Below are 72,089 nucleotides of genomic sequence, written 5' to 3' on the forward strand. Positions count from 1 at the left end.
TGGGGCACCTGGGGGGCTCAGTCAGTTAAGCGTCCAGCTTCGGCTCAGGTCATGATCTCGCGGTTTGTGAGTTCGAGCCCCATGTCAGGCTCTATGCTGATAGCTCAGAGCCCAGAGCCTGCTTTAGATTCTGTGTCTCCCTCTCTGCCCTCCCCCACTCATGCTCTCTCTCTCTCTCTCTCTCTCTTTCAGAATGAATAAAATTTTTTAAAAAATTAAAAAAAATATATATATATATACCACCTTTCTGCCAGGATTCAGGATCTTTCAGATGTTTGAAGAATCCTCTCTCGGCAAATAATGGAAAGCAGTACAGGAAATATCTGATATTTGATGTCATTTTATTTGGAAGGATACAATGAGGCAGTAAAACTCCTCGACTAGTTTTGGTACCTCGACTCCTCTCTTGGCACCTTGATTTTGGCAGGCGGAAAACATCATCACGTGGGGAGCCATCTGCCTTCGGTGCTCGCCCCTCAAGAAGAAAACATCGTTCTCCTATCGTGCTGTTGACTGCACTGGAGCCCAGTGGGTCCCTTAGGAAAGGATGCACACGTACCCAAAACCGAAATCTGTGCTCACTGCGACCAGTCAGAGCATGCTGTCTCTGGGATTAACGCAGCCCGCGCTCAGGCACAAAAAGACCCTATCGTCACTAGCCAGTGTTTGGGCGCATTCACTGCTGGACCGCAAGGAGCGGCTCCGGTGTTGTGGGTTTAAGAATCGGGTGGGGAATATGAGGTGGCCCTGGGTGGAATTTCTTAAGATCCAACCGCCGGGAATAACTCTTCTGAACTAGAAGGGAGAAGGTAACAGGAGGAAGGAGACACAGTGTTTATACGAGCTGTTACGTTCAGGTCTCATCTTTTTTGGTGACATTTGGAGGAAAGTAATCCTAGCATTAAACCTCGCAGTGAGAACGCTCCAGTTCACACCCAGCTTCAGGAAATGCGAAGAGAACGGCGCGCAGTTTGGTCGGCATGCTCGTGGCATTTAGAAAATCCTATCCCGTTAACTGGTGAAATTCGCAAAGGGGAACGACCCCACGTCAGGTGCTTTCCTTTGGGGGACACCAGACACGCACGTGGGTGAGTTTGCAGGAAAAGTCCTAAGTTTCCCTCTCTCGTGTCCCAGAAACAGCCAGGGAGGTGAGGAAGGGGGACCCTCTCAGAACTATTACTTTTCCAGAGGATTCAGCGTCTTGATTTTATCTGGAAATGATTTCGAGGAGAAGACGAGTTACCGCGCCATGCCTCATCAATGTCAGAAGGCTTATCATACACAAACGGTCAATAATGACTTTGAAAAGCGATTAGGAACTAGTTGCTTTCTCGATGCAGCACACACTATAGTAATAATCCAAATTGCCTGTGACTTATGGGTATATTTGGCAACAACCATAGTTCCCACTGTAGTGTGAAATTAACACCACAGACTGGAGCTGTGGCATTTATTGAGCACGAGGGAGCCGATTATAGCCTCATAAATTCAAAGGCAACCTCTGCTATTACTTAATTAGAATCAGTATCTATGCATAAATTACGGCAGCAATAACTAGTACTGTTAAAGATTTGTCAGCTTCCTTATTATCCAACAACCCCTTATTTATCGGCGTAAACCTATAATTTAGGGAGGTTGTAAGTTGTCTGTAAAAATGGTTCAGAGGGGAAAATTGGCACATGGTATCCTGGAGGCCACTGGTGTTTTGTGTCTAAGCAAATATTTAAAATATTAATCTTACGCTGTTGCTTTAAATCATAAAGAATAAAACCAGGAGATCCCGAATACGTCCCTAATAATAAATTTTTCTGGCTACATATGCATGTTTTTTGTAGTACAGAACTTCATTTTAAAATAAGTGTTGTCTTGGTTCTTTTCCTCCTAGAATTGTTTTCTTTTTAAAATTATTGTAAACCCAACTTTATACACATACATGCGCTCCTAACGAACATCAGATTATTACCCTCCAGATCCATCTGTATTCTTTGTTCCTGTGTATATTACTTTTATGTAGTTGTAATCAATGTGCACATTTTATTTTGGGTCTGGCTTTTTAAATTTGGGGCTGAACATTTTTTTTCAAATGGGCATGAGCCTCATCAATATAGTCCATGTATAGCTCAGTCTTCTATCATGTTAATCTTCTTAGAATACTTCAGAAAGATGAAATAATCTGGGGCGCCTGGGTGGCGCAGTCGGTTAAGCGTCCGACTTCAGCCAGGTCACGATCTCGCGGTCCGTGAGTTCGAGCCCCGCGTCAGGCTCTGGGCTGATGGCTCGGAGCCTGGAGCCTGTTTCTGATTCTGTGTCTCCCTCTCTCTCTGCCCCTCCCTGTTCATGCTCTGTCTCTCTCTGTCCCAAAAATAAATAAAAAACGTTGAAAAAAAAAAAAAAAGAAATAATCAGAGTCAAATATCTTTGAATCATGCAAATATATATTCCAGCCTACGAGGTCATTTTTCGCCATAGGAAGAGCCAATTATGACAAATCTATTAAACTACGCAACTATTTCAGGGAAACAGTTGATTGAGAATGCGGAAGAGGCCCATGAGATAAAATGAATTCATTCTTTGATGCTATCCTGTTTTTCATTTTTATTTTTTTTTAACATTTATTTTTGAGAGACAGAGTGAGACAGAGCACGAGTGGGGGAGGAGCAGAGAGAGGCAGAGAGACCCAGAATCCGAAGCAGGCTCCAGGTTCCGAGCTGTCACCACAGAGCCTGATGCGGGGCTCAAACTCACCGACTGCAAGATCATGACCTGAGCCGAAGCTGGCTGCCCAACGAACCGAGACACCCAGGTGCCCCGGTGCTATCCTGTGTTTTTAAATATCATTTGGCTAAATTAACAATTTTTCAACTGTATGCTTTTCTACTCTGTAGATGCTACGTATTTCATTTACAGAGTTAGAGCCACATAATTCACAAAACGAGAAATTGCATAGAAAGGAGCAGGTAACTCTCTTTCTACTTTTAATTACAGTCGATAATTTTTTTTATCCTTCAAATGGATATAGTCTAGCCGTTAGAAGTTCAATATTTTTAAAAATCATATTTAAAATTTTTCCTCTGTACAATTGTTTTTGGTTTTTTTTTTTTAAAGATTTTGTCTGAATGGGGCGCCTGGGTGGCTCAGTTGGTTAAGTGCCTGACTCCTGATTTCAGCTCAGGTCATGATCTCACAGTGCATGAGTTTGAGCCCCACATCAGTCTCTCCCTCTCACTTTGTCCCTCCCCTGCTCATGCTCGCTCGCTCGCTCGCTCTCTCTTTCTCTCTCTCTCTCAAATAAATGAACATTAAAAAAAAAGGATTTTATTTGAAGTAATCTCTACCCCCAATGTGGGACTTGAACTTACGACCCCAAGATCGAGAGTCACACGCTCTCCTGCCTGAGCTCTCCAGGAGCCCCTGTACAATTTTTTTAAAAAATTACATTAGGGTAATCATTTAAAATATGGGATATACTACTGCTAATAGTAAATTATTATCATTATTGCTGTTATCATCCATCCCAACAAATGTTCCCAGCCTCCCTTTCCTTGTTGTGGTGTGGGTACAGTGTGGGCATTTTAATGTTAGGAACATTAAGTAAACAAACGTTTATTCGGGGCAAATGAAAAGGTAAACAGCCATTTTCAAGCCTGTACTTGACTGTACAAAATTGAAAAAAAAAAAATGTCAGGGGCAGGTTTGAGCAAAGGAATTCAACTACTAATATCATAGTTCATCTGCTTTGCTATATAGGGTGTCTATCTGCCTCCAAAACTTAAAACTTAAAACTAAAAACTAGGCTGACCCACCCACACAACATACAGATGAAAGCCAGCAAGAGTGGGCTTCTGGATATTGTATCACTATATACTGATGCCTGGACTCATGAATTTGGCTGCCGGAATGACAGAATTGGGTTGGCTCTGTTTAATCCCATCAAATACTTATAAGCTGTTATGATGATGAGTGGGGGAAAATATTGCTGGACTATGGCAGCTATAATAAGCGCGTGGGTACAGAAATGCAGAGAAATTACTGTAGACAGGCTCAATTTATCCAGAGGGAGGGCAGAATGTGGAATTCTGCCCGCATGGAATCATTTCTGGGTTTCTGGTATGACCTTGCTAGTGAGAAAGAAACAGGAGAGCTTTCTGCTTTCATATTTTAAACTAGAAGTCATCACCTAAGACATTGAAGGACAACCTAATTGCAAACGATGTTGAGGGGGGGTATATTTTAAGAAAGTCAGACCATCTTAGTGTTGGAAGGAGAGTTGAAAAAAAAAGTTTAAATTTCATCCTACTTCCTAGTCAATAGAATAATTACACGTATTTCATTTGTAGTAGCGTTTGATGTGTGTATAAAGGGTGAGGGTATGTTAATTTAAACCTGTACCCACAGAATTTCCTCCTCTTACTTCCTCCTTCCTCCAGATCTTCTGCGATATGTGTGAGGATATACATGGCAGACGCCTGGAACAGATGAGATTAACTGAACATAACTGGGGCGGGTAGAGGGGTTGGGAGGAGCTGGGGGAAGGAAAGCAAGTTTGGGCAGAAATTCTGCAGAGTACGACTTTGGGGAGATACAGGGGGAAAGAAGACATTCTTGGAGAAGGTTAACTGTGTGATGTGGTACGTAAACTCAAGGGACTGCTGGGAAGGATTTTCCTCCCTTAAAGGCTGGGTCTGAGTCAAGTAAACATATAAGATGGCCAGTTAAATTTGAATTCCAGAAAACAACAAAGAGTTTCCTGCAAAGGTCTGACCCAATTATTGCGTGGGACGTATTTAGACTAAAAAAAATTTTGTGGGGCACCTGGGTGGCTCAGCACTTAGGCGTGTGACTCTTGGTTTGGGCTCAGGTCATGATCTCATGGTTTGTGAGACAGAGCCCTGTGTCAGGCTCTGTCCTGACAGCATGGCACCTGCTGGAGATGGTCTCTCTCCCTCTCTCTCTCTACCCCTCTCCCTCTCTCTCTCTCTCTCTTTCTCTCAAAAATAAATAATTTTTAAAAATTGTGTTGTTTATCTGAAATTCAAATTTAACTGAACATTGTATATTTTTCTTTGCTAAATCTAGTGCTCCTACCACAAGGTAGAATCAAAGACAGACCTGTCAAAGACAGACAGGAAGGATGCCCAATGGGCATTATCTGTCTTCTCTGTTTATAAAATTCAGAACGTAATTCTGGTAGTGTTACCAGTTCTTTCTCTGGTTTGAAAAAATTAGATCTTTAAAGTAGGGACGATGAATGTTGCTAAGTACTAGGCGTCTGGTAAGAAGGATGACATGTTAATATGAAATGATGAAGGCCCGAATGCATACAATTTGGAAGAACAAAAATCTAGTTTTTCAAAAGTTGATTTAATACAGTTTATCACCAAGAGCCATAAAAGCTCCAAATCACTTTCTAATTTATATAAAGTAGAAATTCTATGATGTGTCTTTGTGAATTTGCCTAAGTATACATCGGCATTTATTGAATTTCCAAATCCACAATATCCTAGGAGAATTGGTTGTCATGTCAACGTTGATGTATTTTACCGAGTGACTGTTTTATTTTTTATTTTTAAGAAAGCCAATTACGCAATAAAGTCAAAGAAACATTGCTGCAGTAAATGGACAAATAGGGATATTTTGTGTGTCTCCTAATGTACATGGATTAATACTAACCAACCACAGCCAGAAATATCCCTTCTGGCGTCTTATTACCGAAGATATGACATATAGACTATGAGCTTTTAAAAGATATTGCCTTTGTTCCCCTGGTTCAAGAATTATATTGAATTCACATTCATTAAATAGCCACAAAGTGCACCAGGCTGTGTCATATGGGACGTGAGTGTCTTTCAGGTGAGGACACTGTTTCCAGGAGCCCTTGGCCCGTGATATTTCTGCGTATCTATTTTTTTGTGAAGCTTCAACCCCAACTCACCCTACTATTTTTAGATGGATCACAACGCGTGCCATCGGTTAGCAATGATGGTTTTTTCCTCTTAATAAGGAGATAGCAGTTGTATATGCTGTTGCCAGAGAAGGTAGTTCAATTTTTACTGTCAAGGGGGCCAAACACCTACCTTTTATGAAGCCCATTTCCCTTTGCTTTTGAATGTCCCCATGCCCTGAAAGTCGGTGTGACAGCCAATCACAGTTAGGTATATTCTTCCTGCAAGGGTAATGAGAGTTATACTTGTGATGGCAAATAATAATAAAAAAAATAATATAAGAATGAAGGGGATGATGATGATGATATTGATAGCGTCTATTGGTCTACTCGATTTTGGTCTACTCAAGCCTCCCTTCCCACCATTCTTTAGGTAATTGCACCTTCTATCCTTTGGGAATGGCTGCCTCTCTCCTCATACAGATTTAGTGAATGTGCCAATTACGCCGTGCAAGAAATTCACGCGCATGCGTGTATTCATATACCTCAGAGACTGGCCCGGCCATGATCAAATGACTCAAATCAGAACAACCTGCGTTTTAGGAACTTAACGGTTTTGCCTTCAAGGACACTGGAAGACACTTCACAGACACTGAGAGGAAAATATGTTCTCTCTTTCTCCTGGGGTTGCTAAACTGAGATTATGAAGACTTACAGTTATCTCCGGTCATGTCCATCCCCATCTAGTCACTCATTTGCAGTAGGGATCGATCATAAAGCAAATGGACATTCAGAGAGCAGGGGTGACACTCTCAGACTTCCTGGCATCTCGAAGGCCAGTTCTTTGCCTCGACACACCATCCTAGTTCCACGACACACGAACCGGTATGTTCGACTTTTTCTTAAGCTAACTTATGGATCAATTGACATGGCTGCCATTGTTATCAAAATCTAATTTAGTGCTCTGTATCAGAGATTGCAAACTTGCAGCTTCGTAGGCATGTCCAAATTCCACGTTATGAGTGCCAGGACACCATTATAACCATTATTCCCAAAGTATGTAACACATTGGGTAAGAATCATAAAAAGATCATTCTTTTTGTCCATGGGCCTATTTCAAAAGCACTAATGCAAAGAAAATACATTTTGGGGGATTGTTTCATCAGATTCTCCGGGAAGATTTTAATGGGCTAGCCATACACAGAACTCTGGCCCCCCTAGGTAATGAGGCCATTCCTATTGTCAAGTCACGGAGAATAAGAATAGGGAGGGTGATTCCCTAAAGAGATGCTGGGTAGACCAAGGAAATAAATGGGTCACTACAACAGTATCATTTCACTTATTATTATTCTCGTCCCTATAAAGTAAGATCTACTTTTATTTTTGTAGATAAAACAAAAACAGAAACAGCCTCACAAAAGTTCAGTCATTTGCTCTAGCAACCCAAGTAGTCAAGAAAAGTTGGATTTCAAACTCAGGACCATCTGGTTCCCAAACTCCCTCTCTCTTTCACCATGATACTGTCCAGGAGGGCGATGGCAAGAGGTGCTAAACTTCACTAGTAGCTGATTGTCCCTGGTGGTGGAAGCAGAGAAATTGTCATGTGGCGGCATGGTGGTATAAAGTCAACCCGGGGGAAGAATCTGCTTATCAGATTTAGAACCAATCATCCTCTGTCCAGAAAAGTGACTGAGGTCACTACATGAAAGAAGGACTTTAAATTGGTGCCTATGAAGACAGACATGGAGAACAGAGGAGCAGTGAGACTAGGTCATCAGATAGATGGTTTCATACCAAATTAGTGAGGAGAGTGGGTAAAGAAAAAGAAGTAGGATGACTCTGGGCAGCCCCTAAGGAATTTAACTCAGGAGGCAAGTTATAAGCACTTCTCTTCCTAAGATAATCCTAAAAGGTTATTTCCTTTCCTAGTAGTTCCTAAAGACGCTCTAAGCATTCATTTCCCGCCAGAGTCAAGAGTGATCATCCAAAAATGGTTTTTACCATATTTAACCAGGGATTGAGCCCAAGACCCACAAATCAAAGTGTTAGACTTCTAGTTGCCGGAGGCACAAGAGTAACCTGTGAAGGCAGTCAAGCCACCAGGGCAACAAGAAGTGGGTGGAAGAGGTGGGGCAATGGTTGTTTGCCAATTGGTAGGGCAGTGGTACTATATTGTAATGCACCGTAAGACCATTCTGGGTGTTTTCCTGCTGATTGGAGGCTTTGGCTCTACCCTTTTCCTCATGAGAGCCAGGAACCAGCAGCTACTTTTCATTGCAATACCCTACTTCCTGCTGCCAGGCCTCTTGGGAGTCTGGTCTACCCCAGGTTAGACTAGATAGAAAGAGGTTAGAATCAAAACACACAAATGTTCAAATGTGTCCAAAGCAGGTTCTTAATGTTTTCTAGACATGAAGGCATTTCTCTGATGTTTGTTCTCATTAATCTTGCCTTTTTCTCTTTTGCTCAGAATATCTGTCTTCATATTCACTAGGGGCTGAAGTTGAACAAAAGGCTTACCCCAGATGTTCGTGCATATCTCTGCTTGTGTACTTGAAAGGAAAACCTTCTAAAGGAAGCATTCTCTACCAGGTCAAGCCATGGGAGGAGAAAATAAAGTCTGAAAGGTTGAAATGAAAGACAGAGGTATGGGCAGGTGCCCGAGGGAAGAGTCAGGATAAGAGATAGAAAGCGAGTATGTTGGTTACAGTTAGAGAGTTGGTACAGGAAACAGGTCATGCGTGAGTGGATTAGAAAAAATCAATAATGTATACAATCTGGTAATTATAAAGCAGAATCCGGGATGCAGGAAAGTATCTAGAAACCACGTTTCTAGGTGTTAAGTGGGAGCGAAGAGGTACAGGTATTACACCAGAGCCATGATATGTTATGAGCTGAGCTGTGGACAACCTGGTGTATGAGCCCCCGGTGCACTTAAATTCTTGATGTTCCTATAGGTCTCCCCCCCCCCCATCAAAAAAGGTGGATGAGGCCAAATTGGATTAGATTAGAGTGGATTGGACTAGACTGGATGGAATTGAATTGAGTTGACCTCCAGTGGCTGAAGAGACAGGCAGTTCCCAATAACCAAAACCAGAGAGTCAGAGAAGAAAAATCATATAACTTTCCACACTCTGAGAACAGGTTGGAAGGGGAAAAAGAAAACATTTGATTTCTTAATCACAAGATTTGGCCCCAAGCGTCTTGTGTTTAATGTCTGAAAAGACTATCTGGTTTGCCAACTTTCTGTTTTGCACGACTGCCCAAATGGGTTACAGCTGTTCAGTTTAAAAGCTCCTGACTCTAAACCAACTACATATCTTATTCTTATGATTTGAATGCCACATGAATCGTTATGTACTTTTTCGGGGGAATTTCATATCTTCCCTTTCAGAAGGGACTGCAACTCTTCTTCAATGAGTTGACTCTTCCTCAATAAGCCAGAGTTGTGCTTGTCCCCAAATGCACTCTATGACTACAGGAGCAAGTCATGGAATGATGACCCTTTAAGGCTTCCATTTCTAGTGCCTGCAGAGACGTTTTCCCCAGGATCTCAGAATATGTCTGCACAAGGACAATCCAACAATATGTCCAGGAATAAGCTGAGGTTCACCAAAAATAGAATGGAAAAGATTTTTCTGGTTTAGCAAAGGTTATTTTTGCATTTCTTCCTTCACTTTCTGCTTCTTTGTCCCTATATACAGAAGTCATCTGAGGTTTCCTTACAAGTCTTATGAACTTGAGATGTCTCTACATGGACCATCTACAATATGAGTAATGTTAGAGCTCACTTGGGCAGGAGACGTGAAGTTTTATGGATCACATACAATCGAATACATCCAGAAAGAAAGGAAGACTAGAGCAGGGAATTTATAAAGTCCTGTTCCAGGGCCAGGAACTGAAGAGATGCTGCTGGAGAGGTCATCTGCAGTAGAATGTAGGATTAATTCTACCCTAAAAGTTATTTTAATGGCTATCAGTCCATTCCAGTAGCTTGGTAGACAAATGAGGTAAAAAAGCATAGGAAACTCAGATGTGTGGGAAAGCCAATATCAACAGAACCAACTGGTGGCATCTAGGTCTGTGTATGGATTCAGGACTCTTGCCAACTTTTTGAAGGATAAATGCCAGAAGCAAGGAAGGCTGACTGCCCCCACAGTCACTTTTTTGGATTCAGAATAGGGTTCTAACTAGAACTAGCAATAGAAACCCAAAGAGAAAACCACAAGAGGCAGAGGGCAGGAGCAAGGTCTTAGTGTTCATACTGATGCTGCTTAATCTAAAGCATAAATAAACAGGATTAACATACCAAAATTTGTCCCAGGATATGGATGTCAGCAAATGACACTGGATTCTATGTAGCATCCTTGGAACATTCAAATCCCGCTTGAGGAGGGCCAAGGATATTCATAATTATTACCAAGACAGGAATTGGCATTTAGGTCATGGGCATTACGGCACCAACTCTGAGCAGTTAGAGAAGTCAGGGACAGCAAAACAAAGCAGGTGCTGCTACTTAGCTCGTTCCAAGTGCTGTGATGTAGATCAGCATCGAGGAAGAAACAGTTAAATATTAAGGAAGCAGCAGACATCCGAATTTAATACTGTTTATCTTTTAAATCAGTGATTTTCAAAATGTAACTTGCATAAGAATCATCTGAGGACCTTGTTAAATGTCAGATTCTGATGCCGTAGGCCTAGGGGAGGGCTTGAAGTTCTGTGTGTTTGAGAAGTTTCCAGGGGCTACTGCTGCTGCTGTTCCACAGGCCACACTGAGAGTAGGAAGGGTCTAGAACAACTCTGGCTGCTCGTTAGCTTTAAACAATGCTGACGCCTGGATCCCATTCCCAGAAACTCGGACTCCATTGGTTTGGACTGGGGCTTTGTGTTTGGGTGGTCTAAGAGCTCCCCTGGGAAATTCCTTTTAGGAATCCATTTAGAGCCACTTCAGTTCTCCCATGGATATTAGCACAATGCTCTTCTTTATCTCTTTTAGTTTTTAATCCTCCCAATAAGTTCTCTATTCATAGTCCCAGGGGTTGTAAGTATTCAAAGGGCTAGGCACTCTGGGTGTTTTTTCAATCATGAAACATTTCAGGGTAATACATCTTGTTTAATTCTTTGTTCAGAAGTGATAACATTGTGTAACTCAGAGATTTTTTTTGTTTGTTTACTTTTTTTGACCTCACTGTAAAAAGAACCTTTCAAAGTATTTTCTCAGAGTAATAGGTAGATGGAAAATTTGTATATTCCCATTCTCTTACAAACCATTTCTTGCCTTCAGCAGTCTTCCTACAGCCCTCTTCTGTTGTGTTCATTTACTCGGGCTGCTTGGATTGTGTCCTAATGATGTGTTTGTTCTCTCATTACCCTCATAGGCACCAGCCAACTCCAATAGCACATTCTTAGGAAGTTGATGTCTTTGTTTAATTCCGCATACTTCTCCTCTTAGAGCAAGAGGGCAGATGAGGACAGCTATCAGTTTCGAGATGTGTGGAACACATAGATAATCTAGCACTCTATTGAGAAAATCATCTGTGTGAAGAAGATCCAGTAACTTTCCACTTCCATCATCCATTCTCTTAAATCTTGCTCCTTCCCAACCCCCCTCCCCCGCCTCCTCCAACCCCATTCCACCCCTACTTTCTATCATCCCAGAACAGAACGTTTACATCATTTGAAAGGTCGGCTTCTGAGGACTTTGATTCTCTATTAGGCTGATTTTTTTTTCTTATTTGCTGTTGTGCTGTAGCATTCCAGAAGCAATTTTATCCTAGACACTATGCCTACCTACATCTGGGGTGGGCTGCCACCAAAAGGATTTTGGTTTTGGCCTTGGAGTGTGAACAGCTTGGTTTCCCCTAAGCAGAGATGAGTGAAAGATAAGTGTGGTTTTCTTTACAAGATTGTTTTAAAATATTTAATACAAAGATCTAAGGTTTTTTCTCAGAGGACCTTTCAGCAATGTTTTCCAGACTACACATATTCCTCATTAGTGGGTTGTGAAATAAATTTGGTGATTCTTGACCAGCACTGTTTTTAATAGATGGGAAGAATGGAGAAGAGAAGGCAAAATATCAGAGAATATCTCACATTCGAAGTGTAAGGGTAATCTTTTTCTTTCTTTCTTTCTTTTTTTTTTTTGACAGAATTCCCATTTCAATTATATAACTACAAATTGTATTACTGTGAGCTGTGTTTAAAAAGATTGAAAGCCACTGTCCCAAAGCGATCATCTGTCAGCCCACCTTTATTCACAATCTTCCCCAAACTATTATAACCTAATGATAATTTATTATGATTTTAAGATCTTCGGATAAGACATCAGTCTGCTGTTTTGGCACAAAAAGACAATCTGCACAAAAAGAGCCCTCTCAAGATGAAAACCTCTAATTTCCATTTTTAATCATATTGGAACATTGGATTTTATTTGGTTCACTTTTGTGCAGTCTCCTCCTGGTCTATCAGGCTTCCTAAGCAAAGACCTTTTTCTTTTCTTCAGTTTACATTTATTTTTCCCCAAACACTTCGAGGCCCTCTTTAAAGTTTTTTATTTTTATTTTTATTTATTTTTTATTTTTTTTGAAGCTGCTGTGTCCTTTTTAGGAGAAAGGAAAGATCAATGGCTCTTAAAATCAAAGGCTCAAAAGGAACTGAATTCCCATAGTTCAATAGTGTTCTGGACTGCCACTATCCCTGGGAGTTCACAAAGCCTTCCCAGTGGATAGAATAGTTTGAAGGGAATCAGACTGGATCTTCACCCTTCACATATTTTCCTTCCTAAAACTGAATAGACTGGGAATATATTACAGTCAAGCCATCCCATGTACAAATGCCCTCTTCCACTTTACAAAAGAGGCATACAGTCCACTGCGTCTTAATATGGTGCACTGCTCCAGGGTGTTAAAAACCCGTAAGACACCAAGTGAATTCAAAACACTGGTCCAGGTCTGGGAAAGTGAATGACCCTAATGACTGAGTAACAAATGTATGTGTCTACCAGGTAGTTTCCAAGTCATGCTTTTGAAAAATTGAAAAGGCAAAACTCTGTTGTTGGACTGTAGATCATTAACAATAATTTTTCAAAATATATCACGGAACTTGTGACAAATAGCTCAAGAGGAGCTCCAAAAAATTAGAAGAACCTCTGAGTACGTGAATGGGGCTTGCCAGTTAGAAGGTTTTGCTTTAGGCTGAACAGATAAGGAACCAGCTATTACATTTGGACAGCCCCAAGTTTCAGATAAGAAGGACTTTGCTCTAGGGTCTTAAAACTCATGTTTAGAAGGTAAATTGAGAAAATTGCTAAGAATATAGAACAAAGAAAAATATGAGAGTAAAGAAAATTGACAATAAGGATTTATCTAGGAGGCCCAATGTCTATCTGATATAAGTTCTAGAAAGACTGAATAGAGAAAACAGAAGGGAAAATTTCAAAGAAACAGAAGCAATTTTCTACAGCTAAAGAAGAACATGGATATCCACACCGAACGGGCCTCTTGGGTGCCCAGCTGAATGAATGCGCACAGCCCCCCAGATGCACCATCATGATATTTCAAAGGATCAAAAATAAACAAAAGATCCTAGAAGCTTCCAGCTCAAACCCAGGCCCCCACAACCAAAAAACAATGTGTCCCATAAACGACTAAATGCTAGAAAACTAAACAGGCTGTTGTCAATGTTCTGAGAGGACTCTATTCAGCCAAACTATCAATTCTGTGCAAAGGCAGAATAAACATATTTTGAAAAAGAGAAGATCCAGAAATCTTCCCTCCTAGCATGCTTCCTAGAAAGTAATTTGAAGACATGTTGTGACATTGTAATTTATAATAAGAAATATATATATATATGGTCTTTGTCCTTGTTTCTGGCACAGATTTCTAAAACCCCTGACATTTCCTAAGTGAGGAGAGGGTAAAGGTATCTCCTTATGTAAATGAGGTGACTTCTGGAAAGCACTTAAGGAAGGGGAATGGTTGGCAGGAGAACCAACCATGTGGTTAGAGGGTTATAACTTTGAGTTTCGCCCCCCTGACTTCATTCCAGGGAATGAAGAGGGGCTGGAGGTCAAATCACTTGCCAATGGCCAATGATTTAATCAATCAAGATTGTGTAATGAAGTGTCCCATAGAAAGCAAAAGAAAAAAAAAAAGACGTTTGGACAACTCCTGGGTTGATGAGCATGTGGAGATTTGGGGAAGTTGGCATACCTGGAGAGGCCACGGAGGCTCCACACCTTTCTCCCACACCTTTCTCTGTGCAACTCTTTTATCTAGTTATTCCTGAGTTGTATCCTTTTATAATTATCTGGGAATCTAGTAAGAGAAATGATTCTCTGCATTCTTGGAGCTGTTCTAGCAAATTAATCCAATTCCAGGAGGAGGTTGTTGGAAACTCTGATGTATGGCCACTTGGTCAGAAGCACAGGGGACAACCTGAACTTGCAATTGAGTTCTGAAGTTGGCAGTGGGGGTCGGTGGGGAGGCCTGTGGGCCTGAGCCCTTAACCTGTGGGATCTGATGCTCTCTCTTGATAAACAGTATCAGAATTGAGTTCAATAGTAGGATACCCAGCATGTGTCAGAGAATTGTTTGTTGGTGATGTTTGAGAAACTATCTCCCCCTTTCTCCGCCACACACACACACACACACACACACACACACACACATTGGAAATTGTCTCAGAACGTCTTTTACACTCTGGGTAACTGAGAGAGTAAACCCAGAAAGAAGAAAACATGACATCCAAGAACATGACAAATCGAATCCAGGAGAGCAGAGAAAGGAAGAAAGTCCTGACATGGTAACTTTGAACAGAAATAGAGTAAACCTCAGATTCTAGGAGATCTCTTTGGGGGTGGGACGGGTAAAATGTTGAAAGGTTTCCAGTACCTCTCGACCTTTCTCATATCATGGCACACACACAAAAATGATACTATATAATATATATCCAGTACACTGAAGTAAATGAAGAGGGTGTATGCCCCTGAAGGCCAACCGATCTGTGTGCCTTGAGCCTTGGGCCTGCCTGGCTGACCTGAGGGCTAAGGGATCAAGAACCTGGCTGACCTGGAATCCATTCTTGCAATCAGTTGCTGGGAAGCTATAAATTACACAATGTGATTAAAATCTTGGTATGACTTGGTAATAAAATAAGATAACGGGTGGCTTATTTTCAAAGAGAGAGAGAGAGAACCCAGTCAAATTTTGGGCTGGAATAATTATTTTGTAGTGACATTGACCCATGGAGGAAAAACCTGTAATCTGAGCACACTCTTCGAGTCTTCAGCAAAAAATATTTACAGAGTCATAATATGGTACTTGCTGATTTCCACCTTTTTAGAATCAATAACATTACCATTGTCAAGGAGAGGGTGTAAAATGTAAACATTCTTAATATTGACTGTATTTTAAAGAAAAGCCAGCTAATGGAGGTTGAGGGATGAAAGAGGCTGAGGATCATGGGAAGAGGACTAACGACTTTATTTTATGAATTTGGAAGCTAAGATGTATTGTCCATTAAAGGGCGAGCCTTCCCTCAGATGTCTGTCATCTACTTCAGTTACTGGGTTCTCAAGGAAATGAAATACCAGTCTTTCACCCTTGGGATGTCCTTGACTGAGAGAGAAGGAATGTGAAAATCAGTGCTACCTCCAAGGCACCAAAGGGTGAAAATTAAAAGCAACTAAAAATGGCATTGGAAAGCTCCCAAGAAATGAAGACATGAGAAAGATTTCATATTTCTGTTGCCAAATTGCTATTAGGAATCCAATAAATGCTAAATGCTGAGAGAGAGGTTGAGAGTGAGAGAGAGAGAGAGAGAGTCTGTGGTCTATTAAATAAGAACCAAAAAAAATAGGTTTAAAAATCCCCTTTGAAAATTCATGGAGGGACTATATAATACGGAGAGAGGTAGGAGAGACGATAAAATAATTAAATCCTCATGATTCATGACAGGAAGTCAATAGGCAATGCCTAAATTTGATAAATCAAGGAACTGTATCATAAGCATATAATTTAGCATATAGAGTAACCACTAGAAGAAGTAAAAACTGAAGAACTTTTCCACCATGTCCCCAGTACCTAGAACAGTGACTGGTTTACTGTATATACTCAATAAACATCTGCTGAACAAATAAATTGGCTGAATAATGGGCAATAATGAGGAAGAGAAGAGGGAATTTGATACTGATGCTTACGTGCTTTATAAGCCTGAGGGGTTTCATTTAGGTGCCTCTTTTCTTGCAAACAGAACTCATATTTCTACTCCTCAGGGAACGTGATCCCATCTCTAACTAAGGGGTAAGTCCTGATTAGTTCAATGAAGGATAGGTATTATCTCTGCTTTAAATGTCTGGTAGAATTCTCCAAGGAAGCCATCTGGTCCTGGACTCTTATTCGTTGGGAGATTTTTTTGACAACTGATCTAATTTCTTCGCTGGTTATGGGTCTGTTCAAGTTTTCTATTTCTTCCCGTTTGAGTTTTGGAAGTGTGTGGGTGCTTAGGAATTTGTCCATTTCTTCCAGGTTGTCCAGTTTGTTGGCATATAATTTTTCATAGTGTTCCCTGATAATTGCTTGTATTTCTGAGGGATTGGTTGTAATAATTCCATTTTCATTCATGACTTTATCTATTTGGGTCCTCTCCCTTTTCTTTTTGAGAAGCCTGGCTAGAGGTTTATCAATTTTGTTTATTTTTTCAAGAAACTAACTCTTGGTTTCATTGATCTGTTCATTACCCATGGTAATTCTATGCCACCAGCCAGTGATTGAATTAGAGGATGTCACGTGGCTCAGTTTTGTCCAATGAGATATTAAGGGAGGATTCTTGGGAGACTACTTTCCTCTTCTTTCTCTCAAAGTTATCCTGAATTTGATGCCTGGCCTGACAAAACTATCTCAACACCAAGAGGGAGCTAGTCTGAGGGAAAAAAACCAACGTCCACACAATGGCAGGGCATGGAAAGAACCTGAGTCCTTAAAGAATGTCAGCGAGCTCACAGTTCAACCATCTCTCAACATGATTTATATGCAAGATAATAAAATTTCCTTTTTGTTCCAACTAGTTGCGTTGGGAGCTACTGTCATTTGTTCTCAAGGCATAACAACAGATAAAAGTCTCTCAGCATTTTTTGGTAACAGTAAACATATGCCTGTGTTAATGTTTATGAAAATAAAAGATAAAATGAAACTGCATAATTTCACCCTATTACAATAGAAGAGTATTTTTAAAGATCTGTGTTTAAATTGTCATGTCCTCCCAACTTTGGTGGCCAGGTTTCCAGCCCCAGTCGTCCTCTCCTCTATTTCCACTCTGATTCTTGTTTTCCAAGACAAATTTTACAAAAGCTCTTCTCCTCCAGTCTGATAACCTCAGAAATTTCACAATAAACTCTAGTTGAAAGGGGAGACCTCTTCCTGGAAGCAAAAAGGAAAGTAGAGAACATGGCTACATTTGCCTATTTAGTTTTCTTATCATGGTATTTGTTCTTTCAACAAAGTGTGAGACAAAGTCAACAGCTGAGAGGGAATGGAACATAATGAGCGCAAGATACGAAGCAAAAGGAAAAGACGTAAATGAGTCATCTCGAGGACGAAAGGAAATAAATTACAGATGTAGAAGGAGTTTGAATGGGATATTTCCTATTATTTCAGAACTTCACTTAGAGCCCCAAAGCTGAGAGAAATTGAAGGGTCTGCTGGATACTTGTATGAAGAGTCTGCAAAAAGGTAGCAAAATGGCCTAGTAATCACGATGTTATACAGCCTATATAACCATGGTCTGAGAATTCACAAAGGAGGGTTGTTTGGAAAGGAATCTAGAGAAAAGGGGTTTAGAATGAATCAATTTAGGTTACCTGTACTGCCTTCTCTATAGACAGTAGAAGGTTTGGAGGGCCCCAAGGGAGCAATCAGAGGGCATCTTCAGTAAATAAAATGCAGAGCTACGGTTGCTTGCTTCTTGCTTTCACCTGTTCATGATGAGAGCACAAGAAAAGAGCTCAGTCAGTGGAATCATCCTGAAATGGGCTAATCCAACAGACCAAGCGTTGTGCCGTTTGCTGCAGGGTGAGTGGTCATCAAAGCGGGGAGTCAGATATGAAGATTCTTACAGCATTTTTGCTGAAAGAGTTCTCTCCCTTTTTTTTTTTTAACATTTATTTATTTTTGAGACAGAGAGAGACACAGCATGAACGGGGGAGGGGCAGAGAGAGAGGGAGACACAGAATCGGAAGCAGCCTCCAGGCTCTGAGCCATCAGCACAGAGCCCGACACGGGGCTCGAACTCACGGACTGCGAGATCGTGACCTGAGCTGAGGTCGGACGCTCAACCGACTGAGCCACCCAGGCGCCCCAAGAGTTCTCTCCCTTTAAGGCACAATGAACCCAAGGTTTAAAAGGCTGTTTACTTATCTCTTGGGAAGGTGGTGGAGAAGGTGGTGGGGTACGGAACCTGAGGTGGTAGGTTTCTCTCCACTGGGGAAGGGGGTCACTACAGACAACAGAAAAGCCAGCAATTTGAATATCTGACCTGACAGAGGTCAACTGACAGACAAGTGACAACTTCCGTCAGCCTTAGCTGAGTGAAAAGTTCTTTCCTGATCTCCAATTCATTCATCCTCTCTTGATCTTGAGGCTTCCAGGAGCCCAAAGACACCTAACAAGGGTTTGGGTTGGGGTGGGGGTAGAGAGGAGAGAAATGGAGAAGCAAAGTGAAGAAACATTGAAAATGTGCACTCTGCTCCTCTTAACCCACTGAACATCCTCCTACTATGGGTTAGTCCTGAGTTGGGGAATAGGAGAAACTTTGAACTGGGTGATAAGCTTGAGTTGTAATTTAGACTGGACTACACTTTTCTCTTTGACATCAGAATGTGTCTGTTTATGGCTGAAAGTGGTCAGGCAGCATAGAATATGCCTAAGATGCCATCCGTGGGCAAGGAAGAGAAATCCTTGTCACTGAGCTGGAAAGCAGTGGCTAGAGAAAAGTAAGGAACTTCCTGCTTTGTCCCTGGAAGTAAAAGCCTATTCATTAAACCTGTCATACTCAGTGAAGGTATTGTGACAGAACTTCCAGTCAGCACCCATTTTGGGCTTCTAGTCATGGCTTTCAAGTGATGCCAGTCGGCCATATTGTGATTTCCACCGCTCTCCCCACCCCCACAAAATATTCTGCTCCTCCAGTATAGACACAGAAGCGAAAAGAAGTACGTTGGGTTTGATCAATGTTCAGATTTTGCTATATGAATACATAAGAAGGGAGTGAGGACAAGTGAGCTGAAGATGTTTTCAAGAAAGTAACTACAGTGAGTGATTAGGAATGGAATCCAAGTGCTGTGAAGGGGAAAATAGAGACAGCAGGAGGAATAGAGAAAAGGAGGCAGAGTTATGGGGCAAAGGCATGGACAAGAACTGTTAACAGTTTAGGAAACTACTAGAAATAACTGTTAGAATAAGTTATAGTGTCCAAGAATGATTTGTTTGACATGGAAACTTCAGAGGCTATGCAGCTTACGATGGTGGCAAGATTTAGGATGAGCTCGTTGGATGACAAGCCATGGGAGATGAGGCAGTTAAGTAACTACGTGGTTAAAAGTGTAATTTTGTGGACTAGTTAGAACTGGTTTCAGTGAGTATTAACTTTAAAAGAGTCGGACCAGGTTTTCAGTTTAACCCAGTTTGATCCATGCTGAACCAATAGATCTAACCCTTTGTAATTGTATACCTCATTGGTTTTATCCACCATGAACTAAATCTGCACCTGTTTTACCTAATTTAAAAATAATTATGTTAAATTATGCAGTATGTTAGTATGAAGTATTGGGGTTTTTTTACTTTTATTAGTAAGTTGGAAGATTAGATTACATTTATAGTGACTTTGACTTTATTTAGAAAATCCACGCTAAAGTAAGGAATACTCCCACCAAGTTGGAGAATACTTTTTTCTAAATTTTTAAAAAATGTTTATTTATTCACTTTTGAGAGAGAGAGAGCGAGAGAGCGCACGCACAAGCGGGGGGTGGGGGGGACAGAGAGAGAGAGGGAGACACAGAATCCAAAGCAGGCTCCAGGCTCTAAGCTGTGAGCACAGAGCCCCATGTGGGGCTTGAACCCACAAACCATGAGATTGTGACCTGAGCCAAAGTTGGATGTTTACCTGACTGAATCACCCATGCACCCCAAGAATCCTTTTGAAGAAAACACAAAATGGTTTCACCAAGTGGGTCGATCCATTATCAAGATAATAAAAATCATAAGAATCCGTAATGCTTTCTTCTTTTACAAAATATGAAAGTTGTCCTGTGGTTTGAATTTATCTCTACAAGGCTTGACCATTTTTCTTAGTAGGAGAGACCCTCTACTCAGACTGTATATCATAAACCTTATATATCATTTCTGAATACTCAATTTGTCCATTTGATGATATTCTCAGCTGTAAGCCTATATATTTGTGATTACATTTACGTAGGCGAAAAATACCTTCCTTACAACTAAATAAACTTGTTTGTATGGGGCACCTGTATGGCTCAGCCAGCTAAGCGGCAGACTCTTGATTCTGGCTCAGATTGTGATCCCACAGTTCGTGAGATCAAGCCCTGAGCAGAGCCTCCTTAGGATTGTCTCTCTCTGTCTCTGTCTGCCCCTCCTCCACTCATATTCTCTGTCTCACTCTCTCTTTCAATAAATAAAGATTTTAAAAAATAACTAAGTGAACTTATTTGTAAATAGATTGAAGCATTGTCTACCAGTGAAAATATATTTCCATCAACACTCTGAGAATCATTTAACCATGTCATCATTAACTAAAAATGCGGAAGAGATTGAAAGAGATATAATTAGATCCTCCTTTCCTCTTTTTCAAGTGAGGTAAGCCACATCTCTCTGACCTTCCCAACTCTGGGAAGCCATTCAAGCCATGAACACTATGTTTTAAGATCCAGATGCCTCTCCCTGATAGTTATAACCATACGGTACTAGAACATCCTCTGCTCTGTTATACCATATCCATGGATATAGCCCATTTAACAATCATAAAGTATAGAGACTAAAAATGAATTTGAAAACATATGAATTTATTATAAAGATACTTAACATCTGGATGTTTTGCTAATCATATTATTGGTGCTTTTACATAAATGAATATTTTTTAAAGTATAGTTTTAGAGTCCTACATCTGAAGCACAAGAGATTATTTTCAAAGTGCAGAGTCCAGGATCAAACCACAACCCTAATGATTTACACTCTCTGAGGGGGAGAGAAAGCCTGAGAATCTATAATTTAAAAAACTCCCCCAGCTAGTTTTTACACATGAGACAGTTTGGGGGCTGTCTTTAAAAATCAAGGTAAAGTATCCTCAGCCTAATAAATAAAGAATACTGGGGATTTAAGTTGAAGATTTTAAAAAGGGTATACATTGAAGTGTGTGTGTGAACTCAAAATTAGATAAATAAAGGCCGTTCAACAATTGTCCTTTGAAGTACTGAAATAGGCTTGTTTCTAGAGGATTTATCAATGACCTACCTTTACTGACAAATTCAAATGGAGAGTGGAGAAAAGTTGGATAATTCCATCTCCCTCTCTCTCTTTCTCTGTCCCAAATTCAAATCCCACTATTCTATCAGAAAGCTTGGGTCTAAGTCATCCAAAAAAAAATTCCCTTAATTCTGACTTTCCATTTCTTTATGTACACTTTGGATCAAAAAAGAAAAAAAAACAGGGGGTACCTGGGTGGCTCAGTCGGTTCAGCATCCAACTTCAGCTCAGGTTCATGACATCACTTTCAGCTGTCAAGGCAAGGCCTGCTTTGGATCCTCTGTCTCCCTCGCTCCCTGCCCCTCCCCACTCACTGTCTGTCTATCTGTCTCTCTCTCAAAACTAAATAAATGTTAAAAAAAAAAAAAAGAAAATTATTTCAGACTCCTTCTTGGTGAGAAGTGAAAGGTTTTGCATTGCAAATCAGGGTTCAAGTACATTTAAGGGCATTTTGTTTCCCTCTGAATACTTCTGTTCAAATGATCCTCTTTGTCTCCTGTCTCCTCAGCCTTTCTTGGCTCTTCTTGACCTCTGTACCTCTGTACCCGACCGAGTGAAATCATGAGCGTTTCAGCTCTTTCTCAATTTTTGGCTTTTCCCAGCACTTACCTTCCTGCCCAAGGTCACTCACCTCATTTTTAATTTGCACAAACCTATTCTATTTACAGAGATTAGAATTTTTTGCAGGCTCCTTGAAACCCGTTGTCTGTACTCCTAAGTGTTTGTCCTTTCAAGACTTCATAGCTTCATTTATTCCCCATCTGAATCTGAGCGAAGTAGATCAACTATGGAGGGAGGCATTTGCAGAGATGTAGAGATTTTTAAGTCTGGTTCCCTGCACTTTTTAGAGAGAAGCCACTCAGCTTTTCAATCCTTTCATTTAGATAGTTGCCCTAGGAAGAGATGGCAGAATAATTCATTTTTAAATTGGCTCATCAGAAAATGGAAAGACTCAGTGGCCATTCATTTCATCTAAAACAACTCACTCCTGGGGCGCCTGGGTGGCGCAGTCGGTTAAGCGTCCGACTTCAGCCAGGTCACGATCTCGCGGTCCGTGAGTTCGAGCCCCGCGTCAGGCTCTGGGCTGATGGCTCGGAGCCTGGAGCCTGTTTCCGATTCTGTCTCCCTCTCTCTCTGCCCCTCCCCCGTTCATGCTCTGTCTCTCTCTGTCCCAAAAATAAATAAAAAACGTTGAAAAAAAAATTAAAAAAAAATAAATAAAACAACTCACTCCTCCCCAACAGTCTGTGTGTGTGTGTGTGTGTGTGTGTGTGTGTGTGTGCACGCATGCACCTGTACACGTGTTTATAAAACAGAGAGGAGAGAGAGAAAGAACATCTACCTCTGGTAAAACACCATGATGACTGCCCTGGGATACACAATGATAATTACAACGCACTCTGTACTTTCAGAGGTGTTTTCCATATAAATTTGGAGGCAGATATATCCACAGACACTAAGAGGCAGCTGGCAAACGAGGCTGGACTGGAACAGCTGAGTCTAGGCTTCCTATGCACGCCAGCATGGAAAGAGCCAAGGCTTTAGGGGCAAATGCACCTGATTTCACATCCCAGCTCAGCTTTTCTGTGACCTTGAGGAAGTGGTTAACATTTGCTGAGCCTCAGTTTCTATGTCTCTAAAGGACAGCAGCACCAAGTTCCTGGGGTGGCTACAAAAAAATAGAGATCAAGTAGGTAATGTGCCTAGCTCGTGGTAGGGGCTTAATAAATAGGAGTTATTATTATGGAAATAGCCAGCAGGTGGAAGTTTGCAAATCGAGCTCACTGCAACTGTACCTGGAATGCAAAATCAACAGGCCTGGACCCAAATGCAAATCTCCTTTTATTTCAAGAGGTTGGCTCCAAATTAGAATGTAGTTTTTAGGGCAAGGGTCTACTTTCAATGCTGTGTAAGCAGTATAGGCCATGTTAGAGACTTGGAGGTTAGCAAACATGTGAAAACAAAGAGCCAACTAAAAACCCCATAGTTTTAAATTTTTTTTAATGTTTTTTTTTTTTGAGAGAGAGACAGACAGAGTGCAACCACAGGAGGGGCAGAGAGAGAGGGAGACACAGAATTGGAAGTAGGCTCCAGGCTCTGAGCTGTCCGCACAGAGCCTGATGTGGGGCCCGAATCCACAAACCATAAGATTGTGACCTGAGCCAAAGTTGGATGTTTAATTGACTTGAGCCACCGGGGCGCCCACACTGCACCTTATTTAAAGGATAGATGTATATGTGCTGCCATAAATAAATGTCCGTGACATACTGATGTGTGAAGAATTTGCTTTTGTTTTACAAATCCATTCCCTCAGCTTCTGGTGATGGAAATATATGTTGTGTGGAGACCATCATTCCCCTGTTTCAGTCAAGATGCTTTGGCCAAGAGGCAGGTTCAAGACTCAAGCTAAACCATCTGACACTTTCCTGGGAGTTTGAATCTCAAATGATATTTACACAAGCATGAAAAGGGACAGAGCTGATACATGCCAATGACAGAGCCCTGAAGAGACTCCATGGGCTCCTGCTACCATAATGCCCTGAACTACTGGTTCCTGTCCTTTCCAAAGATCTTTACCTAACTCTTCAACCTGTGTTTCACTTCTTCCTTAAGGAAGAAATATGATGGGTCGCCTGGATATCTCAGTCGGTGAAGCGTCAACTCTTGATTTCGGCTCAGGTCATGATCCTACAGTCCTGAGATTGAGCCCTACGTTGGGCTCAGCACTGGGCATGAGCCTGCTGAAGATTTATTCTCTCTCCTCTGCCCCCTCCTCCGCTCGCATGTGTGTGCATGCACGCACACAACACTCTTTCTCTCTCTCTCAAAAAAAGGAAGAAATATGCTTTAGTACATTAATGAGCTTTCTTTTATGTCCCCTACATATGGATCTGATCTCTTAAAATTGTTTCCAATAAACTACTTTTCCTTTTAAGGTAGCCAGAGTAGACTTCTATGGCTTTTATACAAGAGATCCTAAAATATAGTGACAAAGTAATAAACATTTATATATTATAAATGTGTATATATATATATACACATATGTATATGTGTATATATATATATATATATATATATATATACAATATAATAAAAATAAATATAAAAACATTGCTGGTAGACATTAAACCCTGAAATAAATGGAAAGATATGCCAGGTTCCTGGAATAAAAGATTCAATATTTGGGGTGTCTGGTTGGCTCAGTTGGGAGAACATACAACTCTTGATCTTGGGGCCGTGAGTTTGAGCCCCACGTTGGGTGTAGCGATTACCTAAATAAATAGAAAAAAACTTGTAAAACCCCTCAATATTATTATTATAAATATATAGAATTATTTACTTTATAAATTTCACACGAAAAATTTTTTGTCATGTGTATCATTTTTGTAAGTAAAAAGCACTGATAACTTAAAAAAGAAATCTACGTCACTGGGAGTGTCCTCTGAGATGGAAATCAATTTCTCCTGAATCCTCTTTTCTAGGTAGTTAACGGCTTTCAATGGGAAGGTGGGGGCAGCGTTTATAGCAAAGTGTTATGACACCCCAGAGGGAAGCGGAGAGCAGCACTGATTAGGGGAGAAAGGAAGGCAATGGGGAAGTTCAAGAGTGCCAGTTACTCCATGTTTGATTATTAGTTAAGCATGAAAAAGCCATCGGATCAAGAGACAACTGACATTGAAAAGAAAGTTTTTATAATCGTAGAGGAGCGGACACACCATACCATGGGGGGTGCAACATGGGGAAGAACTGGGGTGGACAGGAGGCAGAGGGAGTGGGGGCACTGTGGGCAAGAGCCCTTATTGTGGCTCACCTTTGAAAGACACACTTATGGGCAAACTGTTGACTACCTTTAGGAATTGACTAACTCGGGGAGGCACCATCCCTCTGGTCTCAGCATGGCCCAGAGGGATGGCCCAGCTTGGATATCAAAGCATTGGACTTCAGAAAATAAAAGACATGGTTAATACACTTTACAATCTAGATGAGACTTGAGCTCCTGCCCGTACCACAACCCGTAGAAGTTCAAAATCCTCCCTGGGAGTTCTGTAAATTTTCAAGAAAGCCGACATTGTATTCTCAGAGTAATCCTGGTCTCTGGGATTCTGCGTTTCCACAGATTGCCTCTGTTCTATACCACGTAATCCCAATGTAGAATGCCGTGTTCTCTTCAGTTTCCAGGGTAGGGGAGGTGGGGCCAGTTGGGGGGGTGTGGTCACATGGAACCTGCTTTTGGGAAACCAGCAATCTTTAGTCAGATGGGTGACGGTGGGTGCCAAAATGGGTCACATCATCTTGGGTCTATCATCTTAGTGGCTCTTCTCTTTTCATCCCCCTCTCCTTGCCAGATTGCCCCCTCATAATTCCAAATGTTTCATCTTATTCTGTACAAAGTAATTTCCTTTCCCTAGCACGTTTATGCTCTAGCCACTGGGTCTTATACACTTTCTTGTATAGACCAAAGTCAATCCTCATCATGTTTTTCCAAAAGAAGACAGCGCCTCTTGCTGTGAGGAGTTCTGGTATCACCTGTTAGGAACAAATTTTCTGCACCTCTCAGGTTCACATGTAACATAGAGCAGGATACTAAGCTTTATGAAGGAAATATATACTGTGCAGTGTCCATAGGGACTAATCAAGAGGAACAGACTCTGGGATTTTGAGAGCAGGGACAGGATCTACCAGAGACTTGCCTTAGCCAGAGAACTTGCATAACTGCATATCCTTTGTTGATTAATTCCACAAATATTTATTGGGTGCTTACCGTGTGCCAAGAGGCAATCGGCTACATGCTAGGGAATTCAAAGGTAAAGAGGACATGATCTGAGAAGCAACTGTCCAGGAGGAAAGATAGATACATAAACAGGCAGGAGACAGTGCTACAATGGAGGACTCTAAAAAGTTGGAGTGATTTGTACACAGAAGCCCAAGCCTATCCCAAATATTTGGGGCCTAGGAAGCATACCAGTGGAGTCCCAGGTATCCTATCTCTCAATATTTAAAATATAGAAATCAAGCTAATAGATTGCTTAAGAAAATATGCTCTGCTCTTCTCATGTGACCAAAAGAACTTCATAAAGCCTTAAGGCCAGGTCTGAGTTTGGATTTCTCAGAGTTCTGAGACCATGGCTCCCAGGGTGAGACCCTTGGCTTTCTTTCCACCTTTTTATCCCCCCGATTCCTTTTCATACTTGCTCCCACGCCTTTGGACACCCAGGCCAGGTGCATAAGTTCCATCCTCAACCTCCACAAGCAGCCGTCCTTGGTCACCACTTAGTCCAGGCTGTACCCACCAGGGGTGCCATTTTTTCATTAGGAGCAAAGCCCAAAGGAACAGACCCTCCACAGGCTCCAAGTAGGGTCAAGGCCATTTAGACAGATATCCCAGATTCCTAAATATCAGAGGGTGGTCTAGAAGGTGCGGGGGGCAGGGTGGAGGTGGTGGGGAGGCGGTGCATCTTTGGACTGGCCTACCCCATTGGTGCCAGGGACTCTAGCCTGCAGTATGAGGCACGACCAGGGGAGGGCTACTATGAGGTTTTCTGGCATATGGTCACTGCCTTGCTTGGGTCAAAATGAAATATCGCTTAAGCTGCTTCATCGTGTTTTCTCAAGATGAATCATCCAAAAATGCCTGCAGCCTTCCAGCTGTGGATGCGCTGATTTTGTGAAAGGGTGGAACGAGTGTGCCGATTTGATTTTTAGTCCCCGCCTGATGGATCCTCAAAGATGTGTTATTTCTGGACTCGTGAAGCATTACAATTCTATTTTCCAATGGCGACATAGACCAATAAGCTACCACCAGGGAAGAGAGAGGAGGAAGAAATTCTTCTTTCTGGCTGCAAATCCCCGAGTCTAAGTATAATAGGGCCATCTTCAAAGACAAAGGACCATGTGTTTTCAAGCACTTCTTTCAACCAGACATTTTCCTGTCAACTACCTGTTTTCATTTATGACCATCTGCAGGCCAGACGCGTCTTGAATTGGTTTTCGTCAGGGTCACAAGGAAAGGACAGAGCTCCAACTGAGCCACAGCAGGGCGATTTCTTCAGTGCAGGGGTGCCTCATCTGCCCTTCTGTCTATCTTGTCTTCACCTCAATTCCTGGTTTTGTTTGACCTTCTGCTTCTTTTCCAACCTTTCTTTTGATTTTTCCTCTCTCAGTGTCTACGGATCTTCCAGTGGCTTATCATCTCTATCAACTTCTGGCCACTTGCCATGCTTTGTTCTCTAGGACTTATGCCCTGCTGACTTCTGTTGGCTCTCGGGCCTGATATATTGCTGTCTCGACCCCTAAGTTTCTTGTAGGTTGGGAAGACCTAACCCTCATCATCTTACCCAGTTTCCTGACCAGTAGCCCCCCACACCTTACCTAGTGGAGTCAAAGCAAGCAAGTGATGTCCTGAAGCAAAATGCCCTCCTCCATTCTTAATTCTCCTGTATCATGGTGGCAGGGATGGGAGGATTTAAGGTCTCATTTATTTGGCTGCCTCTTTTCCAATAACTCTTCCTCCACTCAACCCCAAGAAACCCATCTCCACCCCATCATGCTGTGGACATCAATGTTATGTAAGACCACTCCGTGTTACATCATGCATCTCAGCATGTGACCCTTTGACCATGACCTCGTAGTTCCAACTATTCCCACTTTGGATTCATCAGAAGCTCTAGTCTATTGACCCCTCTGTGCTAAGCAATCTTCCTGCCTGTTAATTTCTTCACTTCCTTCCTTATCCAGCTTGCATGCCATCATCCTTATTTCCAGACCACTCCCACTGATATCCCAAACTCCTTTGTGCCTTTGCATTTTGTCACATCCATCCTGGGATCAACCCTGCTGTTGGGCTTTCTGTCTGGTAACGCTTAAGCCATCCGATAATTGCTAGAGAAGAATACCACAAAGCAAATTGTTATTACTACACATCCATAATCACTCACCTCAAATGAGCCCTCAACACTGCCCATCAATCCTACCCGTTTCTCCCAGCCAGCTGGCCTCACCTCTCCATTCTCCTCAAAACTGGGATGATGCCTGCACAGCCTGACCCTCCTGTATATAACCAACCATCTTTCCTCCTTCCTTCACAGAGAAAATGGAAGCCTTAAGAGAAAATTCCCTCAAATTTTAGCCACCAAGTCTACAAACCTCCCGAATGTTCTCAGGATAATGACCAACACACCAAAACTGCCTGCCCCTCAACCCATCACCCCACAGCCTCGTGCTTCAGCCACAGTGGCTTTCTTTTAGGCTCCCTAATGTCATGTCTGAACTTCCCTGATGACAAGAATCATTCAAGTTATTTGAGAAGTTAAAATCTCTAAACCCACTAGATAATACCTTAAGGCAAAGAGGCTAGAAAGTGTACCAGACTTAAAAAGAGCTTCAGGTAAAAAAAAAAAAAAAAAAAAAAAAAAAAAAAAAAAAAAAAGAGCTTCATGTCATTCTTACTATCAGGAACTATGGGGGGAAAACAATAATCTCACCTTCCACAGGGCTTTTCAAATGCTTTTCACGGTCCTGGAATTTTCTTCCTCCTTTTCTCCCCCTGTCCCTCTTCCCGCCACACCAGATTAATTCTTACTCGACTTCCAACTTTCTAGTCATGCAGCACATCAGCAGAAAAGCCTCCCGTCAGAGCCCCCAACCATCCCCCACCAAGTTCAGGAAGCTTCCTTTGTCATATACTCTCATAGGACCACATTCCCTTCCTTCATGACCCTCACCCCATGTACTCGTGTGATTATCCGGTAAGTGTCTCTCTCCCTACAGACTGCGATGTTATGTGCCATATATGACTATCACTGTTTCTACAATTATCTGGGCAGTACATAATCATTTCTTAATAATAATTAATACTAGAATAAATATATTAATGAATTAATTGGCTCAAAATTGACAAGAGATGTTAAAGATTAACAAATCCTAACCTCATCAGGAAGTATTCTAGCCTCTACTTGGATATTTTTGATATTGGGAAACCTGTTCTACGTGTTGGATAATGTTAGAAAACTCATTTTTCTATTCAGTTCAAACCTGCCCCCGTGTAACTTCCCACACAAATACTTACAGTTCAGCATTTTTGAAAATATGATCTGTTCCTTCTCAATGACATTCCCTTCCAATACTTGAATACTTTTAGCATGTGTCCCCTCTGTTTTTATTTCTCCAACGTGAATAAATACATTTGCTTCAGCAGTTCTTGATTTGAGATGATGGTTCTCAGACTTAACTATCCCCTCTCCAGTTTGAGCACACTCTAACAAACACAGAAACAAGGTAGAAACCACAGAGCCATGGAGCTCCCAGGCCGTCAGAAAAGTAGCTGTAAATCATTCCTTTCAGAAGACGAGGCTGCCTCCTTCCTTCCACTGGTTACAGTGTAAGTTACAAAGTCATTGCAAATTACCAAACTGCAGTATCTCCAAGAAGGGTGGTACTTATAAGGTGATGAATCCACAGGACACATGGGATTTATTACCAGTACTTTTATTAGAGCAATTTGTTGACGAGTGCCCACGAAGAAGGACAGACTGATCAGTAATAATAAAACCTCATGGAGATTATTCCCCCAAATGCTGTCTGGGAGAGAAACTGAACCAGATTCCTTAACCAAATCTAGGTTTTCTGTACCTTTCCACTAGTGGTTTTTATGTGTCATCTCCGGAGAAATTTCGGATGTTTCAAATCTAAACCTTTATCAAGGCTGTGATTTATAAAAACAGCCATGGGCTTCTGTTTATCTCCATTCACTAATCCTAGCCAGCTGCCGAGAAGAATTGGAGTTTAATTCCTATTACTCTCCCATGGCCCCCACCTCCCAGGCAGGTTGATACAATTACTTCTGGGATGAATGAGGAGGCTGTCACGTTGACTGACTGTTTCCAGTGCTCAGAAAAGGGAGATAGTTTGATCTTCTAGATTAAGAGAATTACATGTCCCCCTAATAGCTGGAAGCCTTTCCAAGGGTCATTCTTACAGGCTACCCTGAAAACCAGAGCCAGAAGGACCATGTCACTGCTCGGCTTGGGTCCAGGGGACCAAGTGCCACTTAAGAGGGAGTGTTGAGAACTGCTTAACGCAGTATGTTTTAAGATAGTAGCGCCACTAACTTAGAGTAAAATATGGCAATAAATGACAGCCTGCAATTTGGGTATAACCTAACTGCATATTGCATCAGATAATGCAGAACAATATCAATCCAAGAGCGCCTGGCTGGCTCAGTCAGGTAAGCGTCCACCTCTTGACTTTGGCTCAGGTCCTGATCTCACTGTTCCTGAGTTCGAGCCCCAGGTTGGTCCCTGCGCTGACAGCACAGAGCCTGCTCTCTCTCTCTGTCTCCCCGACTTTCTCTCTCTCTCTCTGCCTCTCCCCACCCCCCGCCCCCTGCTCCCTGCACTTGCATGCACTCTCTCTCTCAAGAGAAATAAACTCGAAACACACAAAAAAAGAACAATACTGATCTAGTCTTTTTAAGCTAAGAAAATTAGAGACAAAGCTGGGGCACTTGCTATGGGAATGAAACAGAAATGATTCACAAGAAAAAAAACCCACAATCAGAATTGACAAAAAGTGCCACTGCATCATACTCCACAAACTTCACAGTGCCCCCCACCCAACCAACCCCCCTTCCTTTCTTCCTTTCTTTCATTTCTTAACTTCTTTCTAAGAAGTTTTAAGCATTGACATAATTAGAAAGTCAAAACTGGGTAAAAAGGGAAAAGATCTCAAAGAGATCTCACTTCTATTCCAACTCTCTCTCTCTATGCCCACCCATCTCTTGTAATTATTTTTATCTGCCTCTGGTTTATACTCTTGGATAACTTCGTACCAAGAAAAAAAATTATATTTATATTTCACTCATCAATATATCCTGGAAATCACTCTACCAATTCACAGAGATCTTTGTCCTTTCTCACAACCGCAGAGAACGACACTGTGTGAATGTGCCATCATGTAGCCAATAAATCTCTCACAAATGGACCTTTATATTGTTTCCAATATTTTGTTTGTATAAATAACGCCACAGTGATGAATCTTCTGCATGTGTTTCTGTTTTTCATGTTTGCGGAGTGTATTTTCTGGCCCAAATTCCCAAAGGAGAAGGTGCTTCGGAAAAGGGCGAATGCATATGCAGTTGGGTTAGATATTGCCAAATTGTTCACCACGAGACCGCACCACTTTGCACTCAAGAGAAGGAATGGTTTCGAGTGGCAGAGTGTCTGGGAGGGAGGGGGACGGGGACAGAGACTGGAGGAGAACTCTTTTCTGAGGTCCTTTACAAACCCCTTTGCCCTGGGCAGCCCTGCTCTGTGATGCAATCTCTTGCCAAGAATGTTTTCCCCTACGTTTGCTGTTGTACATTCAGGAAGCCATTGAGAGCCGGACCCAAGCAAGTGGTGATCCCAACGCTGTTGTCCACTCCCAAGGGTCTTCTGTCTCCCTACATCCTTTCCCAGGGTAGGCCAACCCAGACATGGGGAAAAGCTCCTAAGAGCCTTCACCATCCATAGCACCTGTGTTTATGGACCGTCCGCCATGCTAAGCTCCTCTGGGCTCCAAATGCCACCCTTTGTCACCTTGTCATTCTGACTTGAAGGACGCATCGTTGAGATCCTGACTGGGCATTTTCCTAATGAGCTGCTGCTGGGAGCTTAGAGGGAGGACCAGTCTGGACGTTTCTTTCCCGGAGAGGCTTTCAGATTCCTTTTCTTCGCATGCCTCCCTTCAGTTAGGATTTGGGGGAATGAGTGTGGAGAAGGGGCTCAGAGCTGTCCAGCTACCTGCGTCCCAGCCCTGGCATCTGTGGGTCCCTCCCGCCACAGCTCCTGCCGCTTCTCAGACTTGAATTATGTTCTCTTTCCTGGGGTCTGGCCTGCAGCAGGGGACTTTGCTCTTGAAAAAGGTGCTGTTCACCTCTGGCCTCATCCCCCCCTCCTCCCGTCTCTACTATTAGCCATAGCGGTTGGCATCATCAGGGGCTCGGCTAGAGGAAAAGATGGTTTTCTTCCTTCGTATTTGCCTGTGACCTGCCCAGGGGCACCCCCCATAGTGACCAGCTGTGATGTCAAGTGACATTTTGGAGAGCAGAAACCAGCAGGGACCGTTATTGAATGTGGACCTACTGGCAGCATTGGGCTCATGGAGAGTAAGTTTGGGGCTGGGTTTCTCCCAGGAAGACGGCTTGCTAGTGAGCCCTTGGCTTCCCACCCAGGTTTCTCTCCTTTTCCAGCCTGCCTTGCCCCGCCCCCTCTCTCTTCCAGGTTCCTGTTCTAGACCTCTTCTCCCAGGGCTCTCAGCTCTAGCGGAGGGTGCAACATCACAGGCTCCTTCTCTCTTCTCCCCCATATCCAGGCTCAGCTGGCTTCATTCCTGATAGCAGTCACTCCAGACCCAGGAGAAGTTACCCAAAGTGGCTACCCTGAGAGACTGAGTCACATGGTTCATTGAACCCGCCCCACCCCCCTTCATGCCCAGCATGTATTTGTGCCAATGCCTGGGCCCCAGAGCTGGTGGGGAAAGATGGAGGGATCAGCCAGCCAGCAGCCTTCTTGGAGACCTCCAGGAAGGCAAGCTCTCTCCCCCCACCCAAGTTCCCCTGTCACTCACTTTGGAAGTCGGGGCTCAGGCTACGACCGCCAACCCAATGCTCACATTTCTCTGTCAATCCCAGAACCTCAGGAGTGTGCTCGTTACGACCAGCTAGCTCCACACAGGTGTGTGAGGCAAGCAGAGCGAGAAATGAGCCCTGTGTGTAATTGTATCATACAGTAGACACCTCCATCGAGGTCCATTGGTTTAAAGGGACAGGGGGACAGGGAAGGAGGAGGGATGAGACTGTCACCCCCTCCCTAAAATAAAGCTCGTACCTTTGAGATTGTACCTTTTTGCCCTTGAAGTCAAGCTAATAACTGTGTCTCGCATGGAGGCGTTTGCTGGTTTTCTTTGGTGTTTTTTCTAATGCAATAAACTCATTTCTGCCTGGAAAAAAAAAAAGGACTTCCTTTCTCTCAGGTCCCTCCTCTATGTTTTAGAACATCTGCGTCCACACCACCACCCTCTCCCCCGTGCCCACCATCTATTTACTATCAGCATACCAATACTATATTCACACCTCCCATTTTTAGAAAGAAACCCTCCTCAAACCCTCATCTGTCTCAAGTTACTACCTAGTTTTTGTTTCCTTCTGAGCCCAGCTTTTCGGAAGTGTTATTCGCATGTCCTCATCTCCCATGGCATAACTCGATCCATTCCGGAATTGCCTTTCTCCTCCGATTCCAATCCTCTCTTGTTTCCAATGACGAGCAAACACCATACTGCCTATGCTCGTGAGTGTTTTCCTCTCACCTCCATGATGCTTGGGCAACTTTTGACACCGTTAATTCCCCTCCTTGAACCGTTCGTGGGTGGCTTCTAAAATCACGGCATCGCTGCTTCCTCTTCCCTTCCTGATTTTTGCTGAAGGTTTTTCCAGTGGGACCTGCTCTCGTGACTTCCCAATAACGGAGTTCCCTAGGACTCAGAACTTCACCATTTTGTTGTCTCTTCTGTCTCTAGTGATCTCATCTGTTCTTGTGGCCTTTCCTAATGATGCCCATATTTCCTTTTCTCCAGCCAGCCCTCTTCCTTGAGTTCTAGACTCATGACTTGACAGATCTGCCTTGTCGCTTTACCAACATCTCAGTACAGCGTGCCCAAAATGGAACTCACAATTCCTGTCCCTAAATCTATGTCCCCCGCGCTTGGGGCCATCCTTAATTTTGCCCTTTCCTTCAGTTCACTAGCAAATTCCGATGGTTCTATCTCGAAGATGTTTCCCACTCAGTGGGGTCTCCCCACTTTCCTTGCCTCCGCTGTAGGCCATGTGTCGTGATATCTCTTGGCTGAACCGCTGCATCATGCTATTGACTGACCTTCCCCTCCACCCATGCTTCATCAAATGGCTGAAGAGATGTTCTAGACATAAACCAGGTCAAGTTCAGCAGCTCTTGCTCGGACTCAGAATAACCAAACTCTTAAGGCCCTTGCATGCCTGGCCTTTGAATATTTATCCAACGGGCATCTCGTCCTACCGCTATCAGCTGTATTTACTTCCTTTCTGTTACTCAGATGCACCTGGGCTCTTGTCTTCCTACACTACGTAGTTTCTTTTTGTCCTTGAGATTCAGCATAAATGTCACTTCTATAAGAAAGCCTTCTCTGGGCTCCTTCTAAACGACCTAGCTACTACCTTATTATCCTCATTTTCATGTTTGTTTCATTCAGAATACTCATTGCTGTTTGCTGGGGCTTTTTGGCCACCTGCCTCCACTCTATAAATATTTGCTGATGTATCCCCAGGACCTACTACGTTGGCCGCAAATGATAGGAACCCAGTAACACTTTTTGAATACGCGGATGAATTAATGGATGAATGTAAACACCACAAGAGCAGGGGCCATTTCTGCTTTGTCCTCTCCAGTGTTCTCATTGCCCAGCATAAGAGAAAAACTCAGTAAATATGTGTTGAATTAATTACGTAACCCCTATCTTCCAGCCAAGGAAACTGAGGTGTAGCAACCTTAAGCAACCTCCTCCTGAGCACTCAGGCAGGAAAGAGGCAGAGCCAGGACTTACACCTGCGTGTCTGACAACTCAATTCTGAAAATATCGGTGCCGGAAGGGACTTTGGGTTTTATTTTATCTGACAGCTCAGTTCTACAAATGGAACAAATGAAGGTCAGGATAGTGAAATGACATACTCAACTCATCTGACTTTGACCGATATTGTAGGACCAGGTCTCTGACTGGTTAACCTGACAAACTTTGTTAAATTTCCTTCTCCGTCCTGCACCCTCCATACCTATACACAGGGCTGGGGGGACTCGACGGCATTATGGCAGTACTCCTAGATTTCCGTGTTCTTTGCAGCTCAGAACTTCTGACCCTTCTTTTCTCAATTTGCTCCTGCTCCTCCCCCACCATTTCTGCCTTATTTGAAGATTCAAGGGAAAGTTACATTGCATGACACATGCTTTGTTCTCTACTCCAATAAGACAAGAGGAAAAAAAAAAGTAAAACAAAAAATCACCAACTTTCCCGATTTTTTTGTACCTTGGGAAGAACAAGAGTGCCACCTGAGAACCGCCTAAAGGAAAGGCAAAATTTATCTCTAGCTCCTAGCCATAGGTGAAAAAGTATGTCTGTAAGAGTCATTCAGAAGAAATATCATTATCAGTCCCTGTAATCAGGCAATAAATTGGAAAAGAAGAGGGTAAAATAATGTTCATGGCAATAGTGAATATAAAATTCCTTGGTGTGTATGCAAGAAAATGAATAACCCTACATTTCTGCGGTTTTCACTTTATTTTAACTGCTGGCGGAGACTGACTTACAATGCAAGAGGACAAACCATTCTTATTTACACTCAAAATGTCAAATCCATTTGCACTCAAAATGCCTTCACCTTGCAGAGCTCTACCAATTCAACCTGCACAGAAAATAAAAGCTAAAAGCAGACTATGAGGAGACCTGGAATATTAAATCTTGCTCTCTTTTCTCTGCAGCCTTGATCAAACACCCTGATCTGCTGCAACCCTTCCAAGATGGAAGTGTTTTGAATTCTAAAATAGCTTAGCACCAAATGGGTCATAATTATCCGAAACTATATTTAGAATGATGAAATTTGCCATGAAATCTGAAATATGCTTCAAATGTCAGTCTTCTTTTTAATTAATATGCCAACGCACCTTTGCAATAATCAAGTTTTACAGTCTCCCAGCGCCGGATAACTTGGATGCTGTGTGTGTGTGTGTGTGTGTGTGTGTGTGTGTGTGTGTGTGCGCGCGTGTGTGTGTTTGAATCTTACAATTATGATAATGTAATTTTTCAATAGATCCTTCCTTCTCTGTGGATTGTCAGAGGAAATCTGATTTCATCCCAGTGGTGTATTTTGTCTATAAAACCAAATGATGTGAAATGAAGTATCCTGTCATAATGGCCACAAGTTAACAAAATCATTTTAAAATCATCACATCTACCATTCTTATGACCGGATATTTATTGCAAGAGTGCAACGTGTGATAGTGCTTTGGCCAACCCATTTCTTTTTACTTAAACTCTAGGGTAATGAATCTGGATGGCTTGGATTTAAAAGAAAGACATCTTTTTTTTTTTTTTTTTTAACATTTTTTATTTATTTTTGGGACAGAGAGAGACAGAGCATGAACGGGGGAGGGGCAGAGAGAGAGGGAGACACAGAATCGGAAACAGGCTCCAGGCTCTGAGCCATCAGCCCAGAGCCTGACGCGGGGCTCGAACTCACGGACCGCGAGATCGTGACCTGGCTGAAGTCGGACGCTTAACCGACTGCGCCACCCAGGCGCCCCTTTCTTTTGTTTTTTTAAAATGGATATAGCTTTTGGAAACATTGATCACATTGGAACGTGTCACCCATTTCACACTCCTTTTTATGTCTCTCAGTATTTTTCATTGAATTTTTGAATATTCAGTATTTGATAGAAAATATTTAAAAACAGTCTCATGGAGCCCTAAACTGTAACAATTCTGTTATCTTTTCAAATTGCATTGTATGAATGGGAAGCTGATCTGCCAATACTGATTTTCTTACCTTTACAGACTCATTCGGTGAGAGAGACAACCGTTTGCTAGAAGCTTCATTCACATCTTGAGACTTGTCGGCCAATGCAAAAAGTAAGATATCAGTTGTAGACCAAGTAAGGTTGCCTGAAAAACTGAAAAAATACACAATTGAGAGTGTCCAGAAACTTTTTTTTATCAACCAGACAAAGCAATTTTATGTTTGTTACACCTAAAAAAAATTTGGGCTTCTATTTTATATATTTTGTTTATTTCAGTTTACGAGTAATTTATTGTACTTTAAAAGATACTCTTCGACAATTTGGAAATTCAAGAACACACGCTTCCCCAGAAATGGTTGGAAAATTATATCATAGACAAGCGTCTAACTTTACTCTTTACAAAGAACTGTGTCACTAGCAATAGAGATGACAAACGAACCCGAAAAGCCCTTAGTGCATATGAGAAGCTGTTGGAGTATGCTGTCGGGTCAATGATACTCACTTGGTTCTTGCTCAACTGGCCTGAAATGGAACATGCAAACGTTGGCCTCAGGTGTCTTAGGCATCACAGTGTTGCCAAGAACAGAAACTCCAAACAGTCTTTCAGTAACAATTCTCAAAACTATAAGGCGGAAGGCTTTGTTCCATTCTTAAGTCATGATGTAGGCTTCAGATCTCTCCTTTGATGTGGATGAATATCTGTTCACCCTTTATTACCTCTAAGAAGAAGACAACACAATCTTTGTTAGAAGAGTACAGTAGTATTTAAAAGCACCCTACTGGGGAGTTTATGCTTATAAATTTATTTATCAATCAATATCCAATTTATATGTACCAGATAAGACACTAAGTGAGAAAACCTTGCCCTCACAGGGCTTGCAGTCTGGCAGGGAAGACAGCACCAAGCAAGCAATTACATAAACACGTTGAAGATCAAAACTGTGATGAGTGCTATGCAAGAAAAGGAAAGGATGAAATTTACTGCAGAGGGACTCAAACCTAGTCTAAAGGATTAGGAAAGACTTGCCCAGGGGACCCAAGGATGACTAGGAAAGCAGTGGAGAGTAGCAGGGTAAGCGGTCCAGGCAGAGAAAAACTAGGTCACTTTTTACTGCCATGGAACCTATTTTATTGGGTATGTATTCATTCCTCAATGCAAAACCCTGGCTCCCTATAATTATGCTTTAATCATTAAAACCTTGCTCTTAGATTCTGCATCTTCTCTGAAGACGTTTTTGCTATTTCCCCCCTTAACATCCACTCAGCTCTAGACTTGTACTTTCCATCAGTTCTATACAAACAAATCTGGGCATGACTTGGGTATTTCTTTACCGTGTGCATCATCTAAGACTTGTGTTTCCACAAATCCTCTTGCCTTACCTTTCAGTTGCTGCCTCTCAAATCCCCCCAGGGAGACTCTTAATATGCACTGAACATTAGCCTGGCAGTGTCTATCTCCCCAGCTCTTGCCCCATCATTCCTAAACACGGGGGTGGACCATACGGTCTAGGCTCAGCCAAGTAAGCAACGCACTTTCCGGATCCATTGTGATCAGCTTATGAGGACCCACAAAAAAGATAAATATCTCCGATGTAGTAGAAAAAAAGACTAGGTGGAAAGAAACAATTTGTCATTATGTTGTTATAATCCTGACTACAGATTTTCTTTTTCATTGACATATATTTGACATATAACATGGTGAAAATTGAAGGTGTACAGGTTTATATAAATTTATATGAAATAAATATGTATATTGCAATATGATTGCCATTATAATAATTACTACTACCTCTATCATATCACATAATTATCATTTCTTTTTAGTGGTTGGATAATTAAATTTTAGTCTATAGCAAGTTTGATGGTTATAATGCAATATTTTTGTTTATATTCACTATACTGGGCATTGGATCTCTAGGGTTTACTATTTGCTGCAAGACTGTACCCCTAAACATCTCTCTTATCCCCCCCCCCCCCATCCATTGGTAATCCTCATTTGACTCTCACTTTTTACAAGTTTGGCTCTTTCAAATTCCACATAGGAATGATATCATATTTTCTTTTTTTACGTCACTTATTTTGAGAGAGACAGGGAACCAGTAGGGGAGGGACAGAGGAACAGAGGACCCAAAGCAGGCTCCGTGCAGATAGCAGAGGGCCCAGTGCAGGGCTCCAACTCACGAACTGTGAGATCATGACTGAGCCGAAGTCAGACGCTTAACCAACTAAGCCACCCAGGCACTCTTAGTATTTTCTTTCTCTGTCTGACTTATCTCACTTAGCATAATAGCCTCAAGGTCCATCCATGTTGTTGCAAATGACAGGATGTCCTTCTTTGGCACAGACTTTCTTGAAGCCAGACGTATCCTTAGCATTTTTCATTAGCTGAGATAATGACTTTCCCCACCTTATGTTATTTTCTTAGTGAGTTTTTTTTTTAGTTTCTTCATTTATTTAAAGAGCGAGAGTGAGAGCAGGAAAGGGGCAGAGAGACAGGAAGAGAGAGAAAATCCCAAGCAGGCTCCACACTGCCAACACAGAGCCCAACACAGGGCGCAAAATCACAAACTGTGAGATCATGAGAGCCAAAACCAAAACCAAGAAGAGTCAGACGCTTAACCTACCGAGCCACCCAGGCACCGCTCTTTTGAGCTTTTGGGTCGGGTTTTCTTTCATTTTCAAATCAGAGTCCGTGTGTGTGTGTGTGTGTGTGTGTGTGTGTGTGTGTGTGTGTAAAACCTGTGTTGGTCTTCTGATTTTTGTATTGAGCACTAGCTGCGTGGAAAGCTCTACCCAAAGTCCTGAAGTATTCAACAAAAGGCAAAATTATTATACTTCAGGAAGAGTGGAATGTCAATTCGCTCCAGCCAAAGGCCACCACCAAGAACATACCTGTGGATGAGTAAGCTGAGGGCTCTATTAGCAAGGGAGAGGACATACCATGAGGAACGTGGGTGTCTCAACAAGAACCTATTAGAAAGGACTCGTGGTACTTTGAAGGAGACATTAAGGAAGCTGGGGCTCTCAGGATTCAAGCCTCTCTGAAAGTGACCACAATTCTAGAGTCGGCTGTTCTCAATAACTCTTGTCTACAGGGAGGGCGGACTAGGATGAGGATTAGGCTATAATCGGTACGGAAGTAGCACCTCCTCCTATTAGCGAAGAGAGGGGATGCTTGGCGTTTTGTGGGTCGCACAGCGATTGTATTTTTCTCTGTGCCCGACAAAATCACAGAGTCCTGAGCGTTCTCACTTGATCCGAGGCTCAAAGCGATCTGGCCTGATGCTGACATTCACCGAGATTATCTACGTCCAACAGGAGAACAAGGTGCCGCTGTGAGCACCAGGCCAGCTTCTAACAACTCTGGGGCCCAGCTGTGAGCATCACGCTGGTGCCCGGATGCCAGAGGCTGGCGTTTTGTTGTGCTTTTTCTCTTTCCCTCTTGGAGGTTGAGATGTGGAGTCACAGCGAGAGGGCTCCAGACCCCTTTTGGGTTGAACCTGGCTCTTCCGTTCCTAGCAGCCACTCCATGCGCAGGCAGAGTAGGAAGGTGGCCTCCTGATTCTGGTTGGGAAGGGCTCAGAAAGCTCTGGTAAAACCCCTTAATTATTCTGCAGCTGAATCATGCTGCCAGACTCCCCTGAACAGAGATCAAAGGCTTGTACTTCCTCATGAAAGAAATGGCATAGAATTCAAATTCCCCAAGGAAAGGCAACACATTATTCAACTCTTACCTCTCCCGATAAGGACAGGTGACCCACAGGGCAGAGAGTGTTGTCATCGTGTCTCCAGAAGGAAGCACAAAGGAATACTGTTGCTTGACTGGGCACAGCATTGATGGAGGAATCCTAGGTTCTTTCCCAGACACAGAGGGCCACGTAGCTCCCCTTGATGATTCTCTGTTCTCTACCATCCACCACAGAAAGAAACCACCCAAAGACAGAGGAATGGCTCTGCTGGGTCCAAATCAGCTCACCTAGGAACAGGAGGCTGAGGTCCCCACTCAAGGAAGTGTAACAGGCTTGCCAAACCCGGAATCTTTCTCCCACAAAATGTAGGGGCCTGTTCTTTACCTACACTACAAACTAATCTTTTTAATTTCCTGGACTTCTTTTCTTCCTGCTCCAGGATATGTCATCATGCCCTAGTCATTTTCCTGGGCCCTCAATAATGACGTCAGGCCAGAACAGGTGAGAAGTATTGAAAGAATTTGATGTCCGCCAGAAAGTTCTTTCTATCCTGCCATCTGTCATCATCTCCTGCTTCTAAAACAGGTGTCAGCTTCACTTAGCCAGTTTTTACCCACCTGCCCAATGAAGAAGAAAGGACCGGGGGTCCGAAATTCAAGTGTGATTTATTATCTTTCTTGTATTGCCAGAAAGACCTGTTCATGCTGAATGGCTGGTTTCACCTTCTTTATTCTTTCTTTCCAATGAGTCTCTCCAAACTGGAATAAAAGTGATTCATTCATTTACTCATTCAATACAAAACACTTAAGAGCCTACCATCAGTGAAGGGCACTGATATCAGAGAGCTTCCTGATAAGTAAAGAGAACAGAAAAAAGCCTGGGAGCCCTCAGGACGGGGTGCTGGTGTCTCATAGGGGGAGACAAAGGGCAAAGAAAGGAGAGCACTGTCTCTCATCACTCCCTCGGTGAACCTGGGGTCCTAGTGGAATGCTCACTCTCAGCATTTATGATCCCTCCACCGGGAGTCAATGGATGCAAGACTTCTAGGGAAAAGATTTAACTCGAGACCCTCAGGATATGAGGATATGAGTGGCTCTGGCCACTGGGGCAGTGACTGGGGAGAATTTCAACTCTCCTTTGGGAGCCCAGGACAGTTACTGTGGTACCGTGGAAATAAAAACTAAACACTATAAAAAAAAAAAATGTAGCTCTGAAATAGTATGGTCCAAGAAATCGTTGAGGTTTGGAATGAAATATGTTTGTTGTAGGATAAGAATAGGTATGTTAATCTCATGCAATTTTGTCCCTTGGGTTTCTCTGGCATTTTTAAGTGAAGTGATCTTATTTTCAATAACCTTAATAAAATTTGAGTTTGAGAGAAGCGTAAAAAAATCCATATTTCATCCCAGGTCAATGTTCTGCTCTATTTTAATTTTTAAGGCAATGCGGGGGCGGAGGGGAAGGGTGCAAAGAGTAAAACAAAGGTGCCAATGGTGAAATGGAGGCCAACGGTGAAAATGGAGGTGGGGTGCGCGATGTACTTCGAACCACGTGCACTCCTAACCCGAGTGAGATTTTCGTGGCTCGCCCCCAGGGGGGAAGAATGTCATGGTAAAGGTTGTTTAAGTTGTCCTCAAAATTATGATATATGTAGAAGGAGGAAAGTACAATTCGTACTATAAACTTCTGTGGGCTCAACCGGTATGTTATTCGTGTGTTCTTTTTCAGTTTTATAGTCTTTATTTTTAGAGACAATTACAGCATTTTAGGTCTCTGAGAGGGAGAAACCACAGAAAGCTACAGTAAGTAATAGCCAGCTATGTAACTCAGTTTCAATCTGCCTTTTGCATATATCTGCCCCATTTCAGTCTGCCCATGTTTCTGTTATTCATCTACTGTTGAAGAAAACTCCCACTGGCATCGTACACAATGTCCATAGGTATTATAAATATCCTCTCATTTTTTTTTCCCCACTGAGGGATAAAGCACGGGGTCAATTCAAAGTCAATCTTAAATTTTTAAGGCAGGCAAGTATATCATTTGCATACAGATCAGCAAGCTGTCCTTTACTTAGGGAAAGATTTACAGATACTTTAAAATCAGGCCTAATGTATAAAACAAACAAGCACAGAGCTAGAGCTAAGCCAGAGAGAGAGAGAGAGAGAGAGAGAGAGAGAGAGAGAGAGAGAGAGAGAGAATTGAGAGAGAGAGAAAGAACAGATCAGATTGTAATAGCTTTGAATGTTTGTCACAGAAGAAATTTCTTTCTGTAAATTGCTTTTGGTTAAGATTCCAAAAGCCCCAGTGGGAACTAAATTGGGGACCCCGATCTGGGAGGGCTTGTGAGTAGCTCTGAGGTGCGAGGCATCATTGATCTGCCACTTAAGTTACCACCACAAAATGTAGGTTTGGGGTTTTGCTGTTGTTATTTAAATAAAACCGCTTTTTTTTTTTTTTTTTAATTCAGTCATCTCCAGTTTCATCAACGCAAGCTTGCAATTTGCTTTGGTCAAACAGAACTCACGTGTAAAGGGCATCCCCTGAAAGTCATTCCTGTTCCTCTGCCCACCCTGAGGCAAAAATGCACCATCCCAGGAAAAGCCAGGGCAGATGGCCTGGACGTAGGCATATGCCATGATCCCAGGACTTAATCACGAACGTGGCTCTCTCAGATATGCTAAGGGGGCTGCCTGCGTGGCCCAAAAACAGAAGTTTAGGGACAGGAAGAAAGAAAAGGGCAGAAGAGAAACAGCTACCACAAAGAACTGCGCTTAGGGAATGTTTGGACCTTTGGGAGCCAGGCCAGACCCTGGAGACTCAAGAATTGTTGCTCTCCTGGGACTTCCCTGCCTGCGTTCTCCCCTCCCATCCACCATATGGCCACCTTGAGGTTGACCCTTCCCTCTTCTCTGGACACATATTAGTCCTGATTTAAACCCATTTTGCAGAAAAGATCAGCTCTTCCCACTTCCTAAGGTGTCAGTGATGAATCCCAGCCTAAAGGGTTAATTCCTCAAGCCAAACTATTAGTCTTTTAACAACTACAAAGAAATACGCCCCCAATCAGGGCGCCTGGGTGGCTCTGTTGGTGAAACCTCTGACTTCGGCTCAGGTCATGATCTCACACTCCGTGGGTTCGAGCCCCGTGTCGGGCTCTGTGCTGACAGCTCGGAGCCTAAAGCCTGCTTCAGATTCTGTATCTCCCTCCTTCCCTCTGCCCCTCCCCCACTCATGCTGTGTTCTCTCTCTCTCTCTCAAACATAAACAGTAAAAAAAAAATTTTTTTTAAAGAAAAGGAATACCCCCCAAATTGTAATTACAAATTACAAAGTTAATTACAAAAAAAAAAAAATGAACAGTATTATTTAAAATTACCAAAAAAAAAAAAAAATCACAGAATTGCAAAATTAGTTTTCAGTTACAAAAAAGGAAAAAGGACAGTTTGGTTTTCTATGAGGAAGGAGTGCAGGGCCTTTGCTAACGTCCTCCAGACATGACCTGCATTACTCAAACGTGTTCTGGAAGTGTTGTTTTCCTCAAGCTGTTGGTAGGTGTTTCACATACATAGGCACAAAGACAAAGGTGGCTGAAACTCTAGAGGAACGAGAGTGCAGAGCTTCCCTGAGCCGTCAGCGTGCTTATGTGAACTTTGGGCCTCTAAACTGCGAAAAGTATATACATCATTTCCAAACCTATTTGTCATAGAAACTGTTTTGAGGCATATATCCATGTTGTAACCCCTTTTTCCGTGGCCACGTCAACTCAACCATGAAATAATCAGACACAAGCACATTTTTTAGATCACCCCTTGAATTTTTCTAGAGCCTTCCTTGAACACCTTATCATTTGCCCTTCCATTCTTACCTCTTTCCTGTCTTCCTCCGATTCCCCCCGCCCCGCCCCCGAATCATTTCATCTGGTCCCTCTAACTCTGTCTTCAGGACATCGTTCAGGCACGATCTCTTCCAGAAGCGTTCCTTGACGTCTCACGGCTTCTACCCTTTGTTAGTGTCCCAGGCTACAAGTTACCAACAACTCGGTGGCTTACAACAACTCTCAGAGTTGTAGAGACCAGAAGTCTGAAATCGAGGTGCTGTGGGGGAGAGGCACACTCCCTCTGGAGTCCTCCCTCCGGAGGACAGTCCTTCCTTGCCTCTTCCAGCTTCTATTGGCCGGAGGCCTTCCTTGGCTTTGGCGACAAAACTCTAATCTCTGCCTTCAACTTCACACGACCTTTTTCCCTGTGCCTAGGTCTTCCCTTCTTCTGTCCATTGTAACGACACTGCCATTAGATTAAGACCCGCCCTAATCCAGGTTGGTCTCAGCCCAGATCCTCAATTCAATTACATCTGCAAAGCCCCTTTTTCAAAATAAGGTCACATTTACAGGTTCTGGGTGGACAAACCTTGGCGGGGGGGGTGGGGGGTGGGGGGGCATCATTCAACCCACTACATACCCCGGGCTCTTTCACTTACGTCCCCATGCTTTCTCAGTACCTTTGGCATGCGTTTATCACGGCATTTCCCGTCCTGTGTTATAACGACTTGCCCCCTGTCCCCATCACACCAGTCTTTACTGTGGGGTCCTGGGGGGTAGCATCAGTGCCTAATCTGTCTTTGAGTCTCTATCACCTATGCAAATGGAGTTTCTGTAAATGTCTGGATGAACAAACAAACCTGTCCCTGAAATAGCTTTTTGCTCTCTTAAGGCTGTTGCTGGGCATCTTCCTTCCTTTCCCTACATGGGGGTCATATGATAGCCAAAGATCTCTAAATCATCATTGTTCTCACATAGTTACCTTTTATTTTTTCTAATTTTTATTTGGGGATAGTTGACACACAGTGTCACATTAGCTTCAGGTGTATAACGCAGCGATTCAGTTTCTCTATCCGTTATGTTGTGCTCACCACAAGGCTGGCACCATAATCAGTTGCCTTTTAAAAAATGTGCGAGGGTTTGATTCATAATTTTGCCATTTGGTGGCAAATGCGTGCCTTGTTATAAACAGGCTGGCATCAGTGCGCTGACATTGGCGTCATTATTTTCACTCATGTATCGAGAAGGCAGAGAAATGCCTTGAGAAGTGCGCATTTTTGTCCAAAGCACCAATTCCTACACTGTTCGCCTACCGCGATTATTATCCACCGATGGCATGGAAACCACAAAATGCCGGACAGGTTGGTGGCTGTCTTTTTTGGGGGTGACTGAGGTTTTTGCCTATGAGTCTTTGCCTCTACATAACAGGTCCCAGTAGGCTATTTTCTATTGGGAAATCCAGACATTTCTAAAAAAAACCTGTTCTTGGCCCTTCAGAAACTGATGACCAATTTGGGGTGAACAGAAACATAAACAGATCACTTTGGTGCCTTGAAGTGAGAGGTGCCATGTGCACGGTGTGGCCTTTTTTCCATGGAATCCACATAAGGCAGAAGTTCGAAACCTGTCCAGCGTGGAGCCTTCGAGACTCTTGGATGCAGTTCAACCACCTTAGCGTGATTTCCAAGGGTCTTTTTCTTATCTCTTCAACCTCATTTCCCTTCCTCCCAGAACATTCTTCAGCCACGCTGCATTACTTATTCCTTCCCAATATGCTATGTTCTCTCTCTCCCCTAAGCCTCCAAATATGCCATGAGCTCTTCCAATGCCATCATCTACTGCTTCCTCCCTGCTTCCCTGCAACCCCCTTCTGTCCACACTGCTGGGGTGTCACCTGGCCCATTCACTCTGTGAATATCAACCCAGACGTCGCCTCCCGTAAAAGCTTTCTCTGAACTCCCTAAAGCTTTCTCTAAACATCCCTCCTGAATCTGCTCTTAGAATTCTTCCAGGCGATCCTTCAACCCCCTGTGCAGTCACCTGATTATCTGCCTCTTCCATTGGATTGTGAGTAACATGAGTGTAGTGGCCACATCTTGTTCACCGTCTTGTCCTCAGGGCTAATAAATGCCCCTGGTACATAGAAGACATTCAGCACAGACTTGCAGAATGAAGGAAGGAAGTGTCTTCCAGAACTACCTGAGTGTTTGTCTGTCAGGCTTGGAAAGTGACCAACCCAGTTCTCAACCTCCTCTCCTTCTCCCTGCAAGATCGAGCTCACAGCACGGCTGTGGGTCTGTGTGAGAGAACCCCCAGCAACACCCAGCAGAACGCAGCCACTCATCTGCTTCTATACGCTTCTTGCCATGAGACAAAGATGATCTATTTTCTGACTTTGATGCTTGTTGCATTTTAATGAAAATAAAAATACCATTTCCTTTTCTCACATTAACGATGAGAGGAGGCTTCCGGATACGCAGAGGTGCCAAACTTTCTTGCCTTATTTCTTTGCCTCCCATCCCTCATTTAGATTCCATGGCTTGTTGCATCAGAATAAATCATCAGAGCCTGCCCAAATTTAAGCAGCTGCTAGCTTTTCTGGTTTTTCCTAATGGCTGGAGAGGCTTTCTGCAGAGGCGCTCTAGTATGGGGAAGGCTGCTTCAGGAGGTTTGCTAAATGCCTGCAGAATGTGGTTATGCCATGCAAACGGCATTCCTTCATTTGTTTATTCAACAAAAACTTTCAGAAAGAACAAATGAATGAATGGTGGATGGATGGATGGATGGATGGATGGATGGACGGACGGACGGACGGATGATGTCTTCCAGAACTGAGTGCCATTTATGTATGTACTCCCCTCACTCCGGTAATCAGCAGTCTGACCTGTACCCTGTTCTGGAAAAGGTAGAACATCTATTAATCTTTCTTCATGATCCATCATTTTTAAGAACTAAAACTTAATCAACCCTGCTTTTTGACCCTGTGATGATTAGGCAGTGTCTAAGGCTAGTATCCTTTTGTTTCATAATCAAACAAACTTTTCATTCTCTGAGCCATGAGTCAAATTATCATAGATTTTTTTTTTTAATTCTGGGTTTATTTATTTTTTGAAGACTCTTCTTAGAGCACATTCTCACCAGCATTTGGTGTCATCAGTGTCTCAGATTTTGACCATTCTGGAAGTGGTATCTATCTCTTTGTTGTTTGAATTTGCATTTTCCTGGTGACATATAATGCTAGCAAGCGTTTTCAAGGAAGATCGGTCTTCCTCCCTCCAGACCCTAGTTAGAAACTCCAGCAGGAAGGTTATCAGTTGCCTGATATGAGGGTCAAGATAGAAAAATGGTGATAACAGGGATTTTAGATATGTTTTTGAGGTTCAGACCCTGACTGATAATTCACCCAGGAGCACACTATCCTTTGACAACTGTAATAACATTTTGTCAGATGACTCTTTTACATTAATAGAAAAATTTTGTTTTAAAATATAAACTTGAAAAAGACATGTTTGGGTATGAGAAAGAGTGACTACAAAACAAAGTAATTGGCCTCTTTATTGCTGTCTCTGGATATCTGCCCAGAGAGGAATACATTCCATGGGGCCAGAGTTTCAAATCAATTTATAGTCCTGGTGGTCTGGATGGCACAATAGATTTCCTACTTGCTACTCGATCTGTGAAGCCCAGACGGTCCTAATTCAAAGCCAGACTTTACTAAAAATCATTCCAATAGACTAACTCCTGTGACTCCAAGCGAAATGAATTTAGAAGTCGTAGATAAAATGTTTTGTGAAGGCCTATGATAATTAAACATCTAATGAAAATGCATTATGACCTATGGTTTTCTGTAGTGTGCAGAAGAAACACGTGTTCGTCTAGGTCTTTGGCAAATAGTACTTTGGGTACTGTTCTCAGGTTAGAGATCTTTGTTAGACATATTGGAGTGTCTAATTGTAATAAATATCTGTCTGTATCTGTGAAGATGTGTTTCCGAGCCTTTGACATGCATTTAATTTGGGATCCGTAAGTTTACACCACTTAACTTTACTTTATAGCCTTCAAACTAAATTCTTACCGACTGGCTGCTTTTAATTCACAACTTGCTACGATGGAGAGGTGACCCTACTAGCCAGGGCTCTTTAGAATATAATAGTAGGTATTTTCACAGGCTAGTAAAAAAAAAAATTATCTTTATCAAGAATTGACTGGGGCACCTGGGTGACTCCGTTGGTTAAGTGCCCAGCTCTTGATTTCGCCTCAGGTCATAATCTCACAATTCGTGGGATCGAGCTCCACGTCGGGCTCTGCACTAACGGTGAGGAGCCTGCTTGGGATTCCCGCTCTCGCTCTCTCTCTCTCCCCTCCCCCACTGTTTGTTCTCTGTCTCTATCTCTCTCTCCCTCTCAAAATAAATAAATAAACTAAAAAAAAAAAAACACCTCTGGGAGAAAAATAAAGAATGGACTAACTAAGGAGAAACAGGCTACAAATGAGATAAGCCGTAATATTCACCATATTATTCTGAACACAGAGAGGAAAGGATTTCAGCTTCTGTCTTGGGTAAAATGAGAGTGGTCTTTTCAAGACAGAATGCTAGGCTCTCCACATTAGAACCAGGTTTTCCTCTGGAGACTAACAACCTGTAGCTCAAAAAGGAAAGCTATTAACAACCCCTTAGCTGCAGTTCACCAGTAGCCAGACCAAAATCAGTTTTATTTCACTCCCGCTCTCCACGAGACATATAGCCACTTAAGACAAAAAATTCATCTTACTCTCGCTGTGCTTGAAGGATCTCAGCCTCATGGATTTAACTAGTCTATCATAAGCTAGCAGTAAACAAGTATCAGGAGGTGGCCAAATAAATATCACAGAAGTTACTCACAAAGAGTTTTGATACATCTCTTTTTGACAGGCTGCATGGATATAGATATCGGGATCTTGCTCTATGGCCCATTAGCAAAGGGTCTTCTATATGCCAGGCACTTAAAGTTGCTGCAAATATAGGTATTCTTCCTGCCCTCGATAAGTTGATAGACCAATGGGACGTAGAAGTAAACAAATAATTACAGTAGGATGTCTACAGGCGCCCCGAAGAAAGAAGATTGATGTTTCTTTCTTTAGGAAGGAAGGCATTTACCACCGGGCTAAAATTCTCCAAACTCCACATATCAATAGCAACAAAGACACCTAAACCCTCGCTATTCGAAGTGTGGTGCCCAGACCAGCAACCGTGCTGTCACCTAAGCACGGGTTGGAAAGCCCCCAAACCTCAGGCCCCTCTTAGTGACTCAGTCTGCATTTTAACAAGATCCGTAGGAGTTTCATATGCCCATTAATTTTAAGAAGCACTACTCTAGAACAGTGTTCCTCAGACTTCAGCGTGTTTCAGAATCATCCGCAAGGCTTGTGAAAGACAGCTTGCCTTATGCCCACCCCGGCGTTTCTGATTCAGTGAGTCTGGGTAGGGCTCTAGAACCGGCATGGCTAATAAGTTCCCAAGTGATGCTGCTGCTGTGACCTAGGGATCATTTTGATAATCACTGATGTAGATCATATCTAATACTGAATCCAGAGAAAGATGAGAACAGGAAACATCTCATAGGCGATCAGGAAAAACTACACTATGACTCTGATATCTTGCGTACTCAGGAGCAAATCTGCTCCTTAATGGACGAAACTCCCATCCTGTGTACCCTGGCCGTATTATGCAAAGGTAAAGGACGATAAGTCTTCTACTTGCCACTTTATCCCCAGTCCCTAGAACAGAGTAGGTGCTCACTAATATTATGCTTTCTTTTTCCATGAGGCAAGTTAATCATGGAAAGTCATCTCCAACGCCGAATAGTATGGACAACAGCCTAGGTCAGACCAAAATAGTTTATATTCATAGTTGTTCAGACTCAACACATTGTCCACGACTTGAGTCTCCTACTTAGAGTGGCCCTCTAAAAGTTCTACTACCTGAAAACCTCTCAGAGATGTTTAATTTGACTTTTCAGGTCAACCACATTGTCCAGTGGCACATCACAACGGTCTATGTACAGGAGAGAAGCCATGAGAGCTTTGCCCACATCCTCCATAGACTAAGGTCATGGCTTTTCAAGGATATGATCACTTCTACCTTCATTTTTGTTATACTGAAAATTTCATGAGGGATACAAATCGTGACTCCTTGAATGTGCCATGACTCCATCGGGTGTTTATTTATCCCACTTATCTGGCTTTTTCCCCCCATTTCTTCTGCCTGTTCCAGCCTACACGAGCTCCAGGAAGTAAGAAGCTAGGTTGGACGTCTTCCACCTGGCATTCTGGACATGTCTCCTTATTATTCAACAATTCCAGCCAGTTACATATAATGTAATATGATTTATGGTATGTTGAGTGATAATGCCAAAATGTGCATTTATCTCAGCAGTTAAAAATGGGTAAAAATAAGAACAAGAAAATAATATCCTCACCCACATGAAGTAAATCCATTGCTCGAAATACTATTGGTATTTCTCATATGCTGAAGATACAGTCCATCTTCCTTCTTTTGTTGAAGAAGTGCAGAGGTGTTTTTTTTCTTCTAAAAATGTTCCCGAGCTGTCCGTTATAGTGCAAAGCCTCTAAAAGCTTAAGCAGTGAGGGAGCTATGAACTCTGTTATCACTTATTTATTCAAAGTGATTGGAAAAGGCAACTGACTTTTATTCATATATCTTATCAAACCTTCAGAATCGCCATCTTTGAAGGATGTGCTGTTAGTCTTGGCAGAAAAAAAGAGACTAAAACTGCGCTAGCTACAACTCTCGGATGACTGCTGATTGAACATTCCACCACTGACTCCCTCTTCCCCATATTAGAAGGGGAAAAGCATGTGATAAGGAGGGGGTGGGGCTTGTAGATGATATGCTCAGCTCGGCCGTCACCAATGCACGCACTATCCATCCTACACCTGTTATCATGGCAGCAATAGGGCTAGACATGCTCGGTTTATGTGGGAATACACACACACGTACAGACACACACACGTGCACACTCAGACACACTCAAGCACTATGGATGTTTGTGAAAGAGTTAAGAACCAACTTCTCTCTCTTTTTTTTCCCCCCCAAAGGAAGAAATCAGGGGCTGGAGAGAGTTTTTACATTATCCCTACAATTACCTAACTTGCCCCCTTCTTTATGCCTGGGCCGGGCTAGCCTTGTGGTACTAAAAACTGAAACAGACCCTTCAAGGCTTAATTGGTATCACACTGCCAGAAGTTGCTGTTAGTTGTTAAATGTTATTGCACTTCCCTTCTCCCCCTGACTTTTTCTTTTCTACGATGGCTAATTGCCAAGATAAGTTTCCTCTAATGACACAACTTTGCCCTTTGCCTTACTCCACAGTGTGACGAAAATAAAGAGGAGCCCCACTGAAAACAGGTGAAACATTGTACACTGAAGTCTGGTAATATAAACCACTGTCATTTCAATTCTCTCATGACCTTTGTGGTACATCTTATGCAAAGAATAATGAACAAAAATATCTTAGAGAAATTTCCTGAACTTCTTGTCACATTCGCTTGGACATTTTCTGGTGATATTATTAGGGGTGAGAAAGGGTGGGGAAAATAAAAAAAAAAGCGTAAACTCTAGGAAATGCTCTTATAATGGAGCCCATTTGGCAATTTAGCAAATAAATCTTACCCAGATCCAAAAGGAAGCTGGATTATGGTGAATTCTGTTCTAGGGGTGAGGTATTAAAATGAGATTTTAAAGTATGCTCATTTTACACAAATGTATGAACATAAGCCAGCAAGGATATAAGCAAATTCAAATCTTTCCTGGCCCTTTTGTCTTGGGAACTCTTCCTAGAAATCACATATTTTCACTGACTATAATATTACCTATTTGGCCATCTGCCTTCAGTTCTACAAAAACAGTGACTAAAACTTGCCCAAGAACTTAGTCTGCAGGCTTTATTTGCCTCCTACCATCCCAATGTGTGTAGAAGGAGAAACTAGAAAGATTTGGAATGAGCAGGAACGATCCACAAAGGAATAGACTGACGTCTGAAGAGTTGACCCTGCAGCCATACCTGCTTCAAGGCAACAAGTGATATGTAGAACATGGAGCGAAATGGGTCCTAACCCTCTATCCCAAATTTGGTTTGTAATCTCAGGTGCCTTTTTATTTCCAGTGGAGCCATGGTGCTGTGGCGAGAACAAGGAACCGTGCATCTCGAGTCCTTTACTGACCCCGTTGCATCACTGAAAGATACTCTCTTTATCTAGAAAAGGAAATTACTATTACCTACCCTAACTAGGCAATTGTAGGGTTCAAAATTCTTTATGGATGCGAATGTGCTATCCTTGGTGCTGTCACTGCATTCAACTAAACTTTTGGAATGCAGAGATTTGCAAAGATTTCCTTTTTTTCTCTGAGACTTTCCTCAGAGAAAATAAAAGTGGGTAATAAATACATTGTGTTCAGTAGCAATAAAGTAGACCTTCAATAAAATCGCCTTTTATCGCTACAACAGCCATTCTGGGCTAACTCTACTCTAAAAAAAACTACAACCCACAAACACAAGAATTCATACAGGAAAAAAAACTCAACTCTCGACCCCAGCATACATATTTACTTAGGAAATGTCAAAGACCTATGAAAATTTAAGGTGGTGAGTTATGGCACATAAGCGTTCTCAAATCATCCAGATTCCCAAGAATTCTTTCTGGACCATGCACTTTGCTCATTAATTACAAAAAAATATGGCATTGCACACCACAGTAACTGCTCTGGAGACGTCTTCACTTGATGTGTGAAGAAGAAAAATGATCATGGGTACAAGTCTCATCCGTCCATTTTCTCTCATCTAATGTAATCCCTAAATGGGCCTTGCGATGTTCAGTGGTGTCATTTTACATCTTATTTATGCCCTATAAAACAGGGAATTCGGGTAGTGTGGTGTGCGTGCTGAGCAAAATGACAAGGCTATCAGCTTCATACAATAATTCCCGTAGTCTACACAGTATTTATCAAGGCATTTCGTCCCTGTGAATTATATTCTCAAGGCCCCCGCTGTGGGCTTCTCTTTGTAGTGGGCTTGTTCATAAAGCTTGAAGCTGTTAGTGTTTGCAGAGGAGAGAAAATGAATAAGTTGTAAGAGTTGTATGGGAAAATTCTTACTCTCAGCAAAAAACTAGCCTATTTATGGAACAATTTTAAAGGGCGAGGTATTTTTCTTTTTGACCTTTAATGGCACACACACACAAAATCAATGTAGATGATTTTTCATGGAGGAAAGTGTAGACTTTCACTTTGGTGCCAATTTGGAGTTGTCTTTGCACCTTCTCGTATTAGAATGATTTAAGGATAACGAGTTTCTAGTTTCACCTTTGTACCGTGTTCTTACCACTCACTCAGTGGTTTGAACAGAGGATGTCACTCAATGTGCGCTGAGATCTTGGCAATGAAAACATCACCTGGGTCTTTTGAAGGCATTGGGCCGAGGTCAGAACGTGCCGCATCACTCTCTAATGACGGCAGAAAGCTAAGAAAACCGTTTTCTCCCCGATCAAATGCAGTCCTCTCAGGACCTCGCTTGGGCGTTAAGGTCAGGGATTGGGTGCAGGGAAGCCCGAACGACGTACATTAGAAGATACGTTTGCTGATTTGTTTAATGTATGCCTTGTTATTTCTAAAATGAATTACGCTTCCTATTATCAATGAAATAAAAATAGATAACTCACACTCAGATAGCACTGAAATCTGCTAAATTAACCCACCTACTCCAAAATAGTTACTTTCCATTGCTGGAGAGGTTGTGGGGAAAAGGGCAGGCTCATTCGTAGCCATGGAAGCAGCAGTTGGATGGCCATTTTTGCTTTCTGATCCACTTCCAGAAATGTATCCTATGGTAGTATTCAAATGGCAGCATAAAGCTACAAATGTTAAAATATTTACTGCCATTATTACCTCTGGCCGTAGAATTTAAATGAACTTGTGAATCCAACAATAGGGGAAGAGTGAAGCCAATTTAGTAGTTTAACTGCATAGAATATTATAAAGTCATTAAAAATAATTATGAATACTATGTAACAGCATGGAAAATATTTATGACGTTCTATTAATTGAAAAAGCAGAATATGAAGTTACCATGATTGCTGTTATTACAACTACAGAAAATAAGTGCTCAAACACTCAAAGAGGACATACAAAGGTGATTAAAAATGCTTCGTGGTAGTCTGACTAAAGGTACAACGTTCAACATTATACTTAGTGACTTGAAAATTACTAAAAATGAGGGGAGAGATTTGAGTCTGCTAAACGAACCTTGGATGAAGTCAAGCAGTTCATCTCTCTCTTCCCCCGACCCTCACTTTCCAGCCTCTGAGGCAAGACTATCTGCCTTAAAAACCAGATGCCACCCATCTAGCAAGGAATACTGGGCAAGTCATTTAGCCCTGGGGTCCTCAGTTTCCCACCTTAAAATGGCGATGATAACCGTTCCTATCTCATAAAATTATGTAAGGGTTAATAATTTTATACAAAGTGAGTAGCTTGATACTTGGTAACTGCTTAGTACAGTTTAACTATTATTATAATTTCGATAGAACGTGAATGCTTTGGGGAACTTGGGACTAAGGTTACCAGAGGAAGCTGCTTAATTTAATTTTAAATTATGAATGCTCCTTCCTTTAGATTGGTGGAATGCAGTGAGAAGGGGAGGGTAATTCCAGGGAGGTGTCATTCGTAAAATGTCAGCAGTTTCTTACACATTGGTAAGCCAAAGACGGTGTTGATGGACCAAAATAGTCAAGAAAACTTTTTGCAAGGCAAATTTAACCAAAAGCACGATCTATGACAAGATAAACAAAAACGGAAATCTCTTTATACTCCACCTGGGAGTTGCTGAATAAAATTACAGATGCAAATTATGCTCACAGTCTGAAAATGCACCAATCTGTTCTGGTTTGCCTTATTACACTGCTTCTCTCCCCTCAAATTGCCATAATGTGTGGCCTTTTTTGATGACATTGATTAACCTCATTTTATAATGTATGGCTCTGTTGATAGAAACAGATTCACATCAGACATTTATCGTCAAAGCAACTGGACGGTGCTGCAGATTTGAGGACGGGAGATTGTTCTTTCTCGGCGATTTACAACCTGGTGCTTTTTTGTAGTTCCCACCACCAGATGGGTGTTTTATTTCTTCCTGGATTTGTAGGACACAATGCTCAGGTCTGGATGGATCGTGTCATTCATCTCCTTGTCTCCAAACAGTGGGTTTCACACAATTAGGCTTTTCTCTGTCCCTGAAAGAAGAGTAAGACACTACACTATCTTAGGCTAGTAACCTCCTTTACTTCATGAGGTTATTCGCTTCAAAAGAAATCTTTAAGGGGCGTCTGGGTGGATCAGTCGGTTAAGCGTCCGACTTAGGTCCAGGTCGTGATCCCGTGCTTCTTGGGTTCAAGACCCGCGTCGGGCTCTGTGCTAACAGCTCAGAGCCTGGAGCCTGCTTCAGATTCTGTGTCTCCACCTCTCTCTGCCCCTGCCCCGCTCATGCTCTGTCTCTCTCTTTCTCAAAAATAAATAAACATTTAAAAAAAGTTTTAATAAAAGAAATCTTTAAGGAACCACGGATGGGGAGAGGGGAGAGTCGAGGGGAAGGATGACACAGATATATAAACAATTACATAATATACAATTTTTTACCTCTTGCACTGGCAAAAATCTAAAAACTCTGATGCTATGCTCTGTTGGCAAGGCTGTGGGGAAGCGGGCACTTACATATTTTTGGTGTGAATATAAATTTGTGCAACCCATATGGAGGGCTTTTGGCAATAACCACAAAAATTATAAATGCATGTACCCTTTCAGTCAGCAATTCCATTTATGGGAATTTATTCTACAAGGAAACCCGCACCCTTGTGACATGACGTAAATGCAAAGTTATTCCTTGCAGCATTGTTTATAATACAATAGATCGGGGGGATAAACAAGTGCCCATCGATATTTCGCAGCTTGGTAAAAAGGAATAAGGACACAAAAATAATAAAGATCTTTAATATATGCTACCAAGTGGAAAGAGCAGCATGAAAACAATAAATATGGCATTCTTTCTATAAAAGGAGGGGAAGATCTGAAAACATATTTGAATTTGCTTGCTTTTCCAATAAAAACTCTAGACAATACTTAAGGACCTAACTAAAAAAAAAAGCTGTTACTTCGCGTGGCTAGAGGCAGAATTGAATAGTTGAAGGATGGGTGTCTGAGGAAAAACAATGTGAACTGGTTTAGTGTTTAAAAGAAATTTGAATAGCACTATTCAGAAAAGAATACATACACACACACACACACACACACACACACACATATACTATATATATATATATAAAGAGAGAAAATGTGTTAGAATTTATTCTCAAGTAATGTGATATCCACCAAAAAATATCTTAAGCCACTATTCATTCGCTCTCCCAGATCATTTTATGAGCTCAAGGATTCATCCATTGGCTGGTTTGTTGCGAAATTCCTTAAGAAGTGTCTATTATGTGTGCCACACTGCTATATTAGTACATAACACGAGCCAGGAAATAATTGATATTCCCTTTCCAGTTCCAAAGCACACTCAGGCTCTGGATCCTATTATTCAAACAAACCGCACTCGGTCCCTGACCTGGTCTCAACACAGGCTTCTCTCAGGGAAGGCTCTGCAAGGAGTACATGGAGGCCACTAGACTTCTTCCTCCTTGAGGCTCAGGACCACCTGGAGATACGTACCATCGAGAAAGGGGACTTCTGGATTTGGGAGGGGAACAAGGACAAACCATGTCCACAACTCCCGAAGTCAGGCTACCCAGCGAAGTCTAGGAACACCTCAGAGTCACTTATTGAAACGTAGGATACCAGTCTTCCCACGCTTCAAGAGCAAGGGGGGCAAGTGACAGCTGGTGCACAGGCCACAGCAGCCACGCATCCCATGCCTGGAGCCACCAGGTGCAGCAGACATGGAGCCAGCTCTCCCAGAGGGTCTTCGTCTGCAGAGAGTCTAGGACTCCCCTCACCTTTGGTGGCTCTTCCCCATAGAGTCTCCTCTGTCTCATTCAGGGGCCATCTCTTGGTCCTCAGTCCTAACGCAGGTTAAGGAATCCCTACTCCCTCCCGACCCAGAGCTCACCCCGGCCCACGGACACTCTACGGGTTGGCTGACCCCCGCCTCTTGCCCAGGCATGACCAAGACCCGGCTTCCATCCTATTCTTGGTTGTCCTACCCCTCCCCCACTGCAGATGGAGTAGCCTTTTCTGGAGCACGGAACGAGACAGGTCTCTCACTCCCATTCGAAGTGGACATCTTCAGTAGTTCCTAGTGCAACAGATGTTGCAGAGTTCACGGGCTTTATTGCCTGTTGTCTAAAATTGTCCGGGATCCTTAAGTCTTCTCCCAGTAGGGCCTTGCCTCCCAGACCTGTTTGCCGGCTTCCATCTTCCAGGACGTTTTACCAACTGGTAAAAACCAGTAATGTTGGCAAGCAAGCAGAGTGCCACCTTCTCAAAAGCTGTGTTCCACACTGGTGGGGCCTGGACCATAGGGCTGGAGCGTCCCTGGCCCAGGTGTGGTCTTGAGGGGAAATCAGGGACATCTCAGCCGAAGGGCTGACACGGGTCTTTGCGGCCATCTGAGTGTAAAGGCCGGAGCAGCAAGGATCCTGGGGAGATTGAATTGTCGCCCAGGAAAATTCCCTGTGAGGGGCCCGGAAAAGTTTCATGTAAACCGCCATTGAGGGGTCTCAGGCATGGCCTACAGAAGGACTTAACAAATCACATAAGAAGGGGCTCTGAAAGCTACCTCGTGATGGCACTGGACTGCCCCTGAGAAGGACCCAAGTGACTGGGTGAACCACTCAAGGAGGGGTTCAGGGAATGAATTCTCGAGGGGCAAAGGGAGAACCTAGACCCTCATTCTAGAAAGCCACTGGATGGTGCTCACTTGGTCCGTGTGGCAATACTTGGAGCATTTCCATCAGAGACGGGCCCCTGGGCTGAGCTTTGTCATGGCTTGCTGCCCGCTTTGCTATTGGCCTCCAGAGAGGTCGGCCAGCAACCTCAGGATGTCGTCTCTACCTTTGGGTTGTGTCTTTCATTGTCAACCAGAGAGCTCTCCTCCAACCCCACCTGAGAAGAACCTGTTGCTCAAAGAGACGTTTCATCCATTCAGTTTCAGCAACTTCTCACAGGAGCACATCATCCAACGGGGATAATCTCTGCTTTCTGGAATCAATGGTGTTTATCCTTCTCAGATACATTTGTTTCTTCTAACAAAGAAAATGGAGTCTTTGTTCTGTGTTGATATGGGTTGAGGCTTGGGTTTCCCCGGAGCTTGGGCTTTGAGAAGGAAAGGTCAGCTTCAGTTTTACCCAAATGTCTGCCCTGATTTCTAAAGTATGGCCAAGTGCATGGAGGGAGGTCAACAGGGGCCTGGCATAGCCATCACCATCCAGGACCTCTTCATTTCGACCTGCTCGTATGACCTTTGAGAATTTTCATCTAGAAATTCCATTAACTCTGGTAGCCTGAGCCAAAATAAGCCTACTCTTTTCAAGTGTATTTATTTATTTTGAGAAAGACGCAGCACGAGTGGGGGAGGGGCAGAGAGCGAGGGGAGACAGAGACTCCCAAGCAGGCTCCACACTGTCCGCACGGAGCCCAGCGCGGGGCTGGAACTCACAAAACTGCGAGATCGTGACCTGAGCTGAAACCAAGAGTCGACGCTCAACCAAGTGGGTGGCCCAGGTGCCCAAGCCCACTCTTATCTTGCAGCCACAGGGACAGGTTTGGGTTTCTTTAGGGATGCCAAGGGGTTTAGACGGGGGCTTGGGGCTGCTGCAGTCTCACCCCTCCCCCAATCCTCAGGGTCTGTTCCTTCCTTCTGTCCAAGAGGCTCAGGAGGGCACAGACTATGGTGGACTTTTGGGGGTATAGCCATTCTTCAGTGCGGGATGGGGCTTAGGGTGACGGTGATGGGAGGTGGTTATTTCTCTCTGCAGGTACTTCTCGTCTACCTCAACCTGATGTGGATAATTTACCTTTGTTACAGGTTAATTTACCAAACTGTAAATTGCTGTCCGTCATCCAGGAAGATGAAGCCTTCGCTTTTTCCTCTCAGTTGCTAGAAAGTTCTGGGCTTATGGATTTAAGGCTTGTTCACATTTTTTTTTTTCCTTCTGGTCCTAAACAAGTTGTTAGGCACTTCTCTACGTGTCTCCCCCAGGCTGTCTTGTAGGAGGGTGGTTGGCTGCTTGTTCCCAAGAGGAAGGTGATGGAATCGGGGTTGGAGGTGGGGCTCTGGGTTGAAAGAAGGGATGTTACCCGAGAGTGGCAAGAGCTCCAGGAACTTGTGGAAGGGATAAAGGGGTCCCACAAGCAGAAGGGGCCTGAGGAGTCTACAACAGTCCTGATAGGCAGAGCGGATATTTTTGCTGGATTAAGTGACCCGGACGATCTTTGTCCCCAGATGAAAGACACTGGGAAAGTGAAGGTATAAAAGCAGCATATAAGGACGCCTCGGTGGCTCAGTTGGTTAAGTGCTCGACTTAAGTGGCTCAGGTCATGATCTCACAATTGGGGAGTTCGAGCCCCACTTCAAGCTCTGTGCTGACAGCTCAGAGCGTGGAGTCTGCTCCAGATTCTGCGTCTCCCTCTCTCTCTCTCTCTGCCCCTCCCGCGCTTGTGCTCTGTCTCTCTCTGTCTCTCAAAAATAAATAAAGATTAAGAAAGGTATTTCAAGTGGCATATAAATGCGTTGGTAGGTTTCTGCAAGCTTCTCAGGGTACAGGGTGCTCTGCTTTGGAGGGGGCGTTAGACAAGTCTCCCTTTAGTATCCCTTTCTAGGGGTGTTACTGCACGGAGTCCAAGGGTGGTCATTTCCACAAGTACAAAGGCAAACCTATCAAATGCTAGACGTCACCTGAGAGTCGGCTCTGACCTTGCTGTGGGGTGTCTGTCTGGGGTAAAAACGCCTTTTGACCAGATTGGCGTTGGAAAGACCAAGCTCACTCAGCGTGTACTTTATGATTATTTTATTCGTCATTGTGTTGTTTTTTTTTTAAATAAAATACTTGTGGGGTATCTACGGAACCCTGGGCCCCGCACCTGGTCCCGGGGCCAAGACCAGCTGCGTGAATTGTAGGGCCCTGTGCAAAATGAGAACGCGGAGACCCTTATTCAAACGGCAGGGGAAAAAAAAAAAAAGTGTTGCCAAAGGTACTAAAATATAAATTGTCCTTTCCTTGTGGTCTCTCAACTTCTGGTGGTGTCTTTAACTCTGCTATTTTATATGCTTCTAAGGAAAGAAATATTTAAAATGCCGTTTTGGCATGAATTTTTGCCATTTTTCTTTATATTTTGCGATTTTGTCTTAAGTGCAGACACAGGAGCGTTTAGCTCACATGCAGAATCACAGAAAACACACAATACGTATTTGGTAGCCCGTATATTTGTCTATGTATTTTGCTTTTAGCAGCATAGTGGAAATGCTTCACATAAGTCACTTGACTGTTTTTATTTTGCTTCTTGATGTACTTGTTTGACCATCACTGCACCAGCAGCTGCTGTGGAGTAAGGAAGGACTGAACTGGAAAGGTACTAGGGGGCATCCTGCCCTTCCTTCTTCTGTGCCATCGTTTTTAGCACAGACAGGGTCTAATGGAGGAGAGTCATAGGAGTAAAAGGATACGACAGGGTTTTGTTCATTTTCTATGGCTACTGTGACAAATTACCACAAACTTACTGACTTAAAACAACACGGTTATTATCTTACAGTTCTGGAGGTCCGAGGTCTGAAATGGGTCTCACTAGGCTGAAATCAAGATGTTGGCAGGACCACGTTCCTTCCAGAGGCTCTAGGGAGGGATCTCTTCATTTGCCTTTTCTGGGCTTCAGAGATCACACTCGTTCCTTGGCTCACAGCTCCTCCTTCCATCTTCCAGGCCAGAAAGATCAGGCCAAGTCTTTCTTCCAGTTTCCACCTATCAGGTTCTTTCTCTTCTGCTTTTGCTCATGAGGACCCTTGCGATTACACTGGGTACAGTCAGAAAATCCAGGATGATGTCCCCATCTCAAGGTCAGCTGCAACCTTAATTTGCCCTTTGCCATGTAACCTGATATAGTCTAGTTTACAGATAATAGGATGTGGACATCTTTGTCGGGAGGGCAGGGGACAGCATGGAAACAGGCATCATTCTGCCTGCCACAGGGTTCCTTGTTGGTTCTTGTTCCTAAGAATGCCACTGCCTTCTTGCTATGTTCACAGCAAATTCTGGCTCCAGTGGAAAGTAGAGTGGCCTCTTGAGGCTGTCGTGTGCCCACTTGGCCACAGACATAACACACTTACTCTGTGCTCACTTTTAGTCGTGCTGAACCCCCGTGCATAACGGGTGCACTGACATTCTGTGCCCATGGGCATTGTACACGCTGCACACGCACGGAGCAGCTATGACACACACGGGGCAGCTAGGAATTGTGGAGCTCCATACTTACCCGTATCTAGTCTGCGGCTCCCTTGTCCCATCAGACTTCGCTCACGGAACCCAGACTGATTCAAGGATAACAGCGTTCAGATTCTTAGATGGGGACAGCAAACTTTGAACCAAGTACAGGGCTTCTTTTTTATCATTATTTTGAATGTTTATTTATTTTTAAGAGAGAAAGAGACAGAGCGCAAGCAGGAGAGGGACAGAGAGAGAGGAAGACACAGAATCCAAAGCGGGCTCCAGGCTCGAGATGTGAGCACAGAGCCGGACGCGGGGCTCGGAGCTCACAAACCGTGAGATCGTGACCTGAGCTGAAGTCAGATGCTTAACCAACTGAGCCACTCAGGCACCCCTGGTACAGGGTTTCTGAGACTACAAAGTTCACACACCCCTGTCCTCTTGAATTCTAGCAGCATGACTGACCAACCAAAAGTAATTTTTAACAAGTTCACGTTCAAACAGTAAGACTTGAATATGATAACAACAGAAAGAGAATTATGATTTTCAGCAGATCTCTTAATTATCAGTTGTCACTCGCAGACGCAAACACACATACTCCTCCTACTCAAGTTGTTCATACGCGCACGTTGTTCACACTCATATGGGCCACTTGTGGATAAAGAGGAGAAAGAAATGTTTTCGTGGCACCGGATGAAGTCTCTTTTCAGGTACCGTCGGGAGGTGTTAGTTGGACAACTTTTTTAAAAGTTTTAAATTGGAAATTACAAAAAAAAACCACATAAATACCACAAATTGCTTACTTCTAAGTCTACATTCATTGGCCATCTTTTGATATAGGATCACGGCCTTTACTTTGAGCATGAAAAGTCTGGAGCACCAAATTTTTCTCCTATAAATCACAGCCACGATTCATAATCTGCTATTTGCAATCAACTGCTTACTCTTGTGTATCATTTTCTTTAAAGTGATACAAACTTTAGTGGAGGGGCGCCTGGGTGGCTTGGTGGGTTAAGCGTCCGACTTCAGCTCAGGTCATGATCTCGCAGTTCGTGGGTTCGAGCCCCGCATCGGGCTCTGTGCTGACAGCTCAGAGCCTGGAGCCTGTTTCAGATTCTGTGTCTCCCTCTCTCTCTGACCCTCCCCTGTTCATGCTCTCTCTCTGTCTCAAAAATAAATAAACGTTAAAAAATTAAAAAAAAAAAAAAAAGAAACTTTAGTGGAAATACTTATGGGTCTTTGTACACAATTTGGGCACAATTTGAGTTCAGAATCTTTTTCGTTTTGTAATCCCCTCCCCAAACTGTCATAATTGTTGGCCATCCACAATTAATTCATCAGGATATTTTTATTTTGTGACTGGTCTTTATGGAGTCTTTTTTCAAAGCATTCAATTATGTTTTCAGAGGAATAATGACTTCTTTTTTTTTTTTACTTACATTTCATTGATTGACTTAATATTTAATTAAAGTTATAATTACATAAGTACAACTGGCATGAATATTTAATCAAATGACACCATTTGCTAAGTATCCCTGCCGTATGAAGTTTAAGAACAAAGTGAAGTGACTTTGTTAAGCACGTGACTTACCTGCTGGGGGGTTGGAAGTGCTCAGGCTCTGAGAGATGAGCCAAATAGACATGAACAAGGAGCATCGCATGGCCACCAGTCGGCATGTCTTACGTGGATAGTGGAGAATGTCATTGGATTTGGAAATGGGGTTGAAGGGGAACTGTTTTCAAAATACTCCTATTTCAAAGAAATGCCCCCAAAAGATTCTGTTGCCTTAGGTTCTTTATACAAAATTCAGGCTAACCAAGTCCCTTGTTTATTCACTGTCTTCTTGGGGCTCATTTCCTCTGTAAGGCTTTCCACACTCCCCCATGTATGAAACTACTCCCTGCTTTGTCCTCTTATAGTCTGTCACAGCACCAATCACGTAGTATTGAATTATTTGCCTTTCTGTCTTACTCCCTACTTGAGAAGATGCTCCAGAAATATTCTAGGACATTTCTGGTGTCACAACATGTAGTTGGACCCCCAGAGTCTATTTTCTCAGTTATGTAGCCTTACTTTAAAAAAACAAACAAACAAAAAAAGATTCTATTATCCAGCGTTCTTTGAAACAACTCTTTTTCACTAAGTGATATTTTTGAAACCTGCCAATGTGTGTCCAGTGTCCATGTCTGGAACGTGGCAAATTCCTTATGTGTTTGCTACTGTTATCTTTTCACCTCTATATTAATTGTGATCTTACATGTCTTTTTCCAGTATTTTCACTGCTAATCAGTTTTTTTTATATGTCTTTAGGGATTGATCTGTGAGTAGAAATTCAACTGCTAACTTGCTGGTATCATTAGTTTCCATTGTAATCTATTGGTATAGCAGCCATTGTAAACCTTCTGATTATAACTTATCATTTTAGTGACCACTTTTGTATGTTGGTAAGAAAAGTAGAAAAGGCAACATTACCAGCTAAAAAAAAAAAGTTGAAAGAATATAGCATACGCAATTTACCCCAAAGTACATAATGGATCGAAACGGGCAGCTGGAAAAAGAATTCCAAGTAATCTTGTTATTAGACTCTGATTTCACAGGACCAAATATTTCCTTCATATTAAGTGGCACGAGAAAAAAGAAACACACACACACTCTTTAATTTAAGTACCAATATTATAAGAAGAGCTAACAGATTGCAGTTTGAGCTGTGATCCTGGTCTGGAAGTACACATCTGACTAATTGCATTCCACAGCATTATAGCCCAGCATTGCTTCACCCTCAGGCACATCCTACGTTCACTAAAACCTGAACCACCCTCCAATCTGCGTACTTTCCCCAGGCTAGTTCTTGACTCTTCTGGCATCATTCCCTGATCTGATATACTCTATCATCTTAGCCACATTTCAGGCTCCTTAGCCTTGAAATACGTCCCCAACAACCCCAGGCTGATCCAGCCAAACAGAAGGATCCAGCTACTACAAATCCTTATGAGGACAAAATTCCTACCATAATCTACAAGCTCTGCAATCGTATATGACAGCCCTGGGTGCAGTGTGTATAGTGGAATTGTCATACAGTTCTTGTCCTTTCTGGGGGTACCCCCAAATCCTGCTTTTGGTTTGTTCACATGTGTCTTACTTCTCAGAGCTTTGGTCACCTGCAAGAACTGTTGGGTTGTTTGAAGTCTTATCATCTGACAGTAATATCATAAGAAGTCACGGTGGAAGGGAGAAAAGCGATGAGTGTGACATAGCCTAAGCAACTGAAAAGAAAGACAGGAGAGTCAAGAGGGAGAACATGTTGCACAGAGTAAGGACCTGTCCTCAAGACACTTTGTGTGGTTACCACCCATTGGCGCTTCTTTGGCATTTCAATTAGCCACAGTAGCCATATTCTCAAACCAAAAACATGGGGCAGGAAAGTCGTGTAGACTGTAGGACAGAATATTTCAGTCATGATGGGCCTAGAAAAGTTGGTGGCATACATGTAGACCATTTACTTAATTCTGTAGAGCCAGATGACCACTGGCTGGAAATGAGTTCATTCCTGATGTGCATGCTGGTGGCAACACTGTCCTACGAAGCCTTGCCTACTAAGCACAGCTTTTTCATAGTTTAAAGGGCGGAAAACACATGAACCATTTTTTTGACACAAAGATGATTATCTGGATGAGATTCTTCTCTTGGGGCTGTAGGTTTCATATGTGCAAAAAGGTTGCAAGAATCTTGATTTGGTATCAGTTAGAGAGATGCGTGCCCTGATACGTAAGGTGGCAACTTTGTGGACCCACAGCTGGCTAGCAAAACATTCAAATAGAGGGTATGATAGGTGTGGGGGTGGGATGGAGGCACCAGTGAACCTCGTTTTTTTGGTAGTATTTTGATGAGGATGAAAACTGAAGTTCTCCTTCCTGAATTGCCCAGTAGCGATAATTCTTTCATCACTGCTTTGAATCTTATAATACATTATCCTTCTTGCAACCCTATATTCTTTCTGAATTTTTCCATCCCTCCCCTGCCCAACCAAAACCCAAAAACTTTTTTTTTTTTTTTTTTACCACTCATCACATTAATTATCTGAGCTGCCCCTTCATGAGTATACGGGAGAATACACTGTTGAAGCTGTTAGTCAGCTGTAGAAAGTAAGTGAGAGTAATTCTCCCTTGGTACTATGGAAATAAGGTGCCCAGCTATTAGGATGTTGCTAATAGAAGAGCAATGGAGGCATTCTTCTCAAGGTCAGGGACAATGCAAGAATGCGCACTAACTTCATGATTATTTAACGTGACATTAGTGTTATTAGCCAGTGCAATTAGACAAAACAATTAGACCTATGATGGTAAATAAATTATCTATAGTTGCAGATGGCATAATATCTCTGGAAAATCCTATAGAATCAGTGATAAAGCTACTTCGAAAAAACAGATGTAAAATAACATGAAAAAAATTAAAGCTTGCCCATACTCCACTAATATCTAAATAGAAGAACTAATGGAAGAGAAACTCAATCTACATTAGCAATAAAATGAACTTAAAAGATAAATAAAGAACTTAGAAAACTTGAATAATGTTCAAATTATAAACTTGAATAATGTTCAAAATCTATGCAACGGAAACTATAAAACATCCTTCCTCCCATCTTGTTCTCATTTGAATATCTCCACATCATCAAGATATCAGTTCTTTGGAGTTAAAATACCAAGAAGTTGTTTTTCAGTGCTGAGCAACTAAATTAAGTTTTTATTGAATAAAAAGCACGCAAGAATATAATTGGAGGGCGAGCTTGGGTGACTCAGTCGGTGAAGCATCCGACTCTGGATTTCAGCTCAAGTCATGGTCTCACAATTTGTGAGTTCAAGCCCCTCATTGGGCTCCACGCTGTCAATGTGGACCTTGCTTGGGATTCTCTCTCTCTCTCTTTCTCTCTCTCTCTCCGCTCCTCCCAGCTTGCTCACTCTCTCTCTCTTCCAAAGTAAATAAATAAACAAAAAAATAATACAAATAGGAAAATGCTGAAAAAGATGAGCTATGAGAGGGGACTGCCCTATCAGATATTATAAATGTAATAAAGCCACCATAACTAAAACAACAGAATGGTACATGGAGAGATGACCAGACCAACAGACTAGAAAAGAAAGTCAGGAAGTGGACTTAACATTGTTTGGAAATCCAGTGTATAATGAAGAGGGCAGCTCATAAGATAAAGGTAACTTGCTATGGAGCAAACATAAACTTTAAAAAAATTACATTGGGAAAAAAAGGTAAGTCATTTGAAAAAGATGAAATTTAAAATGTGATTCATTCATCACAGCATATGCAAGAATAGAATCTAAATCAATTAAAGATCTATATGGAGAAAAGTTCTATAAATAATAGAAGAAAATGTAAGTAGAGTCTATAATTTTGGCGTAGGAAAAGGCTTTCTAAGTATGGCTGAAAATGCAGGTGGAATAAAAGACTGACAAATTTCACTACATAATTTTTTAATGCATGGCAAACAAAACAAACAAAAACACTACAAGTAGAGTCAAAAGACAAAAAGACAAATTTAAAGATCTTTAAAACATGTATCATAAAAAAGAGGGGGAAAAGACCAAAACTGATATAAATATTAGTAAAAGACATGTATAGACGCTAAAATGGCTTTTAAACACATGAAAACATATTCAATTCAAACTATACTTAAGTGCCATTCCTCATCCATCAGATTGGCAAAAAAAAATTAAAAATACTGAAAAAGTATTCTATTGGAGAGGTTGTGGATAACAAGCACTTTCTTTTTTTAATGTGTATTTATTTTTGAGAGAGAGAGAGACAGACAGAGCTCAAGTAGGGGAAGGGCAGAGAGAGAGGGAGGCACAGAATCCGAAGCAGGCTCCAGGCTCTGAGCTGTGAGCACTGAGCCTGACTCAGGGCTCAAACTCATGAACCGTGAGATCATGACCTGTGCCAAAGTCGGATGCTTAACCGACTGAGGCACCCAGGCACTCCAGGTAACAAGCACTTTCATGCATTGTTAGTAGAAATGAAAAATAGCACAATTTCTATGGAGAGAATTTGACGATATTGAGAACTATATATGTGTTTACCTTCTGGACCAGTAATTCTACCTCTTGGCATTTACTCTGAAGATACACCTCGAAAAGTATGAAAATGCATATCCATATGATTATTCATTGCCACATTGTTTGTAGTTGCAAAATACTGGAAAGAACCTAAATATCTACACAGGAGATGAGTTAATAATGACACATATACACACTGATATACTAAGCAGTGGTAAGAGGAAGAAAGAATGAGGAAAACCTCTGCAAGCTGTTATGGAGGGTTTTCAGACTGATCATATTAAGTGAAAAATAGAAAAGTGGGAACAAAATTTAAAGGAGGATACATAGGAAAAACTTATAAATCTTGTCAGTGTTTACAAAAAGCAACGCAGGAAGATTAAACAGAAACAAAGTTGATTACCTACAGAGGTAGTTACTATGAGTCCAGTTGTATTCACCTCAAATCCATGGGCTGAAGTTCTAAACTCCAGGACTTCAGAACGTAAGCTTGTTTGGAACTCACCTCTTTAGAACGATAATCATGTTAGAATACGGTTATTAGGATGGACTTTAATCAATTATGACTGGCGTCTTCGTAAGAAGGAAAAATTTGGACACAGAAACATGCACAGAGAGAAGACGATGTAAAGAGACATGGAGAGGGCGGCCATCTCCAAGCGGAGGAGAGGTGCCTGGAACAGATCCTTCCTCACAGCCCTCAGAAGGAATCAACCCTGGTGAAACCTTCATTTCAGATTTCTAGCCTCCAGCACCGTAAGGCAATAGGTTTCTTTTGTTTAAGCCACCCAGTCTGTGGTAGTTTATAATGCCAGCCCTAGAAAATTGATACAGGGATAGTAGTGGTAGTAGTAAGAAGGATAGGATGTGTTCCACGTGATCAATTACTCCTTAAAAAATCACTTTAGTGGAGTAAAGCAACAACTATTTGATTTGGTGAGTCAAGAAGTACTTCAGGGAATAGTGTGCAACAGCTCATCTCTGTTCCACAGTAGCTGTGGCCTCTCCTGGGATGGTTTGAATGACTGAAGGGCTGGGACCACTTAACTGAGGCACGATGTCTGGGTTGTTCTTCCAGTGACACCTGCTGGAGCAAGATGGCTTCTTCACTCACATATCTAGTACCTAGAAGTAGATGGCTGAATAACTGCGGGCAGGCATCATTATTTTCTCTTCGTGTGACTAACTTGAGCTTCCTCACAACATGGTGGTCTCAAGATATTTGAACCTATTACATGTGACTGGCTCCTCTCAGAATGAACATACCAAGGGTCAGGAATTAGAAGCATTTTTTCCCACCATGTTATACTGGCTGAAGCAATCACAAGCTGGTCACAACCTAGTCATGACCTAGATTTAAGGGGGGTAGAGAAGTACATTCCATCTCTTGATGAGGGAGTTGCAAAGTGTCATTGCAGAAGAGCATGTGGGATAGAAGATATTGCTGAGACCATTTTTGGGAAATATGAGAAATCATGGAGTAGAAGAGATAGGACAATAAGTAACATTTCTCTGAAATATATATATATATATATATATGTATATATATATATATATATATATATATATATATATAAATATCTGTATATTTACATATACAATATATATATGTATAAATACTTGTAATGTAATGTAATGTAACATAAATGTAAATAAATATATTTACATATACAATATATATATGTATAAATACAATATATGTATATAAATATATACATATATATGAAATATATAAATATATATATATATATATATATATATATATATATATATATATAATTGTAACTTTGGAAAGCATTTTAGTCTTCTAGAACAGGGGTTAGCAAACAAGAGCCACAGGGAAAATATAGCCACCTGTCTGTTTTTAAATAAAGTTTTATTGAAACTCAGCCATGCCCATTTAGTTATGTATAGCCTATGGGTGCTTTCATGATAAACCACTAGATTTGAGTAGTTGCAATAGAGGCTGTATGATCCATAAAGCCTAAAATATTTACTGTCTGGCCTTTTACAGGAAAAGTGTTTTCAACCCTGTCCTAGAAAGTAAAAATAAATAGATAAATAAAATCCACAGAGATGGGGAGAAAAATAAAAGAAAATTGAATGAAAACAGAGAACAAATGGCCCCAGCTGTATTCCAAATGAATAGCAGAACCACACTGCCAGGGAGAAAAAAGAACTAATTAAATTGCCTTTTCAACTTAATCATTTGACTGTCTACCCTCAGCCTATAGAGAAAAGAACACTGCAAACTGATCTTGAACTCCTTTTGTAGATTTGGGTTTTGTGATGATATTGGTGCAGAAATTCTGAAACTAATTTATGTGCATTGTAGAGTTGAGGAAATGATTGGGAAAGTATTGCTGATGTTAGAAGTGCTGGGTTATCTCTACGGAAGAAGGAAGCTACAAAACAGAATGGAGAACCACCAGGAAGAGCTCCGCGGGGCCGGATGGAAACTGGAGGCACCCAAAGGAATCCGTATCTATATCTAATCTATATCTCCTAACTGGTGAAAGGGCCTAGAATCAATGACATCCCAGTTTCAATAAGCCTCTTGAGAGCTCGTGTACTAGTTTCTATTTAAGGGAACAGGAGCTTTTTGGAGAAATGGCAAATTCCAGCACTGGAGTAGGAGAGCAACAAAAAATGAACCTGAAACTTCTCGTGCCAGAAAGGAAAGAAGTGCTCAAAAAAAAAAAAATAATTGGGCATGTCAAATGGACACAGGACAGCACTCTTCAAAACTGTCAAGTATATCAAAACAAGGCAAGTCTGAGAAACTGTCACAGAGCAAAAGAGGCTAAGGAGACGTGACAGCTAAATGTTACGTGGTGTCCTTAATGGGATTTCTGGAATACAAAAAGGCCATTAGGAAAAAGTAGTGCAATTTGAATAAGTTGTGTTGTTTAGTTGATATTCATGTACCAGTGTTGGTTCCTCAGTGGTCATAGATGAATCATAGTGATGGAAGATGTTAACAACAGGGGAGAGTGGGTGCAGGTATGCGGGAAATCTGTGTTGTCTTCGGAACTTTTCTGTAAAATTGTTTCAAAACTAAAAGTTTACAAAAATGTACTTCAAAAAAAACACCACTACTACCACCAATGATATCCCTTCCCCTCTTTACACACACACACACACACACACACACACACACACACACACACACAGGAGCTTGCTCCCAGTGGCTCCCAAAAGGTAATCTAGGCAAATCTAGGAAAACTTCAGCATAAAAATTAAGGGTAGTGGTAGATGATAACCCACTGAATAAAACAGGAATTAATGAGTCCAACTGATAATAAATAAATATTCTGAGGGGCAGATGTAGGGCTCTTCCTTGTGGAAAGCCAACGGCAAGGTGTAGAAGGAGCATCCAAATTGGAAAGTCACTATTCTGCTAACCATAAGCATCAAAATCGCATCAAATGAAAATCATTAATGGTTCTAAATCTATTGGCAGGGCGGGGAGGGAGGGGGATGAGTAGTTTGATGAAAATATTATGTTTACATGATCTCAAGTGTCTCCCCAGAGACTGCATATTATTTTCAAGGTGGAACAACACTAACTTTACAATGGAAAAAAACAAGCAATATCTTAACGGGGTGATCAAAACGAGCATCTCTAATGATGGACAGATGGACCTATTGTACATTCCCATGTGATAGTCTGATAAGGACCCATGTATTTTTTCACAATTCTGACCAGGAATATAGACTTAAATCTAATCAGGGGAAAATATTTGAACAAAAACAAAACAAAACAAAAAAAACTGAGGAGGGTTTTATAAAATAACTAGCTTATATTCTTAAAATATGTCAGTAATGAAAGACAAAAAAACGACAAAAACAAACAACAGAAACAAGCCTAAAGAAGATAGAAGACACCCAATCACCAAAATCAGTATTAGATTCTGGGCTGGAGAAACAAAGATGCTACAAAATTATTGAGACAATTGATAAAATGGGAATGTGGACTACATCTTAGATTAAAACGTTGTATCAATGTCAAATTTCTTAAATATGACAACTATACCATGGATATATAAGAGAATATCCTTGTTTT

The 72,089-nt window shown here is 42.2% G+C and overlaps 1 long non-coding RNA gene across 1 annotated transcript; it reads right to left on the reverse strand.

The window, feature by feature from the left end:
- Window positions 1-6,073: 6,073 nt before the first annotated feature.
- Window positions 6,074-37,695, reverse strand: LOC131492052 (uncharacterized). Its single transcript, XR_009251817.1, has 3 exons — window positions 37,492-37,695; window positions 37,019-37,134; window positions 6,074-6,163 (listed from the first exon to the last, which is right to left on the reverse strand). It is a non-coding gene; the product is annotated as an uncharacterized LOC131492052 (long non-coding RNA).
- Between the last annotated feature and the right edge of the window lie 34,394 nt (window positions 37,696-72,089).

This window comes from Neofelis nebulosa, chromosome 12 (genome assembly GCF_028018385.1).
Source record: "Neofelis nebulosa isolate mNeoNeb1 chromosome 12, mNeoNeb1.pri, whole genome shotgun sequence".
NCBI lineage: Eukaryota > Metazoa > Chordata > Mammalia > Carnivora > Felidae > Neofelis > Neofelis nebulosa.